The sequence below is a fragment of the Quercus robur genome, chromosome 4 (assembly GCF_932294415.1).
Source record: "Quercus robur chromosome 4, dhQueRobu3.1, whole genome shotgun sequence".
NCBI lineage: Eukaryota > Viridiplantae > Streptophyta > Magnoliopsida > Fagales > Fagaceae > Quercus > Quercus robur.
In genome coordinates this window covers 46,666,376-46,738,464 of record NC_065537.1, presented here as the reverse complement: position 1 = coordinate 46,738,464, position 72,089 = coordinate 46,666,376, and the positions used below count along the sequence as shown (strand labels likewise).

Here is a 72,089-nt window from a genome sequence, read left to right as displayed (position 1 = left end):
AAATACTCAAACGTAATTTATATTCTTAAAAATCTTATGACTATGGTCACGCTATATCCCCGTAACTGGACATCAGAGTACCAATGAATAACCCCCACTGGCTGGGTATCAGAGTACCAATGAATAACCCCCATTGGTTTAGGTATCAAAATACCAATAAATAACCCCCATTGGCTGGGTATCAGAGTACCAATGAATAACCCCCATTGGTTTGGGTATCAGAATACCAACGAATAACCCCCATTGGTTTGGGTATCAGAGTACCAACGAATAACCCCCATTGGCTGGGTATCAGAGTACCAATGAATAACCCCCATTGGTTTGGGTATTAAAATCAATTCATAATCAAATTGTCCATAATCATATGTATAAAATCATAGCTTCTAACAAAAATATATCTCATTTAAATACGTATATATAATCATATATTCAATAATCAAATATATTTGTGATATTTCTATATTCTTATTTTAAATCAATATAGCTAACAAATATCAATTAAATAAAATAAATCTTATATTCACTGCTCATAGGTATTTGTGAAAATTCTTTATTCATTACTTTGAATCAGTATAGCTTAAAACAATTAAATAAAATACATCATATATTCAGTAATCAAATCTATTTGTGATAATTCTTTACTTGAAATCAGTAATACAATAGAAATAAAATTGTAATAACTGTATACAAATTTCAGGAGTTAAAATACGTAAAATAAAACCAATTAGGATAAGGTTACTTACCTCCAAAAGCCATACCAAAAGAAACTTCACCCTAACACTTCTTCTAAAAATCCTTAGATATCATCACCTAAAACAATTTTGCAGGTATCATTTACTCAATAATCAAATAATTTAAGAATGACTTATAACAGTATCTGGACAACAGAACGACTGCTAGAAATATCTAATAATTTCTTTTTATTATCTCAAAGTAAAAGTCCTTGTATGTATCCTCTACTGCCTCTAAGAAAACCTAGGATACATATTGTCATATAGGGTCAAAAGCATGGCCTAGCCCTTGTTCCATGATCACTTGCTGACTTCACCATACGCCTCAGTTACCAAACCAATGAACTAATAATAATAATAATAATATAATATTAATAATAATAATAATAACAATAATATTAGAAGGAAGCTAGAGTTGCTATGACAAGGGGATTATTCTATGGAGTTATATATGTATATATGCTACTGCCGCCTCTAGCTTTCTTTTTCTTCTTCTTTTTTTTTTTTTTTTTTTTTCAAACTCCATCAATCCGATACTATTTCCTTAAGAAAATTATGCAGAACAGACCCATGCGGCCATGTCTAAAGAAAGTCACACTGTTGGCCGAAATACTCACAATAAAAAATACTTTAATTCTAAATAATACTTAGATTTGACAAGAAAGAGATTCTTAAGCTCTTACCTCAAAGGCATAGTCAATCATTCTCTACTTCAGTCTTCTGGGTAGTCTCCTCTCTCAAAATATCTCTCCATATACATTGACTTAATAAACTTATATTTATAGCTAGGGTTTCAACCTTATTTTCTAAAAAACCCCTTAGCAATGTTAATTATAACAATTGACCCCATAAACAAATTTACTTAAATACCCTTCCGTTTAAATCCTTTTTTTTTTTTTCCGGGTATTACAATACGAGTAATCAATCATTGCTTTATCCCTGAGACAAAAGGTCGTACGGTCCAAACTCGATCGATGGCATCAGCCAACCAAGAAACTGGAAATCCCCCCATTGTTGTAGAATGGCAACTGCAAACATTCTCGGCTGCGATTGAGCGACTTACTCAACAAAATAAAGCTCTTATGCTACAAAACCAAGAGTTGGAAGTGCAAATTAAGCATCCGCAAGAACATCAAGTCTTATCGCATGATCAATATAGAAGCGGTCATAATCACTATCAACCCCTTTGAAATATTACAAAAGGGAACAACACATAGAAGAGAAGACTGACGATTACAATACTGTAGGACGACGAACGATTGGCCAAAAAGAAAGCAAGAGGCCTAGACACTCTTCACTCCACCCCACTAAACGCTCCTATCGACCATATACTTACACTTACCAAAGACAACCCCATGTTGGAATGGCCGAGGATGAATGGGGATCCAAGCAAGCGATTAAAGCACCAAATATTGACATTACCACCATGAACATGGACATGACACAAAGGAGTGTTATGATCTGAAACAACAAATAGAGATCCTTGTAAGCCAAGGGAAGTTGCAACGAACTGGAGCAACCCAGCAAGACGGAAGACCAATTCTCCACGAAAAAGGCGCCTTTTGGACGACAACCACCCTACAAGAGAGACTTGATGGGCAGAAGCTACCTCACCCTTAGAATACCGAATGCCTGAAGAATATTTACTCTACTTACGATTAAAAAAAAAGCGAACAACCAATACCACCTACCCTTCTACAATATCTCCGAGGTAGTACCGATCATCAAAGTCGCCACGGTGACGAACAATCTGAGAGATGATCAACTCAAGTAGCGAAGGCAAACATGGAAAGGGGGGGCAATAGACGAGGAATATTTGTACAACGCATCGGGTGGACGGTCACTATACTAAGTTACCTACGGGTAGACGCATGGCCAAAGTCGCCTACGTTTGGACGGCCACTACACTAAGTTACCTACGGGTAGACGCATGGCCAAAGTCGCCTACGGGTAGACGGTCACTATACTAAGTTACCTATGGGTAGACGCATGGCCAAAGTCACTTACGGTTGGACGACCACTACATTAAGTTACCTATGGGTAGACGCATGGCCAAAGTTGCCTACGGGTAGACGGTCACTATACTAAGTTATCTACGGGTAAACGCGTAGCCAAAGTCACCTACGGATGGACGGTCACTACGCTAAGTCACCTATAGGTAGACGCATGACCAAAGTCGACTATAGGTGGACGATCACCACACTTAGTCACCTCAACAAGTCCACAACCCAAGGTGGACATCCAACAAGGTGACGAGGTAACACTTAGTCACCTCAATAAGTCCACGACCCCAAGTGGACAACCAAAAAGGTGACGAGGTAACACTTAATCACCTCAACAAGTCCACGACCCAAGGTGGACAACCAACAAGGTGACAAGGTAACACTTAGTCACCTCAACAAGTCCACGACCTCAAGCGAACGACCAACAAGGCGACGAGGTAACACTTAGTCACCTCAACAAATCCGCGACCAAAAAATGACAACCCAAAAAGTGGATGGACAAAAAAAAAGGGACGGATACATGTCCATGAAAAAGAAGTGGACGGACACACACAAAAAAAGGACGGATGATGTCCATGAAAAAGAGTGGACGGACAAAAAAAAAAGGGACGGATGCATGTCCATGAAAAAGAGTGGATAGACACAAAAAAAAAAAAAAAAAAAAAAAAAAAAAAAAAAGAAGAAGAAGGACGGATGCATGTCCATGAACAAAAATGGACGGATGCCAACTCATGTTATAAGTCCACATGATGGACGGATATATGAACTAAGTACACAAAATGAATAGGTGAGTCAAAAAGCATCCAAGTTTGTCCACAAGATGGACGGATGCATTGACTGAGTCCACGTGGTGGACGGATGAAAGATTTGTAACGAAGTACATATAATTATAAACAAATCCACTAGGTGGATGGATACACCTGAAAAAGGTGTGTGGTATACTTGAATGTATCTTGAATAAAGTACATATAATAAACAATTGGTATACATGCTTTCCAACAATTTTACAAGCTTGTGAAAGCATTATCCAGATGCCTAGGGGGCAATATGCCCATTACGTGGGCTGTTATAATGAAGCGGCTTCTTGAAAGAGCAAAGGTAAACTCTTGAACGCGCAAGTTCGATGCCTTCAATAAAGCTTAAGCTGTGACTGTGCGTGTGGATGTTTATCTGGTCTAGCAAGAGTCCGCAAGAAGGACGAGTGAGGGATAAATGTGACCGATAAATACTGGGTACACAAGGTGGATGAATACACATGAAAAAGGTATCCACATTAACTACGTCCACGAGGTGGACAGATACATGAAAAATTATCTAAAAGTGATGGGTTAACGGTTCAAAAAAAAAAAAAAAATGAGGGAAGGACGGATGCATGTCCATGAACAAAAGTGGACGGACACCAAAAAAAAAAATTTGACGATGCATGTCCATGAACAAAGTGGACGGACAAAAAAAAAAAAATTTGATGACGAGGTAACACTCAGTCATGTCGGCAAGTCCACGACCCAAAGTAGACAAACAAAATGCCTTAAGAATGGGACGCTAATAAAGGACTACAACGCGTCCCGAAGGTTGAAAGTTCGGGCATCACGTGTCCCGGAGGCAGTGTATCAATGGCCTACCATGCAGAAGAATGCCCAATCCTACGTATAAGCATACAACAAATGCCAACGCTGCAGCAAGACCTCAAGGCTAAACACTACAAAAGGAAGCCGACGGACACCTAATCCTCATCCCAATGGGATGCATCGACAACCAAGGGTACCGACGATCAAGGATGCCAACGGCACCTGATTCTCATACAAAATTTAAGTCCTTCTACCTACGTGTGGAAGGACGAACCGAGTCACTTATGGGTGCCTTGGTTGAAGTTTAAAGTCCTACTACCTACGGGTGAAAGGACTAACCAAGCCATCAACAAGTGCCTTGGTACAAAATTTAAGTCCTTCTACCTACGGGTGGAAGGACGAACCAAGTCACTCACGAGTGTCTTGGTCGAAATTTAAGTCCTTCTACCTACGGGTGGAAGGACAAACCAAGTCATTCACGAGTACCTTGGTCAAAATTTAAGTCTTCCTACCTTCGGGTGAAAGGACGAAACAAGCCACCAGCAAGTGCCTTGGTACAAAATTTAAGTCCTTCTACCTAGGGTGGAAGGACGAACCAAGTCACTCACGAGTGTCTTGGTCGAAATTTAAGTCCTTCTACCTACGGGTGGAAGGACGAACCAAGTCACTCACGAGTGCCTTGGTTAAAATTTAAGTCTTCCTACCTTCGAGTGGAAGGACGAACCAAGCCACCAGCAAGTACCTTGGTACAAAATTTAAGTCCTTCTACCTACGGGTGGAAGGACGAACCAAGTCACTCACGAGTGCCTTGGTAGAAATTTAAGTCCTTCTACCTACAGGTGGAAGGATGAACCGAGTCACTTATGGGTGCCTTGGTCAAAATTTAAGTCCTTCTATCTACGGGTGGAAGGACAAACCAAGTCACTCACGAGTGTCTTGGTTGAAATTTAAGTCCTTCTACCTACGGGTGGAAGGACGAACCAAGTCACTCACGAGTGGCTTGGTCAAAATATAAGTCTTCCTATCTTCGGGTGGAAGGACAAACCAAGCCACCAACAAGTGCCTTAGTACAAAATTTAAGTCCTTCTACCTACGGGTGGAAGGACGAACCAAGTCACGAGTGTGTTGGTTGAAATTTAAGTCCTACTACCTACGGGTGGAAGGACGAACCAAGCCACTCACGAGTGCCTTGGTCAAAATTTAAGTCTTCCTACCTTCGGGTAGAAGGACGAACCAAGCCACCAGCAAGTGCCTTGGTACAAAATTTAAGTCCTTCTACCTACGGGTGGAAAGACGAACCAAGTCACTCACGAGTGTCTGGGTCGAAATTTAAGTCCTTCTACCTACGAGTGGAAGTACGAACCGAGTTACTTACGGGTGCCTTGGTCTAAATTTAAGTTCTACCTACGGGTGGAAAGACGAACCAAGTCACTCACAAGTGCCTTGGTGAAAATTTTAAGTCCTACTACCTACGGGTGGAAGGACCAACCAAGTCGCCCACGAGTGCCTTGGTGAAAATTTGAAGTCTTCCTACCTACAGGAGGATAGACAAGCCATTTCACCCAAAAGGGCCTTGGTCAAAATTTAAGTCCCCTGCGCCATAAATAATTTCAGGCCAGCCTATCAAAGACTGACAAGTCTCTCAGGATCCAAATTGAACCGTCACCCCACAGGTCCTTCCACTTCGAGATCACGGACCCATAGGGTGAAGAGGGCAACTAAAGAGGAAAAATTATGCATGACTGAGCTATCTGGATGGAGGTGGCACGGACAGACGTGGCATGTACAAACCGAACGGCCACGTGGCATCCAGCCCATTATTATGTGGTCTCCAAGGAACCTTAAATGGAAAATACTTGCAACACACGATTAGCCCTGGTTTGTAGAATCCCAACATAAGTAGAATTCTAGAATATACACGCATTAATGAGTATCTTCCCCATAAGGAAAAGACTTGTTCCGCAAGCAAAGGAGTCTGGCCCTACGCGACTATAAAAACCCAAAGACCCTCAAGAAAAAGGTACACACAATTTCTCTAAAGCTCATACTCTCTAACATTGTTGAAGCTCTCTTCTAACTTAACCTTCGGAGGGTCTTTGGTCGGTACCACACCGATACTCTTTGTAAGGTCTTTTTCTATGTTGGGCAGGTCTGGTATCGAGTGTGTTGGAACTGTGTGGCTCACTGGTGATTTTTTCATCAATAACAAACTCAAAATATCCAAACTGATTCACAACCACAACACCCACAATCTCTTCCTCTTGCAACCACTAACCACCACCATTACTCCAACCTTTGATTTGCTACCACCACATCCACCACCACCGATCTCTACTTCCGTTCCACTGCGAGAAACCCACACCAAAGCTCCTCCAGCTTCAATCCTTCGTTATTGACCACCACTGCCATGAACAGCAATGGGTCTTTGGTTCTTTCACCTCAAGTCCTCCACTATTATGATTGAGGTTTATCTGGGCTTGGTTTGTTAATTGATTTTCAAAAAGGTTTCAGTGGTTGTTTGGTTTTGGTTTTGGTTTCTAGGTCTCTCAAATCCGAAAGCGCTAGATTTGAAGTGGTAGTTCTTCCTCTCTAAGCTGCCTCTGCCTCTGCTGCTCTTTCTTCTTGCTCGTGTCCGACTGGAGTTAGGATTGAGCTCAATGAGTGGCAGTTCCTCGTTTCTTTTTCTCTCATCTCTCATGAAAGGGATCAGGCTTAATGACAGAGGAGAGGAAAAGAGAGACGTTGAACACCAGTTAAGAGAGAGAGAGAGAGAGAGAGAGAGAGAGAAAGAGAGAGAGAATTTGAACGAGAAGGAGTGGGAGTGTTGGGTGGGTTTAATTTTTTGGGTCTATGTGTGTCTATTTTTGTGTTTGTTTTTTAAGAAAAACAAATATAAATTTTCAAATAAAGGAAAATACTCTACTTGTTTTTGTGTTTAAATCTGGGTTTGTGTTCTTATGTGTTCTTGTTCAAGATAAACCTAGATCTCAAATCATGTGAGTTTTATTTTTAATTACGTTTTTAATTTTTTTATTTAGTTCAAATTTATAAATTAGTTTCTTAAATTTAGAATATGACGTGGATTTGACATGACATTGTTAAATGTCAAATAAATTTTTTTAAATATTATTTTAATGGCCACGACAACATTTATTGTGCCAACAGTGCATTCCATCTTTCACATAGACAATTTCCCTTAGTGAGATGACAGTAGGGACAAAAACGAGATCATTTTTTTTATTTTAGGGACTAAATGCGATATAATTAAAAGTAGGGATCAAAATAGGAATAGGATCCAAACGTAGAGACTAAAATGGTATTTCCACCAAAAATAACAAAATAAAAATGATCCAATCGCCCTACAAGGCTACAAGTAAATAAGTTCTCCAAGCCCTCCCAAAACGACTCAATTTTCCCTTAATTATTTAGCCAAAAGAGTATTCCTAATAGATTTATTGATAAGTTTTATCTTAGAAGTTGAGAGGATATCTCATTCTAAAAGTTTCATGACACTAGCTTCTTATACCATGTGAGATCATGAACTCACATGGTCACACATACTCCTTGAGGTAGTTTTCTTAGAAGTTGGGCTTGCATCGGCATGAAGTTATGTTCAGTCTTGGTCTGGCAATTCATAAAGGGTCATTTATTATTCAATTGAATTATTAACTAGGACCCATCAATAATTTATGTTAGGGACATGTTTTATATAATTGGCTAATCCTTTGACAAAATGCATTTTACTTGTAATTAGGTAGATCTAGGTTGGGTTTAGGACTTCAAGAAACATGTTGTTCAAGTCAAGTGTTATAGCCATGAAGATCTGACCAAGAAACAAGTGAAGAAGAGCTGCTCATTAAAGCTCGACAACAATCTCGACAAAAAGACTTCTATCGAGATTTAAAGTCGAAGTTCGACACAAGCTCAACACAAGCTGTTTCTATCGAGACTTACAAAATCAGAAATTCCAGATCTAATTTTCGGCTCATGCTTGTATATTTATATAAGGTTTCTTTTCTCACAACCCTAGACATATATAAAGATTATTTTAAAGGCCATCGCTCATGCAAAAAGTGCCCTAGTTCATTATTCTCTCTGAAGAAGCTACTGCGTCTTTATGCCAAGGGTTTTGTGACCAAGGAGCTTCTTGATCTTCATTGTTGATGAACTGAAGAACTTTGCAGCCAACAATCTTCTTCAAGTTGGTAAGTTAGTCACGTATTGGGATCCATGCATTTAGTCACGTACTGGGATCCGTGCATCATTGGTTAGTCATGTACTGGGATTCGTGCATTGAATGGAAAGATTGCCGCTACAATACAAGTCCAATTGGGTATTGGGGTAAGGGTTCAACTGTAGATTGGTATTTCAGGATAAGCCAAAAGGTTTTGTAAGATTCCCTATACTTGTAACCGCTTGTGATTAATAATAGTGGATTCTTGGAAGTGGTCTTAAAATCACCTAGTGGGGTTTTGTCTCGGCAATTTTCCCCATTCGTAAACAAATCACCTGTGTCAAATTTATTTTCTGCTGCATTAGTATAATTGGTGATTTGTTTGTGCTGCCACACTATTACAAGTAATTGAACCTAATTAATTGACTTGGATAATTAATTAATTTGCAAGAGGTCAATTCATTTTAACCCAACAATTCAGACTAGCTAGCTAGTAGTAGTAGGTACTACCACTTTTGTGCCCCATGCTCCAATGTGGAACCCCCTGAATTGGAAATAATCTCACAATCTTTAATCAACTTCTTTTTCAAAGCTCACTCTGTTGTTCCTTTTGTAGTTGTACTTTGAGTTAAGTAATGTATTTAAGCTTGGTGAGAGAGTGTAATTATGTGTGTGTGTGTGTGTGTTTAGTAGTTAGTTTATTTCTAAAAAAAAAAAAAAAATTCCCAAGGAAAACACATGGCTGACTGTGAAGCAAATTAGAAGGGTAAATAAGTACTATTTTTTTTTATAAAGTTACATAAGTACTGTTGATCATTGTACATTGTGTTGGATTGAGATCCAAATGCAATTGATGCAATTAACCCATTTCATTCACAAAATTTTTTACATTTTTAACCTTTTTTTATTTAATAGTTATGATTCAAAATTGTTTTTTTCAACTCTCAATTTCAACCATTTATTGCAATTGCACACAGTACTTGTACTGCTGATCAAATCGAAAATGACCTCAATTGTTGAAGTTCTCAACTGATCATAATATATATATATATATATATATATATAGACACACACACAATTGAACTCAAATAGATCGAGATCAAGATTCTCTAAATTTCTTATAGTATTGTACTATATAGATTTCTTTTAACCTTGACTTTTAATTTTATAGTGAATGATCAAATTATATTACATCTTTAATTAATTAAAAATATCCTTAAAATATGAGTGACACATCAGCTATTAAAAAATAAAATTATCACATCAGATTTTAAGTCGGAAAAATCCAAATCCAAACCAACTATATCTTTATTTTGTGTTTGCTTTTTACTTGATACGATGAACACCTTTGTTGGTATAATACGTTGCAATTTGTATTCGAATGAGGAACCACGGGAAAAACTCCGAATAATTTCACTATTATCTAATCAATTACAATAATTCTTGTGTATGTCTTATGACTAAAGAAAAATCTCTATTGTTTTTCTTTACTCTCACACATACAAATTATCTCTCTCAAAATGCGGCAACACTTTGCACTTTCCTTTCTATTTTCTTCTCTATGCACAGCTCTCTCTCTTGGTTGTCTTCTTTTTCTCTAAACAACTCCCTCTTGACTGCTTTCTCTTTTCTCTTTGTGCGGCTTTCTCTTTCTTTGCTTCCTATTCTATATGCAGCACACCCACATGCTTTTTATACACAAAAAAGCTTCAACTGCCTTAGACTTCTTTTCCTAGCATAATATGAATTCCTAACATGACTTGAGTTAGGATTCTTACAAGTATTAATTATTAAACACAACTCCTACTTACATTTGGAGTAGGATTCTAGGACTTGTCAATCACATTCACCTATTTCTAATGGAAATAGAATTCCATGAATGCTTGCATGGCAAGCTCATTATCTTGGGCACAAATTCTACATGGGTTGGACTTCTATTAGGTGTCGTGCACCTCCCGACAAAAGTGAGTCCGAAAAGAAGCAAAAGTTGAAATGTAACCATGAAATTAAGGACATGTTATGGTCATGAAATTGGTGGACACTAATGGCATCAATTTACCTCCGACGAGAGTCACGATTGTGAGATTCGATTTTAGATCTATGTTTTTTAAGTTTTTTTTAAATATATATATATATATATATATAATATTTGTTTCTTTTAATTAGTTGACATGGTATCATTATTTTAAGGTTTTGCTATTAGATTAATGATGTGGCATCTTATGAACCATTTATTAAGAAATGAAGAGTCAAGATTAAAAGAAATCTATATAATAGAGTACTCTAAAAACTCTAAAGGGTCCAATACTTGAATAATCCTGATTTGAACTCTAACTTGAGCCAACCAGCAGTTGCAAACAACCCGTGTCTCTACTCTAGTCCCAAGAAAGTTGTGCAAATTTGGAGGCGTTCTAAGCTAGAATCTATTGTCTATTGACACTATAGACGTGCAACATCAAGTTCTGATTTGGTATCCGTTTAGAAACAGCTTATCTAGCTTTTTACTAAAAGTATGCTAAAGTAAATCTAGAGCTTAAAAAATTTTGAAAAAGTGAGAAAAAGTAGGAAAATGTGAAGTTTTAAAAAACTGTACATAAAAACTAAAAGCTAAAAATTAAAGCTAATGCCAAATAGACTCTTAGAGTCTCTAAAATGTTGAACGCACTTGTAGACTTGTAGTCAGAATCTCAAACCTTTAAGTTTGTACTTCTTTTTTTCTTGAGTTCTAAAACGGTTCTAACAAATCTATATTTTTTATAAAAAAATTAAAAAAAAAAAAAAAAAAAAACAATTAGATTCTAAAATAGATTTTAATTATGGACTAATTTTGTGTCTTGTGTCCATTTAAGTTTTTTAATATTTCTTTCTCAAAAAAAAAAAGTTTTTTAATATTTGTACCAAGTAAGTTAATAAGTGCAGAATACTAAGAGTCTAATATTAATGAATTATAAAATAAAAATAACAAATCAATCATAAATCTACTCAATAAAAATCATCACACAACAAAGATCACCACACGTTCTATCTTATTAAAAAATTAGAAGAAAAAAATGATCATAAGTAGTATTAAATTTAAGCAAGAATTTTAACATGGAACTAATTACGTTTACTTTTTCTAATAATATGACTAATTATTTAAATACATTTATGTGTATGCATGGATTACAAGCTAGTATTAATTTGTGAGATAAACTAGGGTTGCTAAATGGGTATAGTTTTGTTAAAACAAACTGATATTTTATTTGATAATCTTAGAACAAACTGATATAGAAGTACATATTGTCCACCAATACAATGATAAAGAGGGGAAAAACTAAAAGAAAAAGAGGAGGTGAAAGAAACTAGAAAAAGAAAAAATAGAAAGTAGTAACCCTGCAGCAACAAACATGCTTATTTATCCCCAAATAAAAGTGTCTTTATGATAACTTGGCTCATTTCATTAGAATATGCGAAAAAGTGTCCAGCACCTGGTAACTCATGGTATTGAATCCATGGAAGTTTTTTGGCAATAAAGCGTTGTAAGGGAATTGCTACAATCCTATCATCATCACCCTGCCATAGATGAACCGAACCTTCGTTGTTAGGAAAAGGATTCTCAAGATCAATAGGACTGAATTCCCAATTCCCAACTCCAACCATTATGGTACGATGTATGGACTCAAACTCTCCTTGCTGAGTTATGTGTGCCTGCAACGAGTTATTGAAGAGTACATGGTAAATGCCTATTGGATAGAAACTATTTTCCTAATAATGATGTGTGCGTCTCATGCAAAATTTTTGAACAAAATGCTATTTTACAAACATATTGATATTCAGTGTTTTTTTTCCCCCCTCTTATGAATGAACACTATCATGCATTTCACATATGACAAGACTTCCTAATATGCTTATTCGGATGAAGGCCTATAACATATATTCCCTTGGAGGATAAAAAATTTATTCAGAAAATTATTGTGATTCTTCCTAAATAGCGTGGATTCTCCCGTCGATAGTCACTAAAGCATAGGTTGACCTCATTCCATTGGTTGATACTTAATAAGATAAATAGATTCCTAAGAAAAAACTAAATTAAAATTTATGAGTGGATGACTACGGATATAAACATGGACACAGGTACAGATACAACACAGCAGCACAACAATTTTTTTAAAATTAGGACACAACACGGTAGGGATACACATATTTATTAATTATTATATATTTTAAAATATATATTTTTAAGCACTTTTTTTATATATATAATGTTAAACATATATCAATTTAAGAGTAATAATGAATATAATAATAAAGTGAATTCATGACTAATCAATTATGTTAGAAATTAGAATAAAACTTAGGAATAAGAAACAAATGAGTAAATAAAATATAACTAGATAAGTGTTCAAGATTAAAACCAAATAGAAATTAAAGATAAGTATCCCTCTCATGTCTCACAATTAAAATTAAAATATATTTAAAAAAAAAAAAAAAGACACAGCTGAAACATGGGTGTAGAAGTGTCCTAGACATATCATGTGTCCAATATGGATACGACACTCTAAATCATGTGTCCATACTTCCTATTTAGTCATGGCTATTACCTTAACACCAAAGAATCGGAATAATTACTTTCATTCTTATATTACTACATTTGAAAGGTATGTTTCGAGGCTTCTAGCAAGAGGTAGAAAAGGGGTTTTTAGAAATTTAAATGTTATAAAGTAATTATAAGGGGTTTTTTTTTTTTTTTTTTTGCCAAAATGCAAAATTCACTCTCTAAGTTTCACATTTTTTTTTCATTTTAGCTCTCTAAGTTTATTTTTTGTCATTTCAGTCTTCTAAGTTTCAATCAAACTCAATTTAGTCATCTGTTTACTATCCGTCAAATTGCACTGTTAACTAACCCAAACAACGTCGTTTTACACTTTTAGTTAATATTTAATTTTTTTATTTCTGAATTTTAGAAATCGCTAATGAAAAAAATAAAACATAAAACATATACTAAATTGAAGAACAAAATAAACTAAACGGTGTGCTCCCTCCTCACCCCTAAAGAACAAAACTGAAACCCCACCCCACTCGATAACTCAGAAACCAAGAAAAGGAGAAAGAGAGATCGAGAAGGGGTAAGAGAGAGAAAGAGAGATTGAGAGGGAGAAAGGGAGATTGCAAGGTACAAAGAGAGAGCGAGACTAAAAGGAGGAAGATCAACAGCTGGGCTCTGTCCAGGGGTGTCCTCTGCTTCACTCCACTGCTTCAGGAGATGGCTCCGACCAGTAACCATTGCTGGGGTTCACTAAAAGAAAGTAGACTTTGGGTAAGTTCTGAAGACTTTGGGTTTTCAGTTTAAGTTATGTGTTTTCAGAACTTACCCAAAGTTCTGGGAGAGATGATAATTTTGGGCAATACCAAATCTGAAGTTTGCAAAGTGAAATAAGATTAGGAAGCCACTCCAGCAATACCACCAAGTTCTCACAATAAGGAATATCTAAAAACTGCAGAGTGTTGGCAGATCCTAAAAGCCATTGGGGTAGAGTAACTAATTGTGGCAATTCAAAAATACTGAGTGTTCAAAGCCTTATTGGGTTTATCTTGTTCTTCAGTCTAGTTTATGTTTTATTATTTTATTATTTTTTAATTAAAGTTTTCCAAAATTAAATAAATAAATAAATATTAACTAAAGTGTACAATCGTCGTTTGGTAAGTTAATTGTGCAATTTGACGGATAGTAAATAGATGACTGAATTAAGTTTGATTAAAATTTAAAAGATTGAAATGTCAAAAGATAAAACTTAAAGAATAAGTTTTGCATTTTGGCCTTTTTTTTTAATTATGTCACATGGCAATCATCAGAAAATATTAGGATCCAATAAATAATGCCTAAATTGTGCTTATAGAAATAAATTGGGCATTGTAACTCTTAGGAATATAAAATAATGGTTGTAATCTCTTTAGTTAGGTAGTTAGCTAGTTGGTTGAGATTAGGATTAGGATGAGTTAAGATTTGAGCACATGTAACTCATTTAACACATGGCTTAATTCATAGAGCACGTGTTGAATTAATTAGTCAATTATTTTGAGCCATGTGAGCCAATGAAATTAGAACTAGTCTCCTATAAATACATGATTGTAATCCAACATTAGATATAATAAAAGAATAAACCAATTTCTTAGTGCATTAGTGCATCTCTCTCTCTCTGTCTTAATCTCTTTCTTTCTCTATAGAAGATGACTACCTTGAATTAAGTCAATTTCCTTACAATTCTCATCAATTCCCCTATAATTCCCATCAATCCCCATTAGGAACCACCAAGTTCCTAACAATTGGTATCAGAGCCACCGATCTTGAGACAGATGAATATGATCAGCAAGAAATCTTGAAAATGGTGAATGAAGTTTCAGATAAGGTTAAAAGCCTTCACAGAATCTCACAAGGCTATTTCAAAGAAAGTCAAGGCCTTGGCTGAATCTAACAAGGCCATGAATGAAGAGCTCTCAAGATTGCAAGAGGTTCTTGAGAATATGATGAAAGAGGAACTACAATCTCTTGATTCGACTGACCAAGAATCCACAATACAGGAACTTGTTGCTGTTGGCGTGGAGCAAGAACACACTATTGGTGTGAATACAAGTGATCCAATGGTGTTTGACATTGGCCAAACTCATGCTTCAACAAATGGGGCTACTCATGTAATCAAGAATGTAGGCGTGGACTTAACAGTCATGCATGTTGGTGGCAATTCCATTGAATTTGGACTTTGCTATAGGGGCCACATCTTGCTCTTTAGTGACTATCACAAAGCCAAGGAACTATATGCTTCTTTTCTTGGTGATAGTTGTGAGATAAATGATGGATTTCATAGCCGAGATGATCACACTTTTTATAAGAAATTGAGTTCTATATTGCTGAAGGTTAAGTTCAATACGATTGCTTTGTGTTATGCTACTATGTCATGGGCTGTAATTAATTGTTTTGGAGTTATTCGTGTAATCAACGATCAAGATGCTCTGGCGTATTGGGTTAGTGGCCGGTTTTCCCTAATGAAGGTGTCATTTCACAACAACACCTTGTGGGCAAGGTGTTTTCACGGGAGAGGGAAATGTTAGGAATATGAAATAATTGTTGTAATCTCTTTAGTTAAGTAGTTAGCTAGTTGGTTGAGATTAGGATTAGGATGAATTAGTTAGGATTTAAGCACATGTAACTCATTTAACACATGGCTTAATTCATAGAGCATATGTTGAATTAATTAGTTAATTATCTTGAGCTATGTGGACCAATAACATTAAAGCTAATCTCCTATAAATACATTATTGTAATTCAACATTAGATATAATGGAAGAATAAACCAATTTCTTAGTGTATTAGTGCATCTCTCTCTCTCTTTCTTAATCTCTTTCTTTCTCTATGGAGGATGACTACCTCAAATTAAGTCAATTTTCCTACAATTCCCATCAATCTCCATTAGGAATCACCAGGTTCCTAACAGTAACCTCACCAAAATCAGACATTAACTTATTAATGGATGATTGAAACTTATGATATTGAATGGTTTGATTGCATGATCCAAAGTCCAAGCCGACCATGCCACATAGAGGATCTGTTGGGACTAGTGATTTGGATGATATATATGGGAGAAAATAGAAATCAACTCTCTATTGCCCATGTGTTACATGTGTATGCTTAGGAGTTGGGACAATTGTTATACTCGTGTATATTTATAATCACGATTCCCTTTGTAATATTTTAGATTTTATCACTGTTTTGATAGGGATCTAACCCAACTATACTTCAAAGAACATGAATCTAACTATTAAAGTATAAAAACATGTGTGCTGCTCACAAAAAGAAACCAACAAAAATGTCTAGAATATTGTTGAATAAACTGATCGACTACGTTGCTTTTGTTCTGTTATTCATAGGAGTTTCTTAGAGAGGCCAACAAAAATGTCTCTATTAATACTTTTGGTTATATAAATCTAAACTGATGCTAATGAAAATACTTAATCTTTGAAAAATCAAGAAGAAAACATCAAGTACCTTGTTTATTTGTTTCCCAACCTTCTTTGACGTTATTTCTAAATCTTGACGAGAGAAAATATTAGGATTTCCGGGTACAGCACTAAGTGCAGGAAACCACTTCTGTGTGTTCCACCAATAGGTTAGCCATGGTATATAGTGAGAAACTCGATGTGTCCACTGGTCTTGAGGCGGTTGTTTGTAGTAGGCCTCTGTAGACAAGTTCAAAGGCAAACCTCGCCACCAATAGTTGATAATAGGAGCAAGTAATGCTGCTCCTGATAGCCTATTGACATATCACAAAATCAGTAATATATATATATATATATATATATATATAATCTCCTTGTAAATTCAATCCAAAAAAAAAAAAAAAAATGCCAAATGACTTTTAGGACAACGGTATTATATAGTTTTTTTTTAAGGAATATTACATCTAGGATTTGAATTTCTCCCTTCCACTAAAGTGGTATAAAAAAATTATTAAACATAAAAAAATAATTTTATCAATTGATAGAATAGCAGATTATACATATTTAACAAAATAACTTTATCAATTGATAAAATTATTTTTTTATGTTTGACCGGGAGTCAATGACTATTCATAGCTATTACATTGACACAAAAAAAGCATTTGACCCAATTGATAAAATATAATAGATCATACATATTTAAGGAAAGAATCCATTCACATTGAAATGCAATCAATCAATCAAAATATATTATATTATATATATATGCTTTCTTTTTTCCCTCTTTTCATTGATTTTTTTTTTTTAACTATTATCTAAAAGTCCACATTAACTTATTTTTACCATTATCTCATTAATTGTCTGAACTTACACGACACATTTCTCTCTTCTCAATGTCTTTTAGCATTTCCACCGTTTTAGTATTAAAAACAAAAGCAAAAATAATAATAATAATAATAATTAAGGACTAATAGTAATAACTAACAAGATAAGGCACTGGAGATAGATAGAGAGACACAAAAAATGCTATGGAATGTTAAATGAAATGCATTAATTGTTTCACTATTACCAAAATAAAAGACCTGGGATTGACAAAGTATTTGTAAGAGAAGGAAAAAAGAATTTGAGGGGTTGCCACCTCTATCATACTAGTCTCCCACCACCATCAAGCTGTCGAAACCCCTACAATTTTTTTTTCCTTTTTTATTAATTAGGGGCTTAAATATGATTTAGGTTTGGGTAATTTGGTTGAATAGTTTTTGTTTTGGGTATATAAGTCGAAAGAGTATTTGATACACAATGTAAAGACATTCTATCATAGTTTTAATCATCTATAAAGCACATGCATACGCACTTACTCACACCATGCCTTAATGTCACACTATCAATGAGTAGAAGACAGTGAGAGAGTTGGGTATACTTTCATTTCATTGTATGTAATCTATGAATATAACACAAATTAGTTGATTTTCATGGTCCTGTTACTCTTTTGCACTTATTTTTGGTCTCATGATTTTTTTTTTTTTTTTTAAATTAATCTTACCTTGAGAAGGGCTACAAATGTGTAGTGAAGCTATAAAACTAATTTTTAATATCTCAAAATTTATATGTTTCTTTACTCCAATTTAGTTTACTTTTTCTTTATAATATATAAACAACATTCTTCAAAACCGTTTTATATAAAATATCACAGAATTATTCATGCATCGCATGAACAACTTACTAGTTCTTCACAAAGTTCAAGGGTATATCTATAAATGTGTTTATATCTATATAAATATATGATATTGTAAGAAAATTAAGGGAAAGTTCAACCCTATAAACCCTAGAATAGTCTATTTTTTGCCATACGTTTTTGTAGTTTGGTTCAATACAGTTGGACCTAAGGTGATAACTGATAATTAAGTGGGGCTTTTTTATATTCAATTAATAATTTTGCATCTTAATACAGTATTTTTATTTAGTTTTTGTTAACATCTCCTTTATAATTGATAATATGACTAATTCAATCAATTTAAAGTAGGATTTTATCAATTGTGAGTTTGGGAAATAAAATTTACTAAAACAAATACAACAAGTACATAATACACCATACCATTATAGTAGTAAAAAGAAAACCTTTACCCATTACTGTACTAATAAAATGTTGAGTGCAATTTTCTTTTCTTTTTTAATAAAAAAATTACCATATCATTATGGGTTTGTTAGTGATGCGTTTGCTAAAATGAAAACCCACAATTTACCTCACCATTATAGTATTAATAAAATTTTGAGTGCAATTTCTTTCTTTTCTTTTTAATTTGCCATACCATTATAGTACTAATAAAATTTTGAGTGGTTTTTTTTTTTTTTAAGTAAAAAATTGAAGGCAATGTTCTAAAAATAAAAAATTACCACATCGCTATGCGTTTGCTAATGAGGTTATGCATTTGCTAAAAAGAAAACCCATAAATCATATATACTACCATTATAGTAAACCCATAAGTCATATATACTACCATTATAGTACTAACAAATCGCTAACCCATGCGATGCACCAAATAATTAGCAAATGTTAAATATCTCAAAAATATAGTGTTCAATGCTACAATTAGATAAAAATGAATGAAATTCAATCATTCTAAACTTGATAAACCATTCTATAATAAATTTAAAAAATTGGGATTAAATCCTAAACTTGATAAAAGGAGGTAAATAGACAATTAAAAAAAAACAATCGAAGAAAGAAAGAGACGATGATCTGTTAAGATGATATAGTGCGACCATAGTCATATAAGATTGTTAAGAGCATGAATCTGTTTGAATATTTGAACTATTTTAAGTCCATGAAAATTTTGTTTTTCTTTTTTTAATCCATTGCAAACTATAACTTTTGATATATGTGGAATTTTGATCTTATGTAGAATGAACTATTTTGTGAATTGGAATTTTTATCAATATTTGCATAATACAATCTATTCCAAACTTATTGTGTCTGAAATTTCAACTAAAAATCTTCTCTAATTTGATTCACATAAAATCCCAAATAGTCTTTCAATGCAAAGTTTAGGTTTAATGTAACCAGTCACTAAAAATCAGCTAGGTACACACAATTCAAAAGAAATCAATACCTATATTAATTGACCCGAACTTGTGATACCATGTCAACTATAGTTTATTTATGATTCTCAAATTTTTATTTTTTATTTTATTTTTCAGTAAAATACAAACCTAAATTATAAAATTAAAGATAGAAATTTAAACACAACAAAAGTTGCAATATAGTCTCTTTTTTTCTTATAAAGATGCAATTACAATAGCGTGGTGCACTTAGAGGAAGAAAGAGAAAAAAAAAATAGAACCACCAAAATTACTCAAGCAAACTTTCACCCCAAAAGGATGTCAACCTCATACTGTAAAAAAAATAAAAATAAACTCTTACTGTGAAGACTCATTTATTGTGCCGCCTCAACTGTGTGTGGGGTTTAGTGTTTAAAATTTTGAATTTGATAAAAAAAAAGACGGACGTAGAAGCAAAAAAAAACAGTCTTATAGAAACAATATTGGTACCAATTCATAAATCTGATAGTGAGAATCATTTGTAGGAGTTTTAATTTGTAATGTTTGGCTAAGAGAGGGACAACAATAGGGCTGCGTTAGGTACGGTTTGAAGGCAGATTATAGAGTAAAAAACCAAATAATAAAAAATAATAATGATGTGAAAAATTGTGGAAGCTCTAAAGCTTATGTGGCACAATATAGGAAAGTCAACAAATAGTCAAATGTCTTCAGTTTTATATTATACTAGTCGCTAACCCGTGCGATGCACGGATTAGTTGAACAAAAATTTTAAATTTTAAACTTACCTAGAGTTATAATCACTTAAAAAAATAAGTTACAATTTAAGAGGGAAAAAAAATACTACACCAATAATGTTAGGCATGCTATGTCAATAATCAATGGCATCCTTTCTTTAATGAAAATTAAGGTCTCAATCATTTTTTTAATATAATATAATCTCTCCCATTGCTCAATTTGTTTGCAAAATCCTAGGTTTTTTCTTGCCATATAAAATGCAACCAAAAAACCCAAAAATAAGAAGAAGAAAAGAAAAACTATAGTAGTTTTTACATAGAAAATAGTAATTAATTATACTCAAAAATGGCATTGACACTCAGAAAGAGTCATTAATCTACAGGAATAGGTTTTGGAAAAGTGTTTTTTTTTTTTTTTTTTGAGAATTGGAAAAGCTAATTTAGTGTTATAGGTAATAGTTATAATATTTTAACACGTAGAACAACAACAACAAAAAGGCGTATCAGATGAATAAATTGACTTCTTTAGAGAATGAAGACAAATAAATGCACCAAAAAAAATAGATTTCGGAATATATGAATGTAAAAAGAAGAAGAAGGAAGTAACAGTTGAAAGGCCATAAAGTTTTAATCGAGATAGAAGATGACCAATTTAGGAAGCACTTGGAATGCTCCTATAATTTACCTAGCCTTGGCTGCCACTTTCTTGCCTCTCATCTACTTATGATTCCAACTTTTATTCTTGGCAAGAGAAAGGGGCTCTTGCCTTCAAGTAATGTAATTGAGAAAAATGCCACAAGAAACATATCAACACCCTTTTTGGTTCTTAAATAATAAAAATCTAAAGAACAAATTTATGAGGTTAACGCATAACCTAAGCTTGTTCATCAAGATTCAAGACCTAGCAACATAAAAAACAATATAAAAAATAGAGTAAAAATGCAAAAAATACATGAAAAATAAATTTTTTTTTTAATAACAGTAATTTATAATTCTTAAATCACATTAATTCAAATAGTAAGGCAAAATATATGACTACATAATAGAAAAAAAATAAATATATATATATATATATATATAAAAGAAAAATAAGTTACCTCAAAAGAATAATGCATGACTATAGCAATTGAAATTTGTCAAGACAATTTCATATATTGCAAAACATGAACCCAAAATTTAGATGTTAAAACTTTTAAAAAGCCAAAAGAAAGAGTAAAGAATCAGAAGATACAGTGCCTAGAAATTATTGAAACAAAAAAAAAAAAAAAAAAGCGCATATGACTACATAATAGAAACAAAAATATAAGGGAAAGATGGGTTATTATCCTTGGCTAGCAGTTGAAAGCAGCAAGATAGTTTCAAATATTGCAAAAATTGGATCAAAAAATTAAGTTTTAAAACTTCTTAAAGGCTTAAAAAATTGAAGAATCAGCAAAAAAAAACATATGACTACATAATAGAAAAAATATAAAAGAAAGATAGGTTACCTTAAAAGAATAATCCATGATTATAGCAATTGAAATTTGTCAAGACAATTTCATATATTGCAAAATATGAACTTAAAATTTAGATGTTAAAACTTCTAAAAAGCCAAAAGAAAGAGTAAAGAATCAGAAGATTTTGTGCCTAAAAATTATTTAAAAAAATAATAATAATAAAAACATATGACTACATAACAGAAAAAAATTGACAATTCTTATCAACAAAAATACAGTAAAACTATAATTAAAAAACCCTAATAGTGATCTAGTGACCAAAGAATTAGAGAAGGATAGAAGGAAGAGTCAAAAAAAAATTAGAAAACTGAATGAGAGAGGATGTGTTTGCATAAAGAACACAATAAAAATATAATAAAAAAACCCTTATAGTGATGTAGTGACCGAAGAATTAGAAAATGAGAGAAGGAAGAGTCCAAAACAAAATAGAAAACTGTATGAGAGAGGAGGTGTTTGCATTTGAATACATCTTAAAAGTCCTAAATCAAATTAAAAAATATAAATAAAAAATGCTAATGCGAAAAATTATGAAGAGGTCAACCAAAAGTCAAAAATTTCGGTTTTATATAATATATATATATATATAGATAAAAATTTTAGTAAAATTTCCCAAAAGAGAATTACCATACCAATATGTGTTTTCTAAAAATAAATAAATAAATAAAATTACCATAACATTATGCTTTTGCTAAAAAGAAAATTTTACCATACCATTCTGCAAGTGATATGTACATTTGATTTGAAAAAAAAAATTTTATATATATATATATATATATCTAGACTTATTTTACATAATTAAGAATTGTAATGTTACGTGAGTTCCAGTTAGCTCAATTGGTAAAACCTCTGATGGTTGAATAAAAGATCTAGAGTTCAATACTCGCCTACACCAAAAGCCAATTAGTATCTTAGCCTGATGATAAAGAGTTATCAAAACGTCATAGGTTGAAAATCTCTCAAAAAAGAATTGTAATGTTACATATTTGAATATCATTAGAATTATTTTCAATTTTCACTTTCCCTTGTATTATTTCATTATCTTTAAACTCTTTTTGATAAAATTTTTTGGACAAAATTTAGTTATAAACTTGGTTGTAATATTTTCACAACATTTTTTAATTTTTAATTTTGAAGAAGTGTTACATCTATAATATTTTTACAGTTATTTCATAATAAATTATAGATGGTAAGTTGTTATTGGTTTTAATTTGAATTTACAACTTAAATTACCTTTTTGTCCACCTATACAGCAAATAACAACCTGTCGTTTAAGATTTGTTATAAAATATCGTAAATATAGTATTTCTCTTAATTTTGTTCCCTATTTTTTTTTTTTAGAAATGCTATATCCACAACATTTTCATAATATTTTTATAACAAATCATAAATGATAGGTTGTTTCGGGTTATTATTGGCTAGTAAAAAAGTGATTTTAGTGGTAAATTTAAATTAGAACTAATAACAACTTACATCTTATGCTTTGCTGTGAAAGTATTATAAATATATTGTGAATGTATAACTTCTCATTTTTTTTACTTCAAGTTTTATTCCAAAGGCAAAACCCTCGTTTATAATAAACGGACTTGGCATATGGTCTTACCTATGAGGAATGTACCTGAGGCAGCCCCAGACCACATGGCATCCAATAGAATAAGCAATTACATAAAATTTGGAACCGAGTCCCAATTGATCAGCAAGCTCTTCAACATCTAAAGCCAAACTTTTCACCGTTTGTTTTGGATCTGGATCACTTTCTCCATAACCCGGTCTATCATATGACACAATGTATAGTCCTAGTTCTTCAACAAGTTCCTGAAAATTATTTCCACCAGTGAGCTAATACAACTTTCATTGATAAAGTCTTGGAGGCCCAAACCAATAGAAAATTAGAAATTCAATCATAACAAATAAGTAAATAACACAGTACTTGCGGGAGATTTTTTGCAATCACTGCACTATGTCTGCAAGTAAATAAGCCATGAACATAGATAATCTTATATTTGGCCACTTCTGCTGGCACACCATGCTCCTTGTAGGCCAAATGTCTTCCATCCCTAAGCTTAATTCTAGGTGCTGTGATAGGCGGGCCGCAAGGCGAGCCACAAATGTTGGGAGGCAGAGGGCGGGTGGCTCGATAAGCCCATGCCAGCAATAATCCAATCAACAAGACCACTACAAACATCCTTGGCTAGGGTTGAGATATGCGGAGTACCCTGAAATTACATTACATATGTTGAGAGGAAAATCAGGTTAGTGGAGACTACATCTTTCTATTACTTCACATTTGGGAGGAGACCGGGATGATTAACATGGTTTGGTTATAGTGAGATCAACCATCATATAAAACTTCAGAATTTGCTTAAGAATCGTGGACAAATTGCTTGAAGAGAGAGAGAGAGAGAGAGAGAAAAGCATGAAAATAATAAACAAAGAGAGATATGAACTACTAGATAAATAATTATGACAATCTAAAGGGAATAAGACATGGATCTCCAGTGCTCTATATGTGTGATTTTTTTTTTGGGCCAATGTTTGTTGCAAATATCAGACTTGGAAATCTTGTGCTCAAAGCATGATTTCAATTATAATTTTGAAATCATGAAATTACGTTTTGAATACACAATTTCACAATTTAACTGAAATTGTGTCATGTTTTGATAATCATCACTTTTTCGTTTCTTTTCTTTTTATAAAGGATTCATTTCAAGACCAGCCTAATAGGGAGCATGTAGGCCAACGTACGTGTGGAGCATACAAAAGCCTCGGCATGGGCTCCAACTATCGTAAGGAAAACATCGGAGGGAATCAGTTACTAAACGATTCACTTAGTCTTTCGTCCCTATATTCAAGTTAGATAGGGATGTTAATAGGGTTGAGCTGAGTTGGATCAAGCTTTTCAAGCAGAAACAAAATATCCACACAAGATAGGTTGGAGATATTTTGCTATTCTTAATGAGGTAACTTATTCAATATTAATAAGGTAGACATTAATAAGCTTTCTTTATATTGGTAGGTAAGTTTTTGAAACCAAACAATTTTTCAAATCATTATTAATATGTGTGTGTATATATATATCTATACTAGTACTATGCCCGTGTGATGCACGGCTTAATAAAAAATATTTTGATAATATAATTAAATCTAATAACAAATAAAATGAAAAAAGAATTAATTCAAAATTTAAGATTAAAAAATAAATTGTACTTGTAAAATTAAAAGAAATTTAATTTTTAGTTCTTATTTTGATATTTAAATCATTTGTTTTAGTGTTGATTTCATTCAAATGGTTATAAGTTATATCAACCCTAAACCAGTATATGTATCCATATGTAATATTCTAAATTAATAATAAATAAAAATATAATACTCTAACTTAATGTAACATTCTAACTTACTAATAATTAAATATAACACCCTAATTTAAAGTAATGTTTGTAATTGTATTGTGTTTTAGCTTTTAAGAACACATATTTTTTTTATCATAAAAAAAAAAAAAAAAAAAAAAAAAAAAAAAACACACACACACACACACACACACACAGATATTAATATTACACATGAAAAAATAATAAATTCAATAATTGAAACGGTTGAAAACAAAATTAAGCCAAAACCTCAATTCATTAATGAAAAAATATCCAAATTTTTGAGCTTAAAAAAAAACAGAGTTAAGTAAAGATAGACTTACATAGAAATTTGGACGGATGGATTCTCTCGTATCCGATTTCATGTTTGACAACAAATTTTGCTTTTAATTAAAGAATATAGATTACATGGAACAAAGCACCAAACAAAAGCCATAACAAATTAAATCCATTATAAAATATTGATGTGAACAACAAATAATTATGTAATACGAAATTAAAAAATACAAATATATTGCTTGCTATATTGACTTCTAAAAAAAACACTAAAAGGTGTGATCAAACATAGAATTTCAGTCTATCTATAAAACTTGTTGATAAAAATCATATTATATATAATAAAAAGGCAACAAATACGCAAAATCTATTCAATTTGATGAAAGGAAAAAAAAAATAGGCAAAGAGGAGAAAGGAAGAATATAACAAATAATTGTAAAGTACATAGTAGAAATAATGAAACACCGAAAAACTCTGTGTATATATAATGGAAATTTTAGGTGATGAAGAAGCTAATATGAACAAAAAGTAGTTTAAGTGAAACTCAAATACTTTTTTTTTTTTTTTTACTTTATTATTAGGAAAAAGATGACATAAGATGCAAATTTATCCACCAAAAAAAAAAAAAAACGTAGGAAAAAAAAAATGCAAGTTCTATCTTTTTTTCCTTTTACGTTTTTTAAAGAAACGTAGGAAAATAAATGCAAATTCGATCTTTTTTTTTTCTTTTAAGTTTTTTTATCTCTCTTTTTTATTTAAATTCTATCCTTAGGTAATTCTATTCTATTAATTTTAGGCTTTGTTGATAACATTTTAGATAGACACAACTGTTATAGTTGTAAATGAAATACTACTTTCTTTCATTACTTGATTTGTCATATTTATCCAAAAAATATGTATATATCTATTCTTAAAATCTAAAAATTTATTAAAATTTATGCAATTTGGTAAAGCCACGTGGCGTAACCACGTGGCTTCACCAAATTGTTTGAGTCATCAGAAAGATCTAAGGGCTCAATTCTCCACATCAAAACCCTGCAATGCAGAGTCACCACACAATTATTAATCATTCTTTTTTATAATAATATTTTTATCATAAGCTCTACCATGATTTATTTCTCTTTATCATTAGTCCAAAACAACAATCAGGTTATAAACGGAGTCATGATGTTTACAAAAAATGTATATGTATATGAACTGTTTTTAAGAGAGAAAAGAAAGAGAGTCTTACCCCACTCTTATTAACCTAATCATAATAATGCTTGATTTCTTCATTGGTCATTTCACACTTTACTATATTTTTATATACTTTGCCATCAATTATGACATTTTTTTCAAACTTACTGCCCATTTCTGCAATCGCAGTCTAGGCTGAATTGGAGATCGGTTTCTGGGTTTCTTGATTTCTTCTGTGTGCAAAAGCATGAGAGTGAGAATGAAAGGAGATTGGTAGATAAATCATAAGACTGTTGTGTTGTGGAGTTGTGGGTGTGCTGTACTCTACTTGGGCCGAAAATTAGTAGTATTTATAGTAAACTCTTGGATGCATTAGACTTTGAATGATAGACAATCTCTTTTTAATTTTTCAATATTTATCTTTCCTGGATGTATTAGAATTTGAATGATAGACAATCTCTTTTTAATTTTTCAATATTTATCTTTCTATTTTAATTTTTTTTTTTTAACTTGGTAATTGTTAAATTTGATTTTAATTTCGATATGATTGTATGGTACGAATTTCAATTTCTATTTACTATATATTATCTATTGGATCTAGCCCAAATCCAAATGCAAACAATTTTAAGAAATCCAAAGATTTCAATAACATCACACACCCATCAAAAAATGTAAGAAAATAAATCAAATAATCAAGTAATAATTTAAAAATAATACTTTTAAATTTGTTACTTTATTATTAGGAAATAAATGATGCAGGATAAATGTTTATCTCAAAAAAATAAAAAATAAAATACTCATGTAAGCTAGTAAAATTGTCGCTTTATAAAATTTTAAAAAAAAATGAAAAGAAGAAGAAGAAGTTCATCAGAACATTTATTGTTACTTTATCTAAAGAAGTTGATAAAGATGAAAGATCAAAAACTTTTTGTTTTTATCTAAAAACTTAAGTGAATGAATTTATTGTAAAATCTAAAAAAATTTCTGCAATTTGGTGAAGCCACTTGGTGTAACCACGGCGTCTAAGCCCAACTTTTATTATATACTAGTTATAGGCCCGTGCGTTGCACGGTTTTATGAAAAAACTTATAAAATAAATGTATAAATAATTATATATTTTAATAGATTCAATAAAGATAAAAGAAAAAATTATCAAGTGTAAATAATTATCTCACTAAAATAAGGGGTAAGATTTCTTCCTAAAACTAAATTAAATTGATAATTCCAAATTAAATTTTAAATTGATAATTATTTTAAAGAAAGTACTAAACAATTGATAAATCTAAAATTAATATAATCTTGATAATATTATAAATTAAAATTAAAGTTGATAATTCAAGAATACACGTGTAGAACATCTTGATAATCTGATGTAACATAAAAATCAAATAAGAAAATTATTAAAATTAATCTATTAATTCTAACCATATTTAATCATTAATTCTAAGACCCTAACCCTAAGCATATAAATTAGATCAAAGCTAAGAAGATTAGTTTAAACAAAAGGCAACCAATACACAAAACCTAATCAATTTAATAAAAACAAAATACAAAAACAAAGAAGGAGCCTTTAGAAACTTGACAATGTTTTCGAATGTTTTGAATTCATTGATTAAAATTACATGAAGAAAAAAAAAACCAATAATAACACCAAAGACAATAAACAAAATAAAAATAATAATAATAAAATAAGAAATAATACATACCTGCATTGTCATGAGATTTAGGCATTCACATATTGAAATAAGTTTCACTCCAAAAAGGATATATAGGGTTATATATATTGGTAGAGTTCCATTTGAAATATAATTCATTTAAATCTTATTAAAATTAAAGATATCTAATCAATTTGTTTGTTTTTATCCCATAAAAATTTGAATTAAAAAAAGGTCATATGAATAGAATGAAAAAAAGAAAAAAAAAAAAAAAAAAAAGAGTTGATTCAACATAACGTAACATATAAAAAATTAAAAATTAAAAAAAAAAAAAAGAGAGAGAGAAAGAGAACGTGGTTAATAGCTATAAGGAATTTTGATATATATATATATATATATTAATAAATTATCAAATTAATGGAGATATATATTATTTTTTGGGATAGATAGAGATTATCAAATTAATGGAGATATATACTGTTTCTTGGGATAGCTTTATATTAATCACCTCTTAAAGAGTTTGGATTGTGTTTATCCCTTAATAATCAAGTTTTGTAGGTTGATATTCTGATAAAATAATATTAATTTAGTAATATTAAAATTTTGAAAATTTAGATGATAAAAATTATCTAAATTAAATTTTTGTATGTTAAATATTATCCCCTAATTTAAGAAATATATCCTAACAAATAAAAAAATAAAGTTAATTAGATGATAAATATTATCTAAATTAAATTTTTGTATGTTAAATATTATCCCTTAATTTAAGAAATATATCCTAACAAATAAAAAATAATGTTAATATAATTTTATTTAATGATAAGAACAAATTAGAGTCCTGGTAGCTAGTATACTATTCTTTTTTAGCTCTTTAAAATTTTAATAAAATTTCTACAATTTCATGAAGTCACGTGGCGCAATAACGGTGTCTAAGCCCAACTTTTATTATATATAATATGATATAATATGATTTAATAACAAATAAAAAAAGAATTAATTTAAAATTTAAGATTAAAAAATAAATTGTACTTGTACACTTAAAAGAAATTTAATTTTTATTTCTTATTTTGATATTTAAATAATTTGTTTTAGTGTTGATTTCATTCAAATGATTATAAGTTATATCAACCCTAAATCAGCATATGTATCCACATGTAACATTCTAAATTAATAATGAATAAAAATATAATACTCTAACTTAATGTAACATTCCAACTTACTAATAAATAAATATAACACCCTAACTTAAAGTAATGTTTGTAATTTTATTGTGTTTTAGCCTTTAAGAACACATATATTTTTTTTTTTATCATAAAAAAAATAGATATTAATATTACACATGAAAAAAATAATGAATTCAATAATTGAAATGGTTGAAAACAAAATTAAGCCAAAACCTCAATTTATTAATGAAAAAATATCCAATTTTTTTAGCTTAAAAAAAACCCGAAGTTAAGTAAAGATAGACTTACATAGAAATTTGGACGGATGGATTTTCTCGTATCCAATTTCATGTTTAACAAAAAAATTTGCTTTTAATTAAAGAATATAGATTACATAGAACAAAACACCAAACAAAAGCCATAACAAATTAAATCCATTATAAAATATTGATGTCAACAACAAATAATCATGTTATAAGAAATTAAAAAATACAAATATATTGCTTGCTATATTGACTTCTAAAAAACAAACACTAAAAAGTGTGATCAAACATAGAATTTCAGCCTATTTATAAAACTTGTTGATAAAAATCATATTATATATAATAAAAAGGCAACAAATACACAAAATTTATTCAATTTGATGAAAGAAAAAAAAATTACCTGCAAGGTTGTAGGTAGGGAAGAGAGTAGAAACGTAGCACTTTTCTATTATGAAAGCTGCAACATCAAAAATAAGTACTCATGAAAAGCATTACCACACCAACATTGTTAAAGCCAAAAAAAAAACATAAAGTAAAGAGAGAAACACAGCTAAGCAAAATAATACCTGTATTGTATTTTAGATTGAGATAAGATTTTAAATCTTTGCTTTTATAAGGAGGTAACTTCTTAATCCGATAAAGTTTGAATTTAGATGATTTATACTTAAACTAAATCTCCTTTGATCATTTTTATTGGATAAATATGGATAGAATTTCATATTAGTATAAAGAAAGAAAGTACTAATAAGGATAGGCGTTTTTATTTTAATGAATTATAGTACAAAACTACAAATGAATGGTAATTTAAATAAAATTGATAAACATTCAATGGTTGATTAAGATTTCGTGTACGACCTAAAAATTGATTAAGGATTAGAGTTTAAGTTGATAATAATAACTAAACTTCTACTTTATCCAAAATATTGCAATTTTTAAAATCTAAACAAAATTTTTCAATTTTTTTACGTGTAGTAAAAATTTATTAAAGTGTGAAGCTGAAATTTTAAAAAAAAAAATTTATAGGAGAAGAAGATAAGAACAAAAAAATATATATCTATTTTTTTTAAAATCTAAAAAATAAAAATCCTGCAATTTAAGAAGATAAGAACAATATATATATATCTATAAAAATTCATGAAAGTGTGAAGCTTAAGAATATATATATATATATATATATATATTTTTTTTTTTTTTTTTTTTTCTTAATGGATGAGAAGAAGTTAAGTTTATATTAAATTATTGAGTTTTTGTGTCTATCAAACTTTATCTAAAGAAGTGATTTTAAAATAAAAATTTTATCAACTTAGAAATGATAGGAGAAAAAGATAAAGAGCATGAAAAAATTATATTTATTGTTCAAAAATCTATTAAAATTTTTGCAATTTGGTGAAGCCATGTGGCGTAGCCACAGCGTTTAAGCCCAACTTTTATTATATATAATATGATAATATGATATACAATTTTTTTATTTTTTAGAATCATATATACATATTAATTTTTTATATGTTATATGTCAATCAAATCAATTAGAACTCATTGATTACTAGATCAAGAAAGGAATCTAGCACTTGATTAAATTAGTTTATTCTTTACTTAAAAATATAATTAAATTAATGAATAGTAAACTCTCATATATATATATATATATATATATATTAAAAAAAAAAACTCGTACTTATTAACCATAAGATATAAAGATAAGAATGATACTTGTTAACCATAAGATATAAAGATAAGGATGACTACAAACCGTACAAGCTAGCATTCTATTTCTTTTAGCATATTATAGAATCACGTCTTCTAGAAAGTAGAAACAATATTGTAGCTTGCATGGTTTGTAGTTCAATAAAATTGTCATCAAATGAAACACCATGGTAGTCGACCTACAAGGCTTTTGACATTTACTTTTTAGTGTTAAGTCAATAAGATCTTGTGAATTTCAATTAACTTAATTAGTAATGTTTATTATTAATGAATAGAGAACTTGAGTTCGAATCCCACAAAAAAAAAAATAAAGATAAAATAAAGAAGAAAAAGAAAAAGAAAAAAGTCAATTAGTATATCTTGGCCTGATGACTAAAAATAATTATCATAAAACAGATGTCAAAAGAATTGTATCATATTTATATAACTAAAATAAAAACTATGTAAGGTCCCTCTAATTACTTTATGAATCAAACTGGAATAGAAACATCTGGACTGAGTGCACCTTCTAAACCTTGTTCAAATTTGTTTGGTGGCACTGGTAAGACAAAGCTATTCTTCAAGTTAAACATGTTTCCATCATCTGAAGTTTAGACTCTACACTGACCTTAACATTATTCAGCCTCAGAACTATAAAGAGAACGGAGAAAGAAAAGCAAAATCCTAAGTATGGCTTTGTTAAAATAAAGACAGTAATTTATGGCAAAGACAAACTGTTATACTTTGAGGAATGTCCTACCTAGAGAGAGCCTGGAAGAAGTTGAAACTTGAAATGAGTATGGTATTAAAAAAGAAGACAGTAATGGGTGGATTCCAGTACAAATTGATATTCTTTGAGGAATGTACTAAAACAAGATTGGAAAGAGAACCTGAAAGAAGTTGAAATGAGTTGTTGATCAGCAGCGTACCTCTATCTGCTCACTCTACAGCTCAATGCATAGAGTATATGGGCAGTTGTAGATATATAGACAAGCGAGAAAATTTGTAATAATATGTTATAATGGATCGGAAGAAGAGAAATAAAACAGGAAAAATTAAAAGAGTTATTGCACTATCAATTTGTGACTGAGTGGAGTGGGTAAGAAGATTGGAGATAAAAACCTGGAGAGATCCGGGATATAAAGACCCCGGCCTCTAGAATGAGTTTTGCAATTTTTTTTTTTTTAATATCTGAATAGCCATAAAAGTTGTTATACATAGTTGTTGTATAAGTATGAATAGAGCTTTCTCTCAAAAAAAAAAAGTATGAATAGTTATGAGTTAATGATGTAGGCCACGAGATTCGTACCAACTGTGAATCTGTTATACATAGCTGTTGGATCCTTAATTTACAACTATTCATACTGACTCCAGCAGCGACGTATCACAATTGGTAGGAATGGTTGTGGCCTATATCATTAACTCAAATTGGGTGGTGAAGGCCTATGGAGAAGAAGATCTTCAATTTAAAAGATACTAGTCGCTAACCCGTGCGATGCACGGGAATAGATTTTAAATGAGTTTTAGGGAAAAAATCATTATTTATTATTTTTTAGTTGGAGTAGTAAGCAAAAATGCATAAAATTAAAATATATATATATATATATATTAAAAGAAATAGCTAAAAGTTTTATTAGTTAGACAAAAAAAAAGAAATGTTGTTTTATTTATTAGTTTTTTGTGAGAAAGAATTAGAGACAGAATGTTGAATCTCTAATTTAATTTGTGTTGTATATAGAGGTATATAAAATATATATTGTAATATATATACTAAAAATGTGCTTATTAAAATGTCACAACTCTTTGTATTAGATATACTGAAAAGTGCCTATTAAATAAAAATGTACTTATTAACTAAAAATATGTTTATTGAATGAAAAGGTACCTATGTAAATAAGTATGGAATGGTGTTTGTAAATCATGCACCTTCCAAAAAGCTTCATTTTTCACTTTTGCAAAAATATACCACTACCCACAAGATTATCTCAAGAGAGTCAATACTGAATAGAAACACGTTTTGATAACACCTTTGAATTGTTTTGAAGTTACCGCTAATTTTATATATAAATAAATAGATATAAATATTTATTTATGCATTTATGTGTTTATTAGGCAAAACTTAAATAAATTGTTAAAAACTTTAAGATTTAAAATAGTTCATATACTTCAATATTATCAATAAAAATTTATGTACAATTATAATAATAATTATTATTATATTATTATTATTATAAACTAAAAGGCTAAAAGCACTTGCTTCCAGACTATCACTAAAAGCAACAATATAACCTTACACGTTGATCTTACAAGTATTATATTTATACTATTTAAAAAAATAGTTTATAATAATAATAATAAACTAAAAGGCTAAAAGCACAGTTTATATTATTATAAACTAAAAGGCTAAAAAAGTTAAAAAGGAAACCTAAACTACACATCTGGGTAAAGCAACAGCTGCAACACGAAGAGGAACAAAAAAAAAAAGAAAGAAGAAAAAGAACGGCAGGACGATGTCAAGGTATCGGTACAAAAAATTCTGTCTCTTTCTCACCGTATCTTCTGTAACTATCTCTTCTTGCCTCTTTATTTTTCTTTTTCTTTTCCCCACAATCAAATCCTTTGTTATCCCTCTCTTGTAGTAGTGCTTTTTTCTACACCAATCCTTCTCTTGTAGTATTGCTCTTTGTTGTCCTTCTCTTGTGGAGATTTGTGGGTTGGAGTAAATTGGCCTTGGACCACCAAAGAAATGTTTCAAAGTTGTGGACAGAAAAATAATTTCAGAGAGAGTGAGAGGAAGAGAAGAGCATACTTTTTGTGGGTATGGTGGGTTTTGATTGAGGAATTTTTGTTTTTGATGGAAGAAGTGATGTGTCTTTGGATGGAAGGTGGGCTTTGCCGTGGTGTAAGGTTGAATTTATTCAACCATCTAATTGGCTTTATTCCGTACCAAATTTGCTTGTAATTCAGCATTTAGTAACCCTGTATTTAGGTGGGTTTGTTGTAAGGGTAGTGAGTGAGATAGAGTGAAGATTGCTCAAGAGTGTGCAAGAAAACAGAGACTCGCGGCTGGGACTTGCGGGTGACTCGCGGCTTCAAGCCGCCAGAAGCAGCACACGTGCCAAGCATGCTGGAAGATGAACAGTCATGCTAGCTGGAGCACTACAGGACAACTGGCCATACGGTTAACTCGCGACTGGATCTCGCGACTTAGTCAAGCCGCGAGGTCAAGCCGCGAGCCACCCCTGTTTTGTAAAACCTGACGTTTCACATTCCTCTCCCACTCCAGTATAAATACCCCTTTTACCCACGATTGAAAGAGAGCTTCCAGAGAGAATTTTAAGAGAGAAACCCTAAAGAAAAACCAGATTGTTTCACCCACAATCTCTACCTTAGAGTCTCTTCAAATTCCTCAACTCTCTTCCTCTCCATTGTCAAATCCTTGAGAGGCATTATACCAAACCTGGTTCTCACCATCATCATCACTGTGAGACAGTTGTTTGGGTTTCTGGGAAGCAGTTAGGAAGGAGCCAATCTTCATTGGTTGATGCTACGGTCTAGTAGCGGAATCCGGGAAGTTAGAAAAGAAAAAGGTTCGGCGCAACCTCGTTGGAGCAAGAAGCTTGGAGGGCTTAGGTGCACTGGGTAAATTAGGCTTGGAGGGTCTATTGCTGTCCTTGTATCCCAACTGTATTTTCTAGTGGATTGATTACCGCTTGGAGGGCGGCGGAGAGGTTTTTCGCCGAGGACTTCAGTTTCCTCTTCGATAACACATCGCGTGTTGTCTTTGTGTTTGCATCTTCCTTCCTCTCTATATTTGCCTTTATTTTATCTGCTGAGGTTTTATTATGTTATGACTTAGATAGATTTTAACCAATTTCATATTATAGCATGTGTTAAGTTTCCATACATTAGTTGTTTGACATATTGCTTGAATTGGTTAAGTTGTATTTTGGGGGTCTAAACGTTCAAAGGTGTTTTGTACACGTTTTTGAACTTTCACGTGGGATTGAGGAAGGAGCGATGGGGAGAAAGGTTTATCGGGTTTTGTGGGACTGAAGAAGGAGCGTTGGGGGAGAAAAGTTTATCAGGTTTTCAAAAAAGCTTTATTTTGATTTTATGTTTTTTTTATTTATGTTTTTTTTTTGTAAATATTGTGTTGATGTGGAAAATTGTGAAAGCTTCAAAAGCTTCAGTTTTATATATATATAGATGAGGGGACTTAAAAGTACAAAATAACAAACCAAAAAAAAAATTACACTTTACCGCTTTAAATTTTTAAAATGTATGATTATTTCCCTAAATTATAACTCATATTTAACTTTAATTTGCACCTTGCTTTTTAGAACTCATTTCCCTCTCCCTTATGTACGTGTCTTGTTTCTCAAAAAAAAACTTTGCACCTTGCTGTCAATTGGACTGTTAACAACTCAATTTATATCATTATTGTGTTGTCACATTATTGCACTAATTTTATTTGTAATAAGGTCCGGTTAATGTATGCCTTAAGAGCATACATTAACTATCTATTTTGAGAAAATTTTTATGAAAAATTGAAAAAGCTATCTAAACAATTAATCACTTTTTCATTTTTCTATAAAAAATTTTCTAAAATTGTTTACTAATGTATACCCTAAGGGCACACATTAATAAAACCCTTGTAATAAAACACTAACTCAATAACTCCTATTTGTTATTCACCCAAAAAAAAAAAAAAGCTTTTGTTAATTATTTTGTTCTTTTAAAAAAAAAAAAAAAAAGAGAGACTCATTTTATTTGTTTGGGTAGTACTAATTATCAAATTAATTATATAATGAGTTTTTTTTTTCTTTCTTTTTTCCCTCTTTTTGTAGGTTGAGACTATCAGGTGATCCTATTAATAGGTAAATTTTCGATGGTGTCTTTTTATAGTATAGATAGTGTTTCTTTTATTTGTAATTTTTTTCATACAAATATTTGCTATAAAATATGTATCTTAATATGAAAAAATTTAAAAGAAAAAAATAAGATTAGAATAATTAGTTGAAAATCAAAAAGGATCTCTTGATAAAATTGATACTAGCAATAAACAAAATATAATAGAAAATTTAGGTGAAAACCTCACAATGGTAAAAATAAAAATTAAAAATAAAATTAATAGATAAGAGCTGGAAGATAACAATGGAAATAATTATAAAGTTAAAATTCAAAAAATCTTATCTAAGATTGACTATGTCACAAGAAAAATTAAGTAAGCTAGCTAAATTATCATTTGAAAAAGAGATGTTAGGAGAACTTGAATATAAAAACTTAATTAATAATTTTGCACCTCAAAAACAAGAAAAATATATTTAAAATAAAATATTATATATAAATTTAATAGAGATATAAATAATAGAAAATACCATTTTTAATAGTGTCGCCTTAGGCCCCAAAATACCTTGAGTCAGTGATTTCAATCATATTACCTATGGTACCAAAATACCTTGAGCTGGCACTTTCAATCATATAATTACCTAGTTCTACCATGGAAGAAAACTTGAGGTTCCCTATTTATAGTAAGAAAAAAAAAACCAAAAAGGTGTTGGATATATTTCATCAATTTACTTTTGTGATTAAGCAAACTAAAACAACATACAAATCTAATTATAAGCAAAACACAATAAGATGTGAGAGACAAAAATAATAAATAGATACTATATATATAAGATAAAATTTGTAAAATAATTAAAAACTCACAAACCAAATGTGTGAAGAATGAATAATACAAATCAAGTCTTATGTTTGACACAATATCCTTAAAGCAAATTTCACCCCTCACACAATCTGTGGTGCTTAAAGACTCATGGTTTGCCTCCCAAAATAAAATGATCTACAGCTCGAAGAAAAAAGCAATACAAGATTTGTGCTCTGCGAACTGAACTATGTCTCTTTCTCTCTCTTTGACTCGAATGCATATGCACAAAATATTTTCTCTCTAGGAGAGTTTATCCAAAAATTTATTTTTATGAATAAGAGACTATGAATATATACGTTAGTGAACAGATACATTGTTCAAGAATAAATGTTATGCACAATCTTACTGACTCAAAAAATAAAATAATAAAATATTATTATTTGGACAAGATGACCTAGTCCACACATGCCAAAAATGTCTCTCCTAATGGGCCTTGCCCTCATATTACTAAGGGTAGAGTTTAATGTTGGTTTTGTATCTAAAGTACTTTGAGACAGAGGCTGCGTTTGTTTTGGATGAAAAGGATTTCAGGAAATCATTTTACACCAGCCTATGTGTTTGGTAAGCACAGAAAATTGGGTCAAACGAAAATCAATTTCCACGATGACTATAAAATAACCCTCCTCACTCGTAAAACCATTTCAGGTTTTATTTTACCTTCAAATGATTTACACTTGTCACACACTCTCTCAAAGCTTCTCACACGCACTCCTCACAAACATCACTGGTACTCTCCAATCTCAGTTGTGACCGAGCTCCACCCTCTCCATCACGCCAAACGTAGGTCCACCCTCTCCCTCACGCCAGTTCAAGCTCCACCCACAGTCCAATGAGTGTCGCTGATCCACCCACGGTGAGTTTCCTCCACTGTTTGAGTTCCCTCCACTATTTGAATTCATTTCAGTCTGACAACCTCACCTCACCTCCGATCCACCCTCTATTTCAGTCCGACGACCTCTCCTCACCTCCGATCCACCCTCTATTTGAGTTTGACAACCTTACCTCACCTCACCTTACCTCACCTCTAATCCACCCTCTATTTGAGTCTGACAACCTCACCTCACCTCCAATCCACACACCTTCAACCCACCCTCTACAAAAGCCGATCCACATCCCTTCAAACCCATCTAGCCAAAATCCACCCTCAAACCCATAAACAACCCAAATGCTACTCTCACTATCTCGGATCCAATCTATATATATATATATATATATATATTTATATTTATTTATTTATTTATATATAAAATTATTTATTTAAATACATATTTATTTATTTATTTACTTTTTATAATTATTCATTTTTTATTTAATTATTAATTTAAGAAATTAACTTTTGTTGGTGTTACAATTATACAGAAATATATGTGCATAAATTTTGGTACTCATTATCAATGTGATTTGGATGTTTTGGTGAATATATATGGCACCTTGTGAATACTGTGGACACACTGCCACAATGGTTGTCTTTTCCCTTGATCTTGAACTGCGCTTGTTATGACATTTATGTGAATTTGGATGGTTTAACAAACTTTGAGCATTGATTGTGTTAGAGATCACGAGTGTTGTGTTGGTTGACAGGGTGTGCTCTGTTGTTTTCTGTTTGTTGCTGTTTTTATTTACTGTGTAATCAATAGCATGCTTGTTTACGTACCTCTTAGACCACAGTGTTTGTGATTTTTTAGATGAAGAAAAAAACCAAAGCCGCAATTCTTGCCTCAGTTGCATCTGTCCTCCTTGTGGGGGTTGCATTGGTAAGGAAATTGCAGCGTAGACGACTGCCTAGGGCGCCTTATGTTAATCATGTAGTTGAAAGAGAGCATTACATAAATAGTATTCTGCATGGAAGTGAGAGACTTTGTGTGAATCAAATTAGGATGAAGCCTATAACTTTCCACCAGTTGTGTCACATCCTCACTAAGGGAAAGCACGTACACCGACTATTAACATGTCCGTTACGGAGCAAGTGCTAATTTTCTTACACATTATTGGTCATAATGTGAGGTTCCGTGTAATTGGTAGTCAATTCCATAAATCGACTGAGACTGTTCATAGATACTTCAAGGTTGTCCTTAGGGGGGTCCTGAAATTATATAAAGCTCTAATAAGACTACCTAGCGAAGATACACCCCAAGAGATAAGAGATAGCAGAAAGTTCTATCCATATTTTAAGGTAAATATTGCGACTTGTGTATTTTTGTAAATTGTGAAGATTTTTGTAATTTTAAACCATTATGTCTGTCGAAAATTAGGATTGTGTTGGAGTAATAGATAGTACACATGTTCGTGCATTTGTGCCACCTGAAATACAAGGAAGGTTTCGTGGTCGCAAAGATGGAACCATGCAAAATGTGTTAGCTGCCATTAGTTTTGACTTGAAGTTCACTTATGTATTGGCTGGATGGAAATGCAGTGCACATGATTCATGTGTGTTAAATGATGCATTTGATAGGCCAGGAGGATTTTCAATTCCCGAAGGTATTATAGGATTACTTCACCTTTTGGGTTTATTAGTTTAATAAATTTTGTGCGTTTTCCTAAGCATAGTAGTGATTTGGTTTTATTTTGAATATATTTAGGTAAATATTATCTTGGTGATGCTAGGTATGGTAATAAAAATGAAATTTTGTCACCTTATTGGAGTGTGCGATATCACTTGAAAGAATTTAGTGATCGTCCTCCTGAGAATGAATGAGAATTGTTCAACCTCCGACACTCTTCATTGAGAACTACCATTGAGCGAGGGTTTGGAGTGTTGAAGAAACATTTTCGAGTGTTGGATGTAGAACCATTTTGGTCTTTTGAAACCCAAGTGAAAGTAGTGTTAGCATATTGTGTGATTCATAATCACATTATGGGGGTTGATCCTACTGACTATATTATGGAAGCTGCAATGAACCAAGTAGAGTCTAATGGCTCCTAACAAGAAACACAATCACGTCGGGACTCCATTGAAGACAATAGAGTGTGGAATGCTAAGAGAGATGAGATATGCCAAGCTATGTGGTCTGATTATACCAGGAGTGGAGAGTAGTACTTTATTTAGATTTCTATGATTTTAATATATGCTGTATTTTTCTTTTCTGTAAGGACAATGTATTTACTATAGACTTCTGGTGGTGTAAGGAAAAAGTATTTTCAACATTAAATTGTTATTTCCAACATTACATTGTTATTTCCGGTAGTTGTTTCATTCTGTTGTACACATCTATAAGCATGGTTGTATGTGTGTTTGATTTGTTGTTCATATTCCGAGCGTAATTACTAAATGCTACTCTCATTATTAAATGCTACTCTGACTATACAATTTTCATATGTAGTAATGTCGAAAGGGAAAGAGAAGGGGGCACTAAGCACTTTAGGTGGCTACCCCCAATGCACACAACCATGCTTACTCTACTTGCCGAAGAGGCCGTGAAGGGCAACAAGCCCTCAAACACTTTCAAGGCCAGCTCCTTTGCTACTGTAGCCAAGGAGATATCTTTTCAGTTTGGGGTCGAGTGCTACCCCTCATATGTGGAGAATCAGCTGCGTACTCTGAGGACCATGTGGAGTACTATTCAAACTCTTCGGAAGAAGAGTGGGTTTGGCTGGGATGATAACTTGAAAATGATCACATGCAATGCGAAGACCTATCAGGAAGAAGTCATGGATGGCTTCTAACTACATTTTCTTAATATAAATGATAATATATTTTTTTGGCTTTTATAATCTATGAATTGAGAACAAGACAAGGCTGCTCAAGTACCCTCTTTATATGAAATTTATAGTGTTATTCTTTTTAGGATTCCATTGCTTTTACAAATTTTCAAATGTAACTTTCATGTGTGGATCTATTGTAAAATCTAGTCTTAGCATTTGTGCATTGTATTTCCTATTGTACTTATCCCATAAATCATAGGTTATGTCTCCTATTTCCTAACAGTTTTTTTTGTTTATCATTGACATAAATCATCTAATGGCATCTATATTGAATTGAATATTGAATTTATGAGTGAAGTGATTATTGCATTGTTTTTATATGTTCCTTTCTCCCTTAGAGGCGCATCGTAAGCATGCCAAGTATTTGAACAAAAAAATAGAGATGTACGATGAGCTGGCCATTGTAGTGGGGAAGGATATGGCCACAGGTAGCTTCGCTAAGTCGTATGTTGATATTGACACAAAGCAAGACAATGGGGAGAGCACTGAGATGGTGGCTGACAATGGGGAGGAGGGTGTGGTGGATAAAGGGAAGAATGTGGTAGAATCATCCACCACTGGGTCCACAATTTCAAAGTCCCACAAAAGAGGCCGTGCACCTCCCTCTGATGATAGTGTTCTGACTGATCTGTCTGATCAGCTTAAGGAAATAGTAGTGGCCTTGAAAGAAATCAACCGAGGGCCTATTGATTACAATAGTCTTTACTCTGAGGTGATGGCTATGGTGGCGAATGGGTATAGTGAAGATATGCTTGCAATTGCCTTTGACCATCTCTGTGAAAATGAGAAGGCAGCTAAGGGATTTTTGGCCAAGAATGCTAAGCTGAGGAAGCTTTGGATGGATAGTTATTTGTTCACTCGACTCTAACTTGTCTGTTTGGAGTTTACTATGATGGTAGCTTTAGGGATTGTCATCTGTTGTAGTACTAGTATTCACCTATCATTGTATTATATATGTGACACAATTGTGTTATGGGTAAGCAGGCTATGTATGTATTTCTAACCTTGGACATATGCTGATGGTACATATATTTTGTGAATTGTTATGCTCCAAGGGATAACAACTACGTACCTTGACTGTAGGATGTGCAGTCTTTTGTATTATTGGGACGATACAATTGCCCAAGTTATGTATGTTCACTATAGGCATGTAGGGCACATGTGTATTGTTTAGATACCACGTGTAGATATCATTTTTGTACACCATGGAGGTGTAATGCCAATGGTGAAAGTACATTATGTGCGTTTTGATATAAATATTATGGGTATATTCGGATGCTCTTTGTTGATGTTGAAGTGGATAATTATTTTTGTACTGTTACAGGTTCGTTTAGGCAATGCAAGTGTTTCTTTTGTAAGGCATTTCATATTTTCCGTAAAATGTTTGAACAAACCAAACATGAGAATTGACTTTCCATAAAACAAATTCCGAGGCAGCCAAACAGTGGAATTTGTTTTCTGCCCTATTTTCCATGGTGCAACCAAACAGCTTGAATACATTTTCCTTACTGGAAAACAATTTCCCCTGAAATCATTTTACGCTCGGAATTGACTTTCCATTGAACCAAACACAGCCAGAGAGAGAAATTTTATATGACACATGCCCCGCCTTTTTGTTACAATACCTTTACAGGGATTTCATGAGTTTTGTCTCACCTCGTGGAGTTGTCTGCAAATAAAGCCTTAGCTACCATGTTTAGTTACGTGTGTTTGTAATTCAAGTATTGGTGTCTTTTAATTTACTATTTGTAGTCCAGGTGCTGTTGTTTTGTAAATCTATTTTTGTAAGTTACTGCTGTCTCGATGAGCAATGTAAACTCTGTTGTGTGTCTCTTTTAGTTCAATAAAGCCTTCGTTTATTCAACATATATATATATATATATATATTGCTTTTTAGGTGGGTTTGAGACTTTCACATATTTTCTAATTTGCTCTCGAAAAAAAAAATTTTAAAAAAAATCAAGACTTTCACATATAAGACTTTCATTTAAGGGAAAATTACAACTTACCCACATGTGATTTGAAATTTAGCACTTTAATCACCTGAGGTTCGTTTAGTTAAATTTCTTTAACCCACATCTATTAAAAATATGGTTAAATATATGATTTTGCTTCTTTTTTATGTTTCTCTCCTCTAAAAACAAAAAATAAAAATACAAGATCAAATCAGATCAAAAAGAATCAAACGGAACACTTGCATCATAAGATTTCAAACCACAGATAGGCAACTTAAATTTCGGTCAAATCTCAAGTAAATAAAGTGTCAAATTTTAAACCACAGGTAGGCAACTTAAATTGTAATCTGCCCTTCATTTAATCTACTCTTCTTCTTTTGTTTTAGAATCATTAAATTTTGAGAAATGCTCAAAAGGTTATAAATTTCACTTCCATAACTTATTGAGATGATAAATTATTATTAATATAAGTTATAACATAATTTTTAAAATTTGGTGTTTGCCAATGATGTCATTTTTAATTTTATAATAACTATAACCTATCAACTTAAACCATTGTTAAAAAAAATTTAAAATTTATTTTAGGGTAGTGTTATCGATTACAATGTCCATTAAGAAACAATTTATGCCACATCATTTTATTTTATGTTAGATTTTTGACCGATTTTATAGGTTATATAGCCAATAAAACTATTTTTTTGAGTTTCATTTGTCACTTTAGTAATATTTTTTAGCCACTTCATTCATTTATAACAAATTTTTATTAAATAAACCCAACAATAAATCATTCTTGCAACATGTGAGATCCATGATACTCATAAAGGGTCCCCATTTATTCCAGGGAATTAATGCCCTCTTGAAGTTGTTCGAAGACAGAAAGTGGGGCATTAATTCCTAGGAAATCACAATGCCGACTTTGAAGCAAATTAATTGATCATCAATAACAGTTATCCATGATACTCATTACCCACACATTCGAAGAGATAATCTTCTTTAGAAGTCAGGCTTGCATGAAGCCACGTTCAGTCTTGGCCTGGCCACTAATAAAGGGTCCCCATTAATTCCTAGGAAATCACAATGCCTACTTTGGAGCAAATTAATTGATCATCAATAACAGTTATACTAGTACATTTTAAGTTGCTGGGCCTACCCCAACAATGCCGGGCCAACCTTGAACCCATGTCCTTACAGTTATCAATAGCTATTTATTATCAAACTAAAACATTAATTTGAAATTTAAATTTCAAACCCTCTAATTTTGATGAGAAAAATCACTTCAAATGCGTCTAAATTGTGTATGAAGGTTAATAATTTGAATTTAACCTTCTTCAAATTAAAACTGACACCGTACATCCTCATCTTCTTCTCCTCTCTGTTCTTCAAATCCTGGCCGTCGGTAATTTGTTGACTTTTGGTGGGTTCTGATCAGACAGAAGGAGGTCGCGATTGAAGACTAGGAAAACCGGACCGATCTGACCGTCCAACACGACCACGTCGTCCTCGGCTTTACAAACGGACACGAACTCAAACTCCTTGTTTTCCTTGAACACTTCCTCATCATCGTAATCATGATGATCAAACTTGGGAAACATAAAACGAAAAACTGAGCAAGGTCAAGGTTATTGTCAAAATTTGGTTTCGCTTTGATTCACAAAATATAGATCTTGCCAAACATCACGCCAATTATAGTCTTTCAAGACTGGAGGTACCTATCTATCCATATACATTACATTTCTTTCATTTATTTTATTTCTAGGTCCGTTTCTTACTTATTGGTTATTTTTGGCTTAAATTAAAAACCGCTTCAAATGGTTTGTAAATTGTGCAGGAGGATTAATAACCCAAAGTTTCTTTTTTTATTTTTTGTGGGTATTTGCTTAAATTAGAAAATCAATTTGAAATTCAGAAATTTGGATGTTTTTTCATTTCTGGGTCTGATTCTCACTTGCTGGTTATTGAGTTTTTTTTTTTCTTTCTTGGATTTAATTTGGTTTTGTTGCTTCAAATTTACTAAGTTGTTTGAAGAAGCACTTGACACATACTAGCATTGCATTGCATTGTGTAGGATCTTCGTTGGGTTGGATGGGAGTGAGTGAGTTTTGGGAGAGAGTGAGTTTTGATCCGTGTGGAGTTCTGTTTTTTACCTTTTCTGTGTTAGAGTAACGGAAATTGGAGAGGTGGGTTACGACTGGGTAACGGTGAGAATCACAAGTGGGCAAAGTGTCAAAATTTAAACCATGGGTGGGCACATAGAATTAGAGGCAAACCATAGGTGGGCAAAGTGTTATTATCCCTTTTTAATTTTATAATAATTATAACCTATCAACTTAAATCATTGTAGAAAAAGTTTTAAATTTTATTTTAGGGTAGTGTTATCGGTTACAATGTCTATTAAGAAACAGTTTATGCCATGTCATTTTATTTTATATTAGATTTTTTACCAATTTTATAGGTTATATGGCTAATAAAACTAATTTTTTGAGTTTCACTTGTGACTTCAATAATATTTTTAGTAACCTCATCAATTTATAACAATTTTTTATTAAAAAAACCTGACAATAAATCATTCTTGCAACATAACATTTCCCTTTATCTTATAGATATATTTCAGTGGCGGAGCTAGGAATTTATCTTTGGGGGAGCCATATGTAATTTTTTTTTTTTTTTTTTTTGTATATGAAATGTAAAATAGTAATATACAATACTTCATAACTCAATTTTTTCCCTTTTATTTGTTGAGATAATTGTTACAATACCTATATGTTCATTTTAAAGATAATGAATGTTTAATTATTGTAATTTGTTTACACATATATTTATAGATATTATTTTATTTAAATGAAAATTATATTTACTTTTAAACTTTCTTAAATATGTATGTATATTATTAGGTATAGGGGCCAAAATAATAAGGTTATTTAAAAATTACCAAATTATTTAAAATATTTTCAAAAAAATTAATTAATTTTTAAAAAAAATTTGGGAGGGCCAGGCCCCCCTTGGTCATCAAGTGGTTCCGCTACTGATATATTTACTGGTAAGTTATATATTGGAAGTTGAGAAGATATCTTATATGGCAATCTGAAGACACCGACACTAGGTTGTTGTACCATGTGATATGTATGATACTCATTTCTCACACGTTCGAAGAGATAATCTTCTTAGAAGTCAGGCTTGCATGAAGCCACGTTCAGTCTTGGCCTGGCCACTAATAAAGGGTCCCCATTTATTCCAGGGAATTAATGCCCTCTTGAAGTTGTTCGAGGATAGAAAGTGAGGGCATTAATTCCTAGGAAATCACAATGCCGACTTTGAAGCAAATTAATTGATCATCAATAACAGTTATACTAATACATTTTAAGTTGCTGGGCCTACCCCAACAATGCCAGGCCAACCTTGAACCCATGTCCTTACAGTTATCAATAACTATTTATTATCAAATTAAGACATTAATCAATTTTGATATAAGTGAGTATTGAATCTCAGATCTCTTATACAACTATTAGAAACTTTACCAGTTGAGCTAACTAGAACCCACTTTCACAACCAATTTTAACAACAAAATTTAATTGAAAAATTATTACTGATTCTCATCTTTTTTTTTTTTTTTTTTTGGGAGAAAGTACTGATTCTCATCTAAGTCTACTATAAACATTATTTTTTTTCCAACCATGTCTAAGCTTTATTGTGAAATTGTTATAAAAATTTTGTACTCAATAGCTTTGTTCTTTGGATTTAAGTAGTGAAAATGTTTTACTTTAATGAAATATAATATTTTAGTATGGTTGGATATTAAAATTTAACTTGAAATCAGACATGTACACCTGATATATATATATATATATATATGTGTGTGAAAAAAATATGATAAACATAATTGAATAAAAAGATTTAAATTACATAATTATAATATTGTTTTATATAAATGGAGAATATGTTATTAAAATGACTTTTTTTAAATATAACATAATTGGTTTACTAGTTTGAACATATCCAAAAATATGTAAAACAAAAATGTACACCATCATTCCATAGAAAACATATAACATGTTACATTAAGTTTAAATTATTATATAAGTTTAGAATTGTAAATATTTTTTTTCTTTCCAAATATAAGTATAATATTAATATTATTGAAATCTGAATTTAAGGCTATCTTTTGAATGTTTATCATTTTTATTGTTTTTTATGGCCCATATCTCTAATTTTTAATGCTTATTTTATTTGTATTTTTTAATCCAAAACCAAAGAGTTTGGCCTAAATAGAATAAAATTTCATACTTTTCAACCCAAAAATTAAAAAGAAAAAATAAATAATTTTGAGCCCAAAATTGAAAATGCAACCTACAAATAGAATCAACTTAAGGCCCAATTAGTCCAAAATAGACCGAAATGGATTTAATGGATTGAAGTTGACCAAATAGACAGAATTGGATCAAATAGACCGAAGTAGAATGAAATAGACCGAAGTGGAATGAAATGGACCGAAGTAGCTCAAATGGACCAAAGTGGACCAAAATGCTATGCTAATGTGATTCAAAAGGAGCGTAGTAATAATAAATGTTACGCTTCAATTTTTAGATATTTTATAGATTTGTAAGACTTGTATGTAGTAAAATTTGTACTAACTACAGCATTACTTTAAAATAATTATGAATTTGTTTATTATATCGTTAATGTGAAACTAACCAATTATGTCACTTTGTAAAAAATTTCAGTTAGTAAATGATATCGTTTAAATGTTCTTTTTAAAATTAAAATTTTAAATGAAAACATTCATAAGATGCATTATTTAAAGATCTTGTTTGATTAATATTGATTTAAAAAAAAAATTTAAATGACTTCATGTACTAATAGATTTGGACAAAATAATTAAATTAACACATTTACTTATTAACTAATAGATCATACAATTTAAATGGATCGAAATGCTACGCTGATATAGTTCAACAGGAGTGTAGCAACAATAAATACTACTCTTCAACTTTTAGATATTAAATATATGAAAAATGTTAACGGATGCCCTAAGGGCATTAGTTTAGGAATTGTTTTTAAAAACATTTTATAGAAAAATGATAAAACAATTAATTTTTTTGACAGTTTTTTATATTTCCCATGTGGTGTCAAAACTTTCCTAATATAGTTTATTAACAATTACTCTAAAAGCACCCATTAACATGACCCTAAGTAGATATAGTGGGATGAAACAAGGATTTATGCTACTTTATTCACGAATTTTGTACCAATAATCATCTCTCTCTCTCTCTCTCTAGCATGGGGTGGCACACGCATGTTGAAAAGGGGCACATTCAACTTCATATAATTGACATCAATTTGTGTTCTTTTGTAATTAGACGAACGTAGTTACGTAGCCATTACAAGATGAATATATACGGACTAGTCCTGAGGAAAGAAAAGGCGTTAACACCAATAAGAATGAGAAATAGTATTGACTTAATTCAAATGTTATGCAAACCAAAAATGGAACAATGTCCCTTCAAAACTTGAGGCCTTATGACGAGATTGCTCCTCGATAACCATAGGAAAAACCTGGGTTCAACTTCAAATCCCACTCTCTCACTTGTTATAAACAAATAAATAAATAAAAATAAAACTTGAAGGGTGACATATCATATATGGACTGAGTCTCTACCTTCTAATTTCTAAACCTTGTTCAAACTTCTTGGTGGTACTGCTAAGTTAAAGATCTGCATCAAGTTAAACAAGCTTCGATTATCTAAAGTTTAGAGTACTTTACACAGACGTTAATATCAATCAGCCTCAGAACCAAAAGAGAACATATATAAAGGAAGAAAAGCCAAGTGCCAGTATGGCTTTGCTATGGAGGGAGAGAGAAAACCTCAAAGAAGTTGAAATGAGTTGTTGAACTAAGACAACGTACCTCTTTTCACTAGTATGAGCTTATATGCATAGAGTATATATAACAGGAACAATAAGAAGAAGAAAGAATGAGAAAAACTACATGCAAAGGCCTAGAATTATACCAAGATCACAGGAATTTAGTTTTGTTAATTAAAGTCTTAAATTTATAAAACCATTCAAGTCTCTATCTACCAGAAAATTATTAGGTATTCTTAGAGTATAGTAACATGATATTCCCTCCTTACATGGATGGCAAATTCTACTATGAATTTAATTAGTAAATCTCATATCATGTGAGATAAAGTTTGATAAATGAGCATTGAATAATTACTCATATCCATCACTTTCTCTATTTAGTGGCTATCAATTTGATTTATGAATAAATTCTAACTAAAATGCATAGTTTAATCAATAGTTTTTCTCTTATTTTTGTTCCATTACTTTTCAAAATAACAAAAACGAATAACGGATCAAGATAGATTAATGTTCAAATTTATGAATAGTTTCATAAATTTGAAATTTTAATTGATAAAATTAAAATATTTAGAACTTAATATAAAATATTATATATATTATGAGCCTTTTTTTAAGTAATTTTTCTGAATAATTTAATTATTAACCTTAAAATTAAAGTGAACTCCATGTGACCCATACAAGCTCTGTTCAGCTAGGGAAATCTTCAAGGTTGTATTGGAAACTTAAATTTGGATTTGAATTTATATTTATATTTTAAATCAATAGATTTGAAATGTTTTAATTTCAAATCCAAGAATTTTAAAGTGGATTTCATCGAATTCAAAATCTTGATCTTTTAAAACTATCCAAACAAAATATGGATTTTAATCACTCGAATCCAAATCTACATGACCAAATTTTGATATCCAAAGGTGCCACAAAATAAAACGGGCGAAATCACAAGTATCACATGCACATGCACTACTAGCTAAAGCATTTGCAGCCTCGATTTTTCTCCCCGGTTGTGAAAGACAACAGTGTAGAAATTGTTTCCGGGAGAGCTACACAATCTTGAAAAATCATCTCCCTTACGTTATAAGTTGAATTAGATTTGTACGTTTATGTTTAAATCTTGTTATTATCAGCTGGGAGAACGTGAATCAAAAGCATAATTAAGTTCAATTTTCTCTAATATTTATTTGGATCAAAAACAACATATATATCTGGCTCAAATCTGAATTCGCAAGAAGCGCCGCCCCCCCCCCCCCCCCCCTTTCTTCTCTTCCTAAGCACCCTCATGATCATGGTCCTCAATCAGTCATGAATAATATTGACCCAATCACTTTTTCTTTTTCAAATTTTATAAGTATTAGCATTAAACTCAGTCTACAATTACAAAGGTTAGGCCCTTTTGTAATTGTACTCTGATTATGTAACGTATTATAAACCCGGTTTAAATCACTAATATTACTATTTTTGTGTATGTTCTAATAAGTATTACTGTTTACTCAAAAACAAAAAAAGTAATAGGCCTAAACTACACACACCATACAAGATTTGACATCTCCCAAATAGCCATGAAGTTTTCAAAATGATTAAAATACCGTTAAAAACTTTAATATTAAAAAATCAAAATATTTCCATAGATCTCTAAAATGACAAAATTGGAAAATTTTTCAAAATGATTTAGAGTACCCTGAAAACCTCCCACCACAAAAAACAAAACTTGAATACCTTTAAATCTCCAAAATGACCAAACATTCTAAAACCACCAAAATGACTAAACATTCCCTGAAAAAAAAATCCTAAAATGATCAAAATATTCAGACCTTCAAAATAACTAAAATATTCTCAAAACCTCTAGAATGATCAAAATATCACCACTAACTTCAAAATGTCCATATATTATAATCAAATTAAGATCCGAATCCTCCTCCCCATTGTTATAACAATCAATTATCAAAAAAAGAAAATACACACCAATGATATCTGTATTGTCTTATTAGTAATTAATGTGTAATCCCAGAGCTAGGATTTACCACGACCAGTCAAATCAGCCACATATTTCAAGGGTTGAAGTAAAACATGTAAAACATGCTTGAATCAACACGTGCGATTTCTTCTATCAGTAGAATAGTCCAATGGCAAAAAGCACAAGACCTTTCGAGGGAAATCTTATGAAATTCAAAATCATTGATTTCCATCTATAGTTCAAAATTTTGAATGACCAATACTACAGGCTAGAGCAATCAAAGCATAATGGACAAGAATTGCATAAACAAATTGTGTAGCACCTAGTGTTAAAGACAGTGTTGTCAATCTCCATTATTGGTAAGTTATGCACCTGATGGGTTTTATATCCATAACCTCACCCTCCACGTAACTCCTATAAGAGGGGTACTAGTTGAGCTAGAGCTCATTGGTGAGAACAAAAAACAAAACTTAACTTCATGAACCAAAATGACTATTGATCCAAACTTAAAAGGGTGTAAAAATGAATTTTGACCTTTATTTTTCCTTCTCTTCTTCTGGCTTTCTTTTTACCAATGATTCATCTTGAAGTCAATGTAAAAGTTTGAGCAAGATCTAAATATACATAACATATTTAAATGAAGTTCTACTGAGTTAAACTTTTATCATATGCCTTATCATCAACATCATTTCAATTAAATATTTCAATATTCACATCACATTTTAAAGAAATTCCTTAAATATACACACAAAAATTAATTGCGCATGGTGCAGTTGCGAGTAATACCCCAACAGAAAGTGACCCAAAAACATCTTGTCCCAACACTGTTCATTCTGGCCACCGATCACCAGCCTTGGTGCACACTTTCTCCAGGATCTCAATCAAATCTGCACCAAGTAGGAAAACAGTTGAATAGCAATCAAGCCTAATGCTAGCACAAGAAAGTGGAAGTAAAATGAAATTAAAACCAGCCCATTTTGATGTAACCAGAAGTCAAGTTTGTAGTTTCAGAAACGTGTTCTCAACCCCTAGTGACTTAAAAAAACATAATAAGGAAAAGAATAGCCATTGCGAACCTGTAAAGATTTGCAGTTAAATGTAGGGATGAATTTTCCATTGAATTACACTCATTTTACGCATTTAAATAATAATAAAAACATACAAAACGCAAGCTTCAAAACGATATTCAAGAATCACAGCCGAAATGCCACTAAGCGAACACAAATAAGAATAGATGGCCAAAATCCCACTAACCGACTTATTTCTATCCCTTTTGAAGAATAAACAAAATGCCATCTACTTGCACTACACAACAGCACGAGCACTTTGGGATCAGCTAAGAAAATGGACCTGTGTCAATCATGCTATTACATTACTCAGTTCACCTTGGCATTGCTGGATGAGAGATCTTTCGGAAGCCAGTAGTTAACAAGAAAAGAATCCATAATAATCTACAGCAGAAAATTATATGTCAGTAATAATAAAGATGAAAAAATAAAGAAAAACACAAAATAAGGATCAGACGTGACTAACCTGATTTATATGTGCCGCAACACAAGGAAGAACCAGCAAACCAGATTGTCCAAATGCACCACCAAGCTGCTCCACAACTGCCACCATCACAGGCAGAGTTTTCTACATCACAATGGCAACCTGTCAAACCTCAGTAATATTTTCAAAACAAAAGCAGCTACTGAAAAATTTTTATGTCCCCCTTTTTCCCCCACATTCACAGATCAAAGTGCTCAGATAAAGTTATGTTTTGTAAAAGAGAAAGCCTAGGTATGGTTGCATTATACTTGTATTTGTTGAAAAAAAATAATTCTTAGCTCAAATCAATAATCACCTGGCTTGCAACAAGTACAAGAGCACTGGCATTTTCTCTCTTAGAAAATATTGATTTGTCACCACCAGAGACAGCTGAGAAGCTCTTTATAGCAAGAGCATTAAATGCCAACAAGATGATATGCAGAAGTCTGCAGTAAAAGAAAATAATCCATTTGTTACTTGATGCAATTATGCTAAAAGCCCAAAAAGTTAGTTCCTCAAAAATGGGAGCCAAACAGCTAGTGATTTGACATTAGGTGAGTTTGGCATCAGCTTATAAGCTGAGCTTTTAACTTTTCGTTTTTATTGACGGCTTTTTAAAACCTTACTTTTTCCCACCTTTTCTCACTTTTTCAAATTTTTTTCAAGGTACAAGTATATTTTTAGCATACATTCAGCAAAAAGTTAAATAAGTTGTTTCCAAACAGGCATTATTCTACTCTGACCTATGTTAGCACAGCTATTATTCATTCTGGGCTGAAGCCAAATCTAAGAAACAGATATGAACCCAGACCAAATTAGAAGATACAACACAAATGCACAACTGATCATTTATATAACTATAGGCACAACTTTTGGTTTCTATGTCAAATGCTAGCTGAAATCAAAGAAATTCCTAATAGCAACATTGGAAGCTCAGTAAGAAAATCATCAAAATAAAATGAAATTTCACTGTGTCACAGTTTCCAAATAGCCTATTTTATGATCATTATTTAAAAAGAAACCACAATGATCTAGATTGAAGCCTATATGGGCCAAATCTAGCTGAAAGTAGTGCATGGAATTATGGATAGACATAATATCTTATGCCCTAGAAACTAGTCAACGTTGACAGCAGCCTTCACCTATGGTCCTAAAAATTACAAAATCTTAAGAAGTCCACTACAGAGGCAACCATTTGGTCCTCAAACAGAACGCATGTTAGGTTATTAAATTTTCATGGCAAGTTGACAACAAACAACCTGCTGGAAAGGAAGATACTAATTTAACAATTTGTGAATATTATAACGAAGTAACATATGATACTCAAAAAGGAACATAAGTGAAGAACATACGCCCCCATTCCAATAGCTACAAGAAAAACTGCAGGCTTAACCCTTAACAGCAGTGACCTCGACCTGCTCACTTGTATCCATGGTACCTGAATAAACCATTAATATTTAACCCATAATCACTTCTAAACCCAAAAGGCACATGCATGTCCCATGCCAACAGCAAATAAAATCCAGATTTGCCTCTTTAAGAACTATTTCTGAAAACTAAAAGAATTTCCCAAAATATTTTGAAAATATAATTATGCACAGGTATTGCACACCAAAGTATCAAAACAATTCTAATACTAACCAATTTTCCGACAGTCATGATAATTATGAATTACATGAAATTATTATTTACATTATGAAACAGTAAAATAACATGGATATTTCTTGTAAGTGATTACTTATGAATCATAACTACAATGTATTCAAACATTTTAGGCAAAAACAATGTAGCCATGCATTATATCAGATTCTAAGTGAATTGAAATAGGTATTGAAAATATTTTACAAAAAGAAAAGGCACATTATGTTTTGTAATTTAAATATGTAAAAGATCCTAGGTACAATCACACCATTATTTTTTTTTTATATAGGTAATATTTATGCACGCACATATTAGGAGAAACAACACAGGAAGTATACAAGAAAATCTCCCAAAAAACAAAAAGGAGAGCCATAAAAATTACTAAATACCAAAAATTAATTGGAGGACATAACCTTAATAAAAGCGAACTATAAAATCAAGCTTCTGCATTACATTTGGCATGTAGAGATATTTGCATGATCAGAAAGGGAGTACAATCAAGCTTACACCACAAAAAATGAATTAGTCATAGATTTCATTAGAACCATAAGATATATGCCAAGACAGAAACCTAGAAACCTTAGCATTAAATGGCTGAATATCCAAATGAATGAAAGCCCCACACTGTCAACCCAACAACTTAAATGAAAACTACAAAATTATTATTGTGGAAGCACCATCTAAAGTATTCATGACTTAAAACAGAAGCCAAAAACAAAAAAAAAACAAAAAAAAACCAAAACAAAACAAAACAAAAACACTAAACAAGGTATGGTACTTACTAGACTGAGGAAGAGTGCACTGAGCTTTGAAAAAAGTTTACGGTTCTGATCAACAAAGTCTCCCAAGCCTGCAATGCTCATTTAATGAACACTAATTAGAAAGGTACTTAAGAATGTCAGTGTCTTATAACAACTTGGTATATTAAAACGAAACAGAGAAGTCTGAGGAAGGAACGAATATTGTATTTCCATAGGTGAATTTTGTAAAAAAAATATATAAGTGGATGGAAGGAAAGAATTACTTAACGAGTGACCAATGAGATAAATATGTAAAATTATATGTCATCCCTTCTCAATTTTCCACTCCATGGCCCTCCCACCTCCCCCTTTATCCATCCTTTCCCTTTTCCCTCATTCCAAACTGTAAAAAAGCACCACCCACCCTTCACCCACTTTCCTTGCTCCATTCTCCTCTAACTTTCTTCAGCTGCCAAATAGACCTCATAGAAACTACTTTCTTTTTTTTCCGGCTCTCTCTGAACAGCTATTTTAACAATAAGTACAAGAGAGGCTCCACAAGCTCAATTTCATCTACCACAAAAAGGGCCAACAAACTTCTGAATCAGAATGAAAAAGATAAACACTTACCTTTAAAGGATTCTCGAAGGACCTGTTGACAAGAAGAATGAATTACTATAGGAAACAATATTAACACAACAAGGAAGTTAAAATACAATAATGTGATAAACTTCCCTGATGAAACAAATTCACACGCAAGAACCCAAGAACTAAGAGTATGTATCACACCAGTTTACACCAACTAACAATAAGACCCAAAGCAATGAAGCTCGCTCGCAATTTACAAATACACAAGGGAAAAAAGGAGATTGAAACTACTGCAGTTGCATGCCTAGATTTTCCTGTTGACCTTCTAGAGAGGAAAAAGAAAAGTAAAACCAGAAGCTAGACAGCAAAAGAACACTGAAAAATAAACAGACCTTTATCAGATATAAAACAAGCATCCCATCTCAGTTAAGACCAGACAACCATGAGTTATCCAAATTCACATAAGACATGGATCATTAAGTGAATTAGGAAGAGAAACCAGAACCTGCCACATTCTAAAACACATAACAATAGGACAGTCTCATTCACATCCCTCAATTAGACGCTGAGGAATTTATAAATAAAGAATTGTCTAAAATCCATAAAGAAACTACAAGATAGTGACCGCATATAGGAGACAATAGCACTAAACTTTCCTGATGCACCTACTGTACTGCTTTCATGATATAAATCAATTTATATGGCTTCAATCCAACAAATGTGATGCGCACCCCACATCTATATTCAAAGCTAGAAAGATTTAAATATATATTCTAAAATTGCGACTCTTGAAAAGCCTAAGTCATCAGTTCCCATGGTAGTTTCAATTTTCAAATATATTATAAGTCCTGTCCACCTTCAACCCTAACAAATCAAGGCATCATCAAGACGGGACATAAAACAGAACATGTTTGTCAAACAGCTATTTCAAGACACTCAAAACCTCAAGTGACATGGGGGTGTATGTGTATCTACTTAAAGACAGCTATTTAACATATATAGACATCACACAATACGCCAGTGTAACAAATCCAAAGGGTACAGACAATAAAAGACATAACAGTACAACCAAATGGCTTCAATAAGAATACTAAAAGCTTTTTAATGATTCTTATAACCAATATTATAAGTGATTTTTCAGCCTGAAAATCTAAAAATAATTTTACAACTCTTCTAATTCATACCAACCCCTTATTAAAAAAAAAAAACATTTGAATTAAAGTTGGAGCATGCCAGATGCATCATATTGTATGTCAACTCAGTCACAGTCACAGATGCTTTGTAGCTGCATTCATGTTTCAATGAGTCAGTTAACAAGAAACAGTCATGTCTAGCTGAACCCAAGTGGTTGGGACAAACCTAATGGTCCGTTTGGATTGAGGGGGAAGGAGGGGGAGCAGAGTAGAGTAGAGCAGATTTAGTCTAAAATTAGCTTATTTTTAGCCAATTCTACTCTACTCCCCTCCACTCCCCCTCCTTCCCCCCTCCATCCAAACGGACCATAAGTATCGATAAGAGCAACATATGTCTTTAAAATGAACAACACTCCGAGCTTAGATATGTAGGATGATGACAGTCCAAGAACTACTCCACGTTCAACTCTAGGCAGTTCAATAATATAATTAGTATATAAAGGCAAAAGTCCAAGCTTCTATACATGTGTTCAACAATATGGTATGAAAGAAAAGAGGATGCTGTTGGTGAACAGAATATATTCTCCAAAAAGGGAAGTTCCATAACAAACTGTCATGCGATCCATCCCAAGAATAAATAACTTTCTTAAGAAAGAAATTGTATTCACTTAATTGTGTTCATCTTGAAGAAACAATATAAGATAAAAGGACAATGCTACAAGAATTTCCTTATTTAACAATCTGTGAGGAAATTAAATTACCTTTCCCAAGATTAGGGGGACTAATAGTGTGAGAACAAGGCTCCTAAACAGTTGCTCAGTTGGAACAGATACACCAACTCCATCAGCAATGAATTTTGATATGGAAAATGGGATCTAAAAAACCATTAGCATACACGTAGTGAGGACACAAAAATTAAAATCTGATGTTAGCAAGACATACCAAGGCAATTGCATTGTATACAGACAAGAAACTGATGACTAAAATTTAGCAGCTTTTAAGCCATATACAACTTCAAACCATATGAATATAGACATCAAGAAAGAAAATAAAGATATCTCATCAGTTAAGGTTCCAGCAATGTAGTGATTGTTATACTAAACACACTTAATTGCAGGAATATAATTATCAACTAATTATCTACCAAAGTAATTTGTATCTTTCTTAATCAAACAATGAAATCACCAATTAGCAAAGACTTATTTTTACTGGAATATTCTGCATGAAAAGTATAAATGAAGAAAAACAATACAGCAAAAAACACTTCCCCTATGGAGAGAGGAACATACCAACACCCTCAGTCAGGACATATAAGTCTAAGGAGCTCTTCCTGGATTTTTTTTAACATATTAATCCAGCCAAAAAAATAAAACAAGAAGAAAAAAAAAACAGAAATTCTTTTTAAAAATCTATATATATATATATATATATATTAATAGAAAAGGGGAATGGGGCACAATCCTGGTACACTGGAAGACAAAAAGCCCAAATAAAGTAAAAAATAAAGGTTAATGGAAATTCAGAGACTTACAGGAAGTACAATTGCATTGAGATACCCAAAGGAAACTGGAAAAGAACAGACAGGCAAAGAAAGAGAAGAAAGCAGAAATAACTTCTTTCATGTATAAACAGATTGCACTACTCATTTTTCTGATAAGATAGAGGCAAGAAAAGTATAACAAAAACAAGAAACAGATCCTTTTCCTCAAAATCATTTTCCACTAAAAATATTTTCATTAGGAAAACATTTTACACCTAAACAAACGGAGACAAGTCCCAACTCCTTTTTTTCTTCCTACAGCTAAGATCTGGCTGCCTAAGTCAGAGCACATGATTACAACATTAATTTACATATAATACAACAGAGCTAAAGCACTGCAATAAATTCTGCATATTAATAGCACTAAATTGTACTTCAAAAATACTGATGTTCTGCACAACTGCTAAGATGTGTTATATGCATAATGATGAAACAACTGTAGCAAATTCTCCAAAAAACATTAAAACATTATGTAAATTTAATGACAAAATTAAAAGTAATGCTGGATATATAACTCCCTGTAACTTACAATCAAAATGCCTAACATATTAGATATTACTGTCATTGCAAGGGCAAGAGCAGAATTCCCTCCAGCAAGCTGCATTTGAGGAATGCAACACTGTAAAACTTCAAACCAAAATATTTAGAAATAACACTGGGAAGGAGAGAAAAATGAAAAATTAGCATACATGAGTAAGTGCCACTCCACTTGATAATGTAGTTGGCATACAGCTAAACATAGCCAATCCTGTAGAACAAGACAAAGTATAGAATAGTTTGCAAATAAGGTAGAGACAATAACAAATGACTGCTTCACAACTTTGTGAACCCCACAGTAAGTTAGAAACAACACGAGTATTTTTGAAATCAAGTAGCCAGAATTAACAGCATCAAGTTCAAAGAAAAATAAATAAATCTATTTAACACTGTACGGTGCGTCGAATGTTAGAAGAACGCCTTCTTAGAGACACGCATTAACAAACACATGTACATTCATATAAAGGTGCCCATGTCCATGGACATATACAAACTAGCATTAAGAAGAGGACTGCATGCTCTCTCTCTCTCTCTCTCTCTCTCTCTCTCTCTCTCTCTCTCTCTCTATACGTATGACTCAGCAAAAATAAAATAAAAAAGACAGTACGCATGTATGTATTTATGCATATGTGTGTCCATTTGTGTGTATGTAGAGAGAGATAGAAAAGAGAGGATGAATCCAGTGACACTATTGTAAAACTAGCTAATCTTTTGCATCTACATAGCTTAAGTGATACGCATATTTCAAAATGCCACCATTAGTTGGAGGCAGAAGTCTAGGTTGCTACACTTGAGGGAGGGGGATGCAAATACCAAATTTTGAATGGGTAATTCCAATAGAAGAAATAACGGTATTGAGAGCCTTATGGTTGATGGAATCTTGTCTTCCGATCAAGGTAGGATTGTTGATTGTATTACTCAATTCTTTATGAATTTATACCCTAAGCAGCAATTTGTTCCACCATTTCCAGAAGTCTTGGTATTTCCAAAGATAACCAGTGATAATGCAGATTGGCTAGATAGACTCTTTGAGAAGGCAGAAATTTTTTATGTCAACAGAATTTTAATGGGGATAAATCGCCTGGACCGGATGGGTTTCCAATGGCTTTCTTCCAAGCATGTTGGGGTATTCTCAAAACTGATATTATGGCTGTCTTTCATCATTTTTTTTTGCTAAAGGCCACTTTGAGAAAAGTTTGAATGCAACATTCATCACTCTCATCCCTAAAAAAATTCAGCAATTGAAGTCAAGGATTTTCTCCCCATTAGTCTTGTTGGGGGGGTTTATAAAATCATTGCTAAGGTCTTAGCTACCAGACTTTGCACAGTCATGGAAGATATAATTTCATCTACACATAATGCTTTTGTGAGGAACAGGAAAATTCTTGACCCTGTGCTTATTGCTAATAAATGCCTTGACAGTAGAGTGAAAACTGGTTTGCTAGGGATACTTTGCAAATTAGAAGTTAAGAAGGCTTTTGATCACGTCAACTGGGGATTTCTTATGCAGTTATTAGAATAGAGTGGGTTCTCTGCTAAATGGAGGCGGTGGATTTTCTTTCTTATATCTACAGTTCGCTTCTCTATTCTGATAAATGACTCTCCTTGTGGGTTTTTTGAGAGCTCCAAGGGGTTGCAACAAGGTGAACCATTGTCCCATTTGCTGTTTGTCTTGGTTATGGAAGCCCTTGGGAGAATGTTGGATAAAGTTGTCCATGATGGTTACATGTCAGGCTTTGGTGTGGGTCATTTAGAGGGAAGATCTCTGGCGGTGTCTCATCTTCTTTTTGCGGATGACACTTTAATTTTTTGTGATGCTAATCTAGATTAGGTTTTGTTTCTCCATATGATTCTCATTTGGTTTGAAGCAGTTTCTGGTCTAAAGATAAACTTGGGCAAGTCAGAGTTAGTTCCGGTTGGTATGGTGCATAATTTTGACATATTGTTGAATGTCCTTGGCTGTAAACAAGGTACTCTTCCAATAAAATATTTAGGCCTTCCTTTGGGAGCTAATTTCAAGGATAAGACAATATGGAATCTAATTCTAGAGAAGATAGAACGAAGATTAGCAAGATGGAAACGTTTGTACTTATCCACGGGAGGTACAGTCACTTTAATTAAAAGCACTCTATCTAATTTACCCACTTATTTTCTATCTTTATTTCTTATTCCTGCTTCTGTGGCTCACCGAATTGAGAAACTTCAAAGGAATTTCTTGTGGGGTGGCATTGGTGATGAACCAAAATTCCCTTTTGTTAAATGGGCTACTGTCTGCACTCCCATTGCTTTAGGTGGTTTGGGGATAAGGAAGGTAAGACTTTTTAATGAAGCTTTGCTTGGGAAGTGGCTATGGAGATTTGGGATGGAGAGGGCTGCCCTTTGGAGGCAAGTGATAGCGGTGAAATATGGTTGTGGATGGGGTAGCTAGTGTACTAGGCCTATTAGTGGTCCATATGGTGTTGGCTTGTGGAAAAATATTAGTCAGGGCTGGCCTTCTTTTTCTCGCCACATTTTATACAATATTGGGGAGGGTCTAGGGTGAAATTTTGACAAGACCCTTGGTGTGGTGAAACATCTCTTGCAACCAGCTATCTTGAATTGTTTAGATTTTGCCAAGATCAAGAGGTTAGTGTGGCTGAGATTATAAAGTTTGATAATGGAATCCTATTTTGGGATGTAAGTTTCTTTAGGGGTGTGCATGCTTGGGAACTAGAGGCACTAACCGGTTTCATGGATACCATATATGGTGCTTTGGTGAAAGGGTTTGGTAAGGATAAGATGTGTTGGAAATCTGATAGAAAGAAGGGCTTCATGGTTAAGGATTATTACAATCTCTTAGTGGGCTCTAATGACTAATTGCTTTTCTTGGAAAAGCATTTGGAAACAGAAGATTCCTTCTCGAGTAGCGCTGCTTTAGGGAAATGCTTAACGATTGACAATTTACGAAAAGAAAGGTTTGGATATTAGATTGGTGCTACATGTGCAAGTGTAATGGTGAATCGGTTGATCATCTTTTTCTTCATTGTCCGGTTGCAATGGATATGTGGGCTATGGTGTTTGGTTTGTTTGGAGTGAGTTGGGTTATGCCGCAATCTGTAGTGGGGCTTCTAGCATGTTGGCAAGGCAGATTTGGCCATCATCGAAATGGGTACATATGGTTGATGGTTCCCCATTGCTTATTGTGGTGTCTTTGGCGGGAGAGAAATAGTCGGTGCTTTGAAGATAAGGAGAGATCCACATCAGACTTGAAGCTATTTTTCTTTAGAACTTTAATGGATTGGTTGTCTGCTTTATGGAACCAATCATTTTTATCTTTTCTTGATTTCTTAGATGCTTGTAATTTTTGTTCTTGATTGTTTGACTTCTTGTACACTCCCTGTGTACTAGGGTGTTCCCCTTTTTTGATATCAATAAACTTTTACTTATCAAAAAAAAAATGCCACCATTAGATTCACACATTCATGCTTGCCAAATAAAGCAAACAAGATCAAGAGTTATCCTATCCATATATAAATTGACAAATTAAGTTATTAAATAAAGAAATGTGAAGCTATCATAGTAGCAATTAACAACAGATCAATTTGACATATGTGTGGATATTTAAAGACCATATAAATCCAAAATTGGTTTTCAAAACTAGAAAAAATTATTAAGAGATGCATGAATAATGGTTTTACACTGGTGTCAATAGATCCCTCGTATATATAATTTTGTATATACATATACTTCCTATGTGTGCACATATGTATATTTTTATATTTTGTGTACTATGTATGTTATTTATGTACTTTGTACCAATGCTATTAGAAAAATGAATTTAATTGTAACCTGTAACAAATTCTTGAGGGTGCAACTGCATTTGCAATATTGCCCTTGAAAAGTAAGGAGTAATCATTAGAATGGAGACCTACGATGAGAAAAGGAGCAACAAGTTAATAACAAATATGCTTGTCTAGATACAGCACCAATAAAAGTCATATTCATAAACTGCTAGTGTTCAATAATTATGCTACCAAAGAGCAGTTGCAATATGCAATAAATTATATACTATAATGCCCATCACTTAAAGAGGAAAAGAAGCTGGGATCCTTGCCAATGGCCCTTGGGTCAAATGGCAACTCCAACCCCATGTGACTGAGATGGGAGATGGGGTGTGAGAACTTAACAATTAGGAAAAGAAGAAGCAGACCAGGCTCTATTTTAGGCAGCTTGCTTCCACCACCAGCAAGCATCTATTGACCAGTCTAAGTGGTTGCAAGTTATTTACAGTTAGGCATCAAACACTAAGTACCTTATAATGACAGGAATTAATTATATATTGAGGGTTAGTAGCTATTTTGATAGATAGAGCACTCAAAGCATAGAATGTAGGAATCTACAATATGCAGAGATGCTTGTTTCTAACCTATGCTCTTTACTGAATGAAAATTAAAAATAAAACGTTGAAAGAATTATCAAATGTGGTGGGCAGTAAGATATCTCCCAAAAGCAAGACAAAAGCCCCTACTTCAAAAAAGCTCTTCGTATAGCAAAAGATATCTTGAGTAAAAAAAATACGGGAAGGAAAAGGGCTTGGATTCCTATGTATTCAAGGAAGAGGGATAAAACGGATCCCTCTTTGCTGTCCTTTTTCGTTTGTGCATCTTTCTTTCTCCCATGCTTTCCGTTGGTCAACAACCAACCACAGCTCTCGATAGTTCTTCACTACTAATATAGGAAGGAGTCTCTGTCTGGAGGGAATTATTTTTTCTCAATCAAGAATTCCTCAACTGGATAAAATAGTGACCTTTCATTGCTCATTTAAGGATCATTTAAGATAATGGTATACATAGAGCACAGATATTTCTCTTACCCCTAATCCTTCTACTTTTATTTTTCAGTGACCAGTTGGATCTTATTCAATCTAAGACTTGCTTTGCATATATTTGGGATTTCCCCTCTCGCATATTTCAACAAATTCTTAGCAGAAGTTAGTACCTACTTCTAAAGCTTATTTAAAATAAAATAAAAATCTTTAAAAACAAGAGGATAATAATCTTTTTTAAAAATATAAAAATAAAAAAAAGATGAACCTCAAAATGCATGATGGCAGATAAGAAATTCAAGGTCATACTAGCCCAAAAACTCCGACAGGCCATGCTTCAGCGGCTGCACCAATGTCTCCACTTCGCAACGTCAACCCTATCAAACCACCCAAAAGTAAATAAAGATATAAAACTAAACACGTTTGTAGTGAGATGGCCATCAATATAAACATTAAAATTAATAATGCTAAACTCAAACCTGAGATAATAAATATCCCAAATGTGCTAAATTTTGATAGATAATATCTATCTGCAAGACAACCAAGACCCGGATTTGCAAGTCCTAATAGTACTCCACCGACAAGAGCTGCACGAAACATCACACAAACCAACAAATTTCTAATCAATAAAAATGACATGGTACTAACACATTAGATTAGATAGCCTCAAACACATACAAGAATTTTGTACATCACATCACATTACCTAATGGAAGAAAGTTTTTCGAAGCGAAATTCAACAGCGGTTTTGCCCAACTTAACCCACTTGCTGAACCCGAAACCCGATCAACTTTATCCCCATTACCATCTCTCTGATGCACAATTGAATCAAAATTCCTTTAAACAACAGTACAAAATCACATAACCAATTTGTGACATTTCAGTCTTAACTTCCAAAACAAACAAAAATTAGGCAACATGCAAAAGATGCTTCCAAAACCAATTTGCTTGACTAATTTTCAGAAGTGAATGGAAATTGTAAATTCGATTTTATTTTTTTCCTACATTTTCTCGGTAACCAAACAGATAAGAAAAGCAAGTAATTGAGAGCGATGGAATTGGAGGAGGCCGAACCTGATCGGAGCGGTCCAAGGCTGTGATGGGTCTGCGAAATGAGCGGTCGCGATTGAAAGTGATGGAGGGGATGTGGAACAGAGCGCGATTCGAAGGGAAATGCCGGCTCCGGTGACGAAGCGACGGCGTTTTGGTGGTTGGAGAAGTAAGAATTAGGGTTTGAAGTGTTCCCGCCATTGGAACGGTACACACTGTACTGTACATTCACAGTCCGCGACGAGAGAGAGTGTGTGAACTGTGTGTACTGTGTACTTCAAAATATTTAGAAATTTTCGAATTTCAGTGTGAACTGTGTGTACACACAGTACTGTGTACGGTGAGTACGACACGGCGTTTTTAATCCAATTTACAATTTAATTTTATTTCAAACACAAGTCAAATTTCAGCTCGACCTACTTAGTTTGTTTTTTGGTCAAACAAGTTTGAGCATGTTCTCGAAACTACTTGATTAATTTATTTTTTCATTATATAGTAAAACTATTTTATCCCTTTATAAATTAATGAATTTTTATTATTTTACTACAAATTGACTAATTATATACTAATATATAAACTACAAATAATAATTTAATATCATATGAATTTATTTATAAACAAACTTACATAATTTGAAATTAAGTCTATATAAGTATTTATAAGTATATTTTTAAATAATTGTACAAATAAAAATATAATTATATATAGTTAAATCGAGACTCAATGTTCACAAGTCTGTTCACAAACATATTATTATGTTTGAACTTGATTATTTAATAATCGAGTCTAAATTTGGGCTAGAGCTTAGCTTGTTTGCTAAACAAACAAATATAAGTAAATCATTTACTGAATTGAACTCTTTTTTTTTTTATATAGGAATCGAGCTTAAGTTGTTCATAAACAGCTTAGTTTATTAGATATTACCAACATCATATACGATGTAATGCATAGTAACACTTCACCTAAGCTTTGCCTAGTATTGTGCACGCACACGACAATGTTTATAATATTTTTCACAATAATTGAGCGGTTTTTATTAGTTTTCATCTGAACTCACTATTGACATCACTTTATCATGTATCATTAACAACTTGTCACACGCCATCTTTTGCATTTGTACTCAACATAGAGAGTTTCACCAACATTTTCACACCATCCATGCGATCTTCTGATACAGTGGACCCGGTTGAACACTATCTAAAATATTATGTAAGATACGAAAAAAAAATTTGTTGATTTTTTGGTCTGGTAGCAGGACGATATTTATTACCAGGTGTGTTTGCTTGCCCTGGCAGAATTTTCCCAAGGTGCTATCTATGTTATACCATATAATATATTCAAAAACTTTATCTTGCAAAATTTAAATAAGTAGGAAAATTAAGTATCAGGTCGAGATATTTTCATTTTTGGGTCTACTTCTTTTACAGTGAATTCAAATTTTGTTGTAACATATTATAATATGAAGAGATTTCATATCCATCTTTTGATATTTATGCAGAAAGTGACTTTAGAACCTTAAAAAATGTAAATTAACATCTTTTGCAAAAAAAAAAAAAAATCAAATAAATAGACCTCAAAATTACTTTTGGGAAGGATCATCATTCAACACTCGATTTTCATGCAAAATAATTCAATGTCGAGACTCTTGCGCTTTTCAACTTTTGACAATTCAAACTCACCCAAACGGCCAAAACCACTAGTAGATACTTTCTACCAAAATCTTATATCAACTTAAATAATTTTAATTCATTAGAAAAGTATTACTAATATATATATATATATATATATAAATTTATTAACAAAGTAATTCAATACTTTGTTTGAATTCATATTATAATGTGAACAAAGTACATTTGCTTAGCAACAAAATTTTGTTGTATACACACACAAGGGAATTAATCTTGGTTCTCTGATTCCAAAGTTGGTGCTAGCAGAAAGCGAGACATCATGGTATGAATACATTACTTGTTCACCTACAAGAGGAGGATACTGATGTGGTGTAGTGGAAGTCAAAAAGGGGTTTGAGCAATGATTGTTGGAGCTTCCTTGTGATGCATTTACAGTACCAATAGCCAGTAGGCCTAGTACATGGACAAAGTTTTTACATGCATTTAATGGGCTTGAACGCAAGATCTTACAAATTCCACTTTAAGAATGTGTCATTTGAATAATAACTCATTGACACGAACTCTGTATATTAAAGAACTGAAAGATGGTTGAAGTTTGAAATCATAATCTTATTACATGAGAAGAATGTGTCATTTGAGCTATTCATTGACACTTACTCCACATTAATGACTGGTTGTTGTTTGGACTTTGGACAAAGACAAGATGTGGCCAGATCAATTGCACCAAGCCAACGTTTATAGGGCTACTTTTTTTTACTTTTGAGTTGCAAGGTTCATAGGTATAGTTGCTAGTTGATTTCCCATGTTTTATTTGTGGATCAAGATCTTTACGAATTGCTTTGAAAGGTTAGTACCCGCTTGGGTACTGATGAAAAGCCAGCTTATTGCGTCTGCGTTTTTTTTTTTAGCCACGCGTCTCTGTGGCTGTTGGCTTTTCCAATGGGTCTCGTGCACTATTCACAAGACCCACAAACTTCTTTTTTCAACAAAACTTTCATTAAAAATTGGTTCACGACACTATTCATACATTTAAAAATTATTTTGCTAGAGTGTTTTCAATTTTCAACAAAATAAACGGTATCCAAACACACCCTTAATGTCAATACAGGTATGAAACATCACGTTTTTCACTCGACATGAGCAGGTTAATCTCCTATTCATTTTCCCAAAATTTATTATTGTTCCCTTCCTAAACTTCAAAAAATCTCAATCCGATTCTAGGGGTATGCCCATTCAAATCAATGTTAAGCCTAGTCAAAGTCACATTCACATTATGCAACATGGAGAGCTTTCTAAGGTACACCAGACCAGTTCATTATTGTTGATCAACATTCAAAGAAATCATGCTTGGACACTACTGATTGATTGTCATCAAACAGAAACAGAAATTCTGCATAGACTAAGGAAAATAGCAGCACTGAAACTAAACAGCCACACTACCATGTGGCTCACAAATAGAATACTAGTCTCGGAAAAATCCATAATCCCCATTCAGGGTACTCAACAGGCTAGGCACATAACATTACTCAGAAAAGATCACCTTCCTTATGTGTGTGTATCACAGAGTCTGAAGACGGGTATGAGACACAAGTCAGCACATAACCCTTCTCCATCTGCTTGTCATCCAGAAATGATCCATCTGATTGATCCACCGTTCCTGAAACCAACTGCCCAGCACAGGTAGAGCAGGCCCCAGCCCTGCACGAGTAAGGCAACTCCAGTCCAGCATTTTCAGCTGAGTCAAGGATGTAAGCATCATCAGGGGCATCAAACTCATTCTCTTCACCATCTGGTCCGATCAGTTTCACTTTGTATACTGCCATTGCAGACATTTTGAATGGAGAAGACTTCAAGCCAAATCTTTTGGAGACACTCTTTACAGAACCAAAGGAAGATGGACTCTTAATTAAGGCGCAGGATCTGCTCGTGGGTGGAATTTTGGGCAAGCAAGACATTGGGACTCTCACAGTCGACATACTCACAGTTGACATATCCACACTTGAACCTTCACAAAAAAATAAATTTTTTATTAATATACAAATATTTGAGTCAAGCAAATAACTCTATATTTGAGGCCTACTTCTGAGTTTTGAAGGACAAATGCAAAGGCGTTCTATATCTTCATATTTTAAAAGAAGCCTCTGTTTTATAAATAAGGATGCACATTTTGAAAGCTCTTCATAGTTTTTCTTTACTTGAACCTTAGATCTAGCCCAACCCTGCCCCACCCCCTCACCTAGCCAGGGCCCAAGGTCAACCTAGCAAAGCAACTTTTCACATGCAAAAAGGGAGAAAATCCCCATGTGAGAAATTAGAAACATATGCGCCAAGATGTTATTCAACCAGTTACAGCATCTTGTCTGAAAAATACTTCTGTATTTTGATGGAGGCTATCAATGACCCAATAATTTGTCATGGTTATATCTATAAACAAGACCATTTCCTTTGACAGCTAGTCACTCAAACTTTGCTGCATTTCAAGTAATAGAAATACAATTCAATAAGTGACAACTTTTATATGTTTGAAGCTGGTGATGCTCACTTGAAAACAACCTTCATCCACTTGCAGTTTGAAAATGTCAATCTCATCTTGAATCAATTTCATATCATGTCCAACAAGCAATTCAAGCACAATTAAGTCAGAAATACCAGGAAACACAGTTTGAATGATAATAACACACTTCTCATCATTTCATTAAACAAAAAAGGGGATTTCTAATTTATCTAAAATAAAAATATGTTTAAAAAAAAGGATGTTTGGACATAAAAGATGTGAAATGCCAAATAATATTTATGGAACAATAAACCCATAAAAGTAATAACACGTTCAGGCTTGCAAACTTAAGAGACATCATTTAATTTCCCCAAACCTCAAAATTAAGTTCCTGATTGACATTGTTGCAGGGAGTACTCCTTTAGTAGTAGAGCTTTTGCGATATAGAGCATTAACTGATAAAACACTCGTTAGTGTTCTGAGTGTTTGGCAAATTACAATGAATAGCGCTTGATTTATATATCATGAAAAGTAAAATTAGCCCTAAAGCACCACTTAAAATCTTTTTTGTGGGTTTGCAGACACACTATTTATGTTCTGAAAATAGCTTTAGAGCTCTTAAAGCACTTTTTTGGCCCCTAAATCTCCACCTAGATAGATGAAGGTTTAGACTCTTCTTTTTTTTTTTTTTTTGCCTCTAAAACTTACAAAAAAACAAAAACAAAATTTGACATACTATCAATTAGATAATTACCATCAACAAAATAGACCCATAACTAAAAACGCAGCAGATTAACCATTGAAGAAAAATCACAGCCTATCAGTATGAAGTATTAACTATCAAAAAAAATAAATAAAGCAAAATTTCGACCATTACAGGAATAATCCAAAACACAAACTTGAATCCTTTGACTTCAGAAACATATGGACTACAAAGATTTAAAAAAAAAATCCAAAGAGTTAAAAGAGCAATATAAATGAGATGGAGAAAATGAACAAGTACCCAAAAAAGGTGAGCAGAAGATCTTACAAGATTATGTGAGAATGGGATCAGAATCCTAGTATGGTGTGATGGGGGCAGAAAGTCCAGGTGCGAGGACTGCGACCGAGAGTGCCCTAAAAAGCAAAATGGTGGTGGGTGCTTTTGTGAACAGTGATGTGTTTGTTTTAGTTTTATTGTTATTATATCATATATATGGACAGAACAGTGAAGTGAGGTGTTGTGGTTGGCATTGGAAAGTGACGTTTTGGGTGTCGTGCCGTGCGGGACCGAAGTTGGGGGAGATTTTAGATTTGTTGTATTGTGCACTAGTATCTGTATTTTTGCTCTCGAAGGAATGGAATGGTTGGTGGGAGAGAGTCCGTGTCTTCTGAATCTAAAATCCAAATGAAAATTTCCTCTTTAATAGGTGGTAGAAAAAAAAGAAAAAGAAAAAGAAAAAATAGTTGGACGTGATCATAACAGCACCCTAATCACTTTTGAGTTAATACCCCATATCACAATTGCTGATGAGCTAAGTAAACCACCACAAAGTGGAGTGTAAGAAATTGCAACATGTTGCTAGTGAGAGAGCTCTTTTTTTTTTTTTTTTTTTGAGAAACAAGCTAGTGAGAGAACTCAAACTTACATCCAGAGAAATGTTTGCACAAGCCCTTACTACTAGGCCCACCAATGTGTTAGTCAAATGAAAAATTCTAAGGCCACATGATTCACAACTTTCACAATTGTCCACATGGCAGATTATAAGAGTATTAGTATCATTATGTGTAAATTTTTCTATCTATTTTAGAATAAAAAACTACTTTTTCTATTTTAGACGGTCACTTTTACAAAACATCCACATTAGACTATCTATTATACATCCATTTTTATTTAAATAATTATTTTTATTCATTTTTTATTATTACTTTATCTTTAATCTCTCAAACTCAAATTCTCTCTCTCTCTCTCTCTCGGACAAATTTCCTTCCTTGTAACAAGCACCAATTTCCTCCACAAGCACTGATCCACCGATCTAGTCGACCTAGAAACACTGATCTCCACCACCAATCCACTTTCGTTGACCCACAAACGACATCTCTACCACCGATCCATAAGCCTTCAGCACTGATCAACCGATCCACAAGCCACCAACACCGATCTATATGTGTTGGTGTATCAATTTCACAATAATGCTATCTATCTGTTGGTTTGTCTGTGTGGGTGTGTTTGTGTGTCTCTGTGTTGGTTTGTCCTTGTGGTTGTGTCATTGTGTAACAAAGGAAAAAGAAGATGAGGGAGAAGAGAAGAAGTCTGAGTTCGTTTCAGAGGGAGAAGAGAGAGAGAAAAAGAGAGCCAAATTGAAAAATTAATAAAATAATAAGATGCAAAGCTACAATAAGAGCACTTGCATAAATTGGTGCAAAATAGAAAAAGTGCTCACTTTTACCCATTTTTGTTCAAAAACTACCCACATTAGTCTATCTATAATACTGTTCATACTTCATATGCAAAATTGCTACAATTATTGTGTATATTTACATGATTACTGTAACTTTCTATCCTATTATTTTAAATTTTTTTGTCTCTTCTATCCCTTGCCTTATCAGACTCTCTCTCACCCTTTCTTTAATGTCAAGAAGAATAAGAAGAAGAAGAAGACGAATACGAAGACAACCACCAACATCCACCCACTATCACAACTAACCACCTCCAACATCCACCCACCATCACAAATAACCAACCACCACCACCACCACAACCAACCCATTACAACATCAATTTAATCCAAACAGAATCAACCCAAAATTAATGAAAATCATCACAAACCCAACTCAAAATTAACTCAAAACAAAATCAACTCAAAATAAAATACAACAGAAAACCCATTTGGCAAAATACAAATCAACCCAAAACCCAAGCCAACGCTACCATGAAATGCTTGCCACTACCATGAGAGAGATTGTGAGAGTATTGAGCCATGGAGGCTTGGTAGAGAGGATTTTTTTTTTTTTTTTTTTTTTTTTTTTTTTTTTTTTTTTTTTCAGATTTGAAGAGAGCACTGGTTTGATATACGTATAAATGTATATATGTATATATATATATATATATATTATAAGGACTGAAATTGGATTGGTCCCAAAACCGAATTGGGCTCAAACGCTAACGGCCCAAACAATAAATTTGTAGAGCGTGGATAGAAGAACTAGATCTGTCCCAGAAGAAAAACGATTAGATTTAATGTTTCAGGACAGTTCGACACAAGTACCATTAGAAATCTATCTTCGGAATAGCATAAGCAATTTATATCTTATGGTTTTGTTGAAAATCAAATTGTACAAGAGTTCCAATCTCTTTTTCTCAGTACATCTTTTCATGTTATATACTACGATCTTGGTGTCATCCTTACCACACACGTGTAGGTTAGATTCGGGGGATTCCTTCCTGTCCCATGCAGCACCTCCCAGAACCATCAATCTGTAGCTGTAAAGCTGGTTGATCACTGTTCAGCATCACTTCCACATTAATGTGGCCAAAGAGTTGGTTGAGAGGCATTTAATGTGGAGGTAGCAGTTTTTGAAGATATTTATTTACCTTTCTTCTCTTATCCCTGGTCCAATGTCCCATCCTTAGTTGTGATATAACTCCGAAGTAAGTCTGTGATGATATGGCATTCAGATTTACCTCGGACACACGTTGCCGAGAAGGCTTTTGTCCTCGAACGCTTATTGGACCCATCTCACATTGTCTCTACTCCTCTTTTCATTTTATTCTCCCCATAGCCTTATTTGGGCCTCCTCGGATGGTTTAACGTCCTCGGATAGGGCCATAAGCCCATTTAATACTGCTTTAACAATACTTCCTAATTAACTGGCCCCCACAATAGCCCTTCAAAATCCTGCTTTTTGACTCCTCGGAAGAAAATG

General features: G+C 32.6%; 3 protein-coding genes across 14 annotated transcripts; all 3 read right to left on the bottom strand.

The window, feature by feature from the left end:
- Nucleotides 1-11,688: 11,688 nt before the first annotated feature.
- On the bottom strand, nucleotides 11,689-32,501 carry LOC126722360 (uncharacterized). Of its 7 annotated transcripts, none has more exons than XM_050425525.1 (6): nucleotides 32,209-32,501; nucleotides 30,036-30,092; nucleotides 23,665-23,950; nucleotides 23,353-23,549; nucleotides 16,497-16,761; nucleotides 11,689-12,163 (listed from the first exon to the last, which is right to left on the bottom strand). In XM_050425525.1, exons 3-6 carry the CDS (start codon nucleotides 23,917-23,919, stop codon nucleotides 11,867-11,869), a joined length of 1,014 nt encoding a protein of 337 aa, XP_050281482.1. In that variant the 5' UTR covers nucleotides 23,920-23,950; nucleotides 30,036-30,092; nucleotides 32,209-32,501; the 3' UTR covers nucleotides 11,689-11,866. The 7 variants fall into 7 exon arrangements, with proteins under 7 accessions (XP_050281482.1, XP_050281475.1, XP_050281476.1 ...); XM_050425518.1 differs by having other exon boundaries at nucleotides 23,338-23,549; nucleotides 32,209-32,498; XM_050425519.1 differs by having other exon boundaries at nucleotides 23,338-23,549; nucleotides 32,248-32,498.
- Nucleotides 32,502-51,136: 18,635 nt separating this feature from the next.
- Nucleotides 51,137-64,364, bottom strand: LOC126722357 (probable sodium/metabolite cotransporter BASS4, chloroplastic). Of its 4 annotated transcripts, XM_050425514.1 has the most exons (16): nucleotides 64,086-64,363; nucleotides 63,718-63,823; nucleotides 63,491-63,598; nucleotides 63,321-63,388; nucleotides 62,036-62,114; nucleotides 58,360-58,418; nucleotides 58,200-58,268; nucleotides 56,892-57,005; nucleotides 55,040-55,061; nucleotides 54,452-54,519; nucleotides 53,381-53,466; nucleotides 52,345-52,474; nucleotides 52,032-52,133; nucleotides 51,884-51,949; nucleotides 51,753-51,803; nucleotides 51,137-51,385 (listed from the first exon to the last, which is right to left on the bottom strand). In XM_050425514.1, exons 1-15 carry the CDS (start codon nucleotides 64,287-64,289, stop codon nucleotides 51,795-51,797), a joined length of 1,290 nt encoding a protein of 429 aa, XP_050281471.1. In that variant the 5' UTR covers nucleotides 64,290-64,363; the 3' UTR covers nucleotides 51,137-51,385; nucleotides 51,753-51,794. The 4 variants fall into 4 exon arrangements, 3 of the variants coding, with proteins under 3 accessions (XP_050281471.1, XP_050281470.1, XP_050281472.1); XM_050425513.1 differs by lacking the exon at nucleotides 51,753-51,803 and having other exon boundaries at nucleotides 51,849-51,949; XM_050425515.1 differs by lacking the exon at nucleotides 51,753-51,803 and having other exon boundaries at nucleotides 64,086-64,362.
- Nucleotides 64,365-66,978: 2,614 nt separating this feature from the next.
- On the bottom strand, nucleotides 66,979-69,448 carry LOC126722356 (ferredoxin, root R-B1-like). Of its 3 annotated transcripts, XM_050425511.1 has the most exons (3): nucleotides 69,214-69,448; nucleotides 68,232-68,278; nucleotides 66,979-67,694 (listed from the first exon to the last, which is right to left on the bottom strand). In XM_050425511.1, the coding sequence occupies exon 3, from the start codon at nucleotides 67,678-67,680 to the stop codon at nucleotides 67,216-67,218; it is 465 nt and encodes a 154-aa protein (XP_050281468.1). In that variant the 5' UTR covers nucleotides 67,681-67,694; nucleotides 68,232-68,278; nucleotides 69,214-69,448; the 3' UTR covers nucleotides 66,979-67,215. The 3 variants fall into 3 exon arrangements, with proteins under 3 accessions (XP_050281468.1, XP_050281467.1, XP_050281466.1); XM_050425510.1 differs by lacking the exon at nucleotides 68,232-68,278 and having other exon boundaries at nucleotides 69,187-69,447; XM_050425509.1 differs by lacking the exon at nucleotides 68,232-68,278 and having other exon boundaries at nucleotides 69,214-69,381.
- Nucleotides 69,449-72,089: the final 2,641 nt, after the last annotated feature.

What these genes read in the sequence shown, in the direction of transcription:
- LOC126722360 (XM_050425522.1), bottom strand. Translation starts at nt 23,919, where the DNA reads ATGTTTGTAGTGGTCTTGTTGATTGGATTATTGCTGGCATGGGCTTAT. An exon ending in TTGCAAAAAATCTCCCGCAA is followed by an intron (nt 23,550 to 23,664) that starts GTACTGTGTTAT and finishes AATAATTTTCAG; the next exon opens with GAACTTGTTGAAGAACTAGG. An exon ending in CTCAGGTACATTCCTCATAG is followed by an intron (nt 16,762 to 23,337) that starts GTAAGACCATAT and finishes ATATGTCAATAG; the next exon opens with GCTATCAGGAGCAGCATTAC.
- LOC126722356 (XM_050425511.1), bottom strand. Translation starts at nt 67,680, where the DNA reads ATGTCAACTGTGAGTATGTCGACTGTGAGAGTCCCAATGTCTTGCTTG.
- LOC126722357 (XM_050425513.1), bottom strand. Translation starts at nt 64,289, where the DNA reads ATGTACAGTACAGTGTGTACCGTTCCAATGGCGGGAACACTTCAAACC. An exon ending in GAAAAACTTTCTTCCATTAG is followed by an intron (nt 63,599 to 63,717) that starts GTAATGTGATGT and finishes TGTTTCGTGCAG; the next exon opens with CTCTTGTCGGTGGAGTACTA. An exon ending in CTGTCGGAGTTTTTGGGCTA is followed by an intron (nt 62,115 to 63,320) that starts GTATGACCTTGA and finishes TTCTCATCGTAG; the next exon opens with GTCTCCATTCTAATGATTAC.